At 44.6% G+C, this 72,089-nt stretch overlaps 1 long non-coding RNA gene across 2 annotated transcripts; it reads left to right on the top strand.

The window, feature by feature from the left end:
* The first annotated feature begins 19,044 nt into the window (after nt 1-19,044).
* Nucleotides 19,045-69,724, top strand: LOC148686941 (uncharacterized). 2 transcript variants are annotated; one of them, XR_015948592.1, is made up of 4 exons: nt 19,045-19,165; nt 53,506-53,603; nt 67,339-67,630; nt 68,425-68,664. It is a non-coding gene; the product is annotated as an uncharacterized LOC148686941 (long non-coding RNA). The 2 variants fall into 2 exon arrangements; XR_015948591.1 differs by lacking the exon at nt 19,045-19,165 and adding an exon at nt 41,617-42,134 and having other exon boundaries at nt 68,425-69,724.
* The last annotated feature ends 2,365 nt before the right edge of the window (nt 69,725-72,089 follow it).

The following is a 72,089-nucleotide window of genomic DNA, read 5'->3' as shown; positions in this document are numbered from 1 at the left end:
ACAACGGAGGGGGGGGCTTTAGAAAGGGATTCATCAAAATTAATGGAGGATGTGTCTATCAAGGGCTATTAGTTCTGATACCTGAGTGGAGCTTCCATGTGCAGGGGCAGTCTACCTCTGAATACCAGATGCTGGAAGACCAACAGTATGGGAGGACTGTTGCATTCATGCATCAGAGAACTTCATCAAAATTTCCCGCAATTCGCAAGTTCGTCAAAGGTCAGGAATGGAAATCACACAAGTTAATACAAGCAATAATCACTAATGATTGGGGGTTTTTTTGTTCATGAACATTATATAACTATATTAGTTGTTGGCATCATTGTTTTTGACATTGTTTTGAAACACATGGTATTAATTACGTAGATTTCGACTATAGTGGAGTAAAACAAATAATGTAGGATTTTGGCAGAAGCCTAGCATGAGTCCTGTAGAGACGTCCTGGAAAAGCTGGTCATGTCAGGAAGGAAGGTGAGAGGAGCTCAAGGAGCTGGAGTCAGATGATCCTGGGAAGGTACCTTGCAGGTTGCCTTGTTCCCAGGAGGTCTCAGAGTTGTCAAAGCTGGAGATTGTGGGCACTGAGCCAGACCCCAGATAGGAACCTAGTGGGTTGTTTGGATGGGGAGAAGCCCACTCAGGAGCTGCCAGATGCTCCCGATCAGCTCCCTTTCCCACAAGAACCTCCTCACCTTCTCTTGTCATTGAGTCTCCACCTGCAAGGGAGGTGCCAGAGCACAAGTCTGGTTCTGAGCCAGCACAATCTCCTCCCCTGTTGCCTACAACAAAGAGGCACCACTATGATAAGTCTGCTCAGACCCAAATCCGGGACCCCCCCCCCTCTTTCTTTTACGTCTGTAAGCAATTTGTATTGAATTCTTGGTTTCTTGTCCAGCCATATAAACTTGCTTAAATCTCTCCTCCACTCCTCAAAAATCTCTTTTCCCCCCAATATGGGTAGCATTTGGTACAAAAATAAGATTCTTGGTAACATCGCCATCTTTATTGTTGCTATCCCGGATTTGAGACTTTATTACGCATCATCGTGTATGTGTTGGCTCAAAGATTGGCTAACATTAGAGGATGAAGAGCTATTAGAGGTGGAAGGATTTAGAAACGCAGGGGGATGGCACACATATTTATTAGAAACAGAGAAAGGGAAAAATAAACAATTTAGCAACCATGTGATTAAAAAATCAATATTTAAGATCTGGCAGGAATTTAAAAATTTAATGGAATCAAAGACACCGTGGTGGGTCTCACCCTTTGGGATGACGGCCCTAGGGAGAAGGTGGAAAAAAGAAAAATGGTTGACATATCAAGATATTTTGGTAAGTAAGGATGGACAGTGGAAGTTAAAACCATATGAAGAAATTAAACAATATTGCAATAGTTGGTTGCAATATATGCAGATACAAAGCCTTTTCCAGGAACATAAAAAATAGGATTTACAATTGGAAAGTCAAAATTACAAGAACTATTAATAGAAAATAAGGAGAAATCATTATCAAAAATATATAAATTCCTGTTAGAGCTAAAAGATGAAGCAATCAAAGACGTAATGACAAAGTGGGCTCAAGATCTGGGGAGGCCGATTTACATGGCACAATGGGAAAGTATATGGAAAGTTTCGATGCGATTTACGGCTAGCACGAATATAAAAGAAAATATCTTGAAACTTGTTTACAGATGGCACCTGACCCCGAATAAATTAGCCAAAATATATAGAAATGATTTAGACAATTGTTGGAAATGTGGTGAAAAAGGAGGGAATTATTTTCATTGTTGGTGGAGCTGCGAAAAAATTTATAAATTGTGGGGTGAAATTTATGAAGAAATGAAAAAAAATGTTGAGGGTGACTTTTGGGAAAAAACCAGAGTATCTATTACTGAGCATCATTCCAGACAATATACCTGATAATAAGAAAAACATATTCTTGTATGCGTGTGTAGCAGCAACATTACTGATTGCTCAGAAATGGAGGAAGAACGATCTACCCACAATTCAAGAATGGCAATTAAAAATGATTGAATTCATTAATCTAGAGAGAATGACGGCAGCAATTAGAAATACCTCTAAACAGAAATCCAAATTGGAATGGGGATTTGTAGAAGAATATTTTTTAAAAAATGGTATAAAAACAGAGTTGATGATCTGTTTAAATTAGATAGTCATGAGGAAAATAAAAAATTGGAAAATAAAAAAGATAAACTAAAGATATATACAACAAAGGAAAGCAACGCAAATTCAAAATGTATTTATAAGGTAAGCGATGTGAAATGACTTAGAAGGTAACCTTCTTTTCTTTTTTCTTATTGGAAACAAGTATATATTGTATAACAAGATCTATACAAAACATTGTGATTTTATGATTTTATATTGTCATATTTTATGAAATTTAAATAAAGGTGATTTTTAAATTCCAAAAAAAAGTCTGCTCAGACCCAACCCACTCAAAGAAGTGTCCAAATTTGCCCAGTCCAAAGTTGCTGTGCATGCTTCACTCCCAGGGGGCGTGTCAATCATTGGATAAATGCCTTAGCACGTCTAGCCATGCAATACAACCGCTGCACCTTTACCCCTTGCCTTGGCTATGCACCATAGTGATTTGTTCATTAAAGATAAAAAGGTTAAAGATTTTGGCAGAAGCAACAATCCAAATTTGATCTCTTAATTTAGCGAGAGCCAGGAGAAAGCTGAACTGCAGCAAAATGGAAACAGCGCAGATTGCAACAGATCAGGACCAGATGAAAATGTCTGCCTCCTCGTAAGAACATAAAAACAGAAGAAGAGCCTGCTGATCAGGCCCATCTTGTCCAGCATCCTGTTCTCACAGTGGCCAGAGGCCTGTGGGAAATCTACAAGCAGAACCTGAGCACAGCAGCAGTCTGCAAACGAGCATATCCCGATGATTGGTGTTCAGAGGCATAGTGCTCTGATACTGGAGGCAGAACATGGGCTTGGTGGCTTGCAGCTGTTGATAGCTTTGTCCTCCATTAATATGTCTACAGTAATCCTCTTTTAAAGCCATCCAAGTTGGTGGCCATCACTGCCTCCTGTGGGAGCATGTGCCATAGTTTACCTATGCACTGCATGAAGAAATATACAAGAGCACCCCTGTTTTCATTTGTGAAACAATTTCTTTTTTTATGTGTCTCTTGAAGGTGCAGGAGCTCTCTCCTTTCCCGCATCTGTTCTCCTTAGAGGGTATGCAGAGAAAACTTAAGATATTTGCAGAATGTCTATGGCATTTGTACAGCTGGGTTCCACACAGAATAATAACAGAGGACATGGAAGAGGAGAAATGTGGTTCACCACATTTCCCCTCAAGAACGATTGTGGATTGATTCCTGGGGAAATGCGATATTCTCCCAACAGAAGTGCAGCCATGAGAAAACTTTTCTGGACCCCTCATAACAACAGGTCATTTATTGCATTAGAACAAGTAGATTGTGTGGCAGGGCCCTCGGGCCCCTACCTGTTTGTTTAATATATTTGCATAATAGAATCTTTGATATGCAAGCTCTAGAGACATGTTCCCAATCCTGTTCCTAGCTACTTATAAGTAGTTCTGACTGTTCAGTGGAGCTTTCTCCCAGGGGGGGGGGGGATGTGCACAGTCAACCCCAACACATTATCGAGCAGGCCAATCCCATGCAGTGACCTACAGGCTCATGAAGATGGCCTGATGCAAAAGTGGACAGGGCTATTCCCCTCTTAATAGAAGAGGGAATGTTGCAATTATGCCTTCTACACAGTTATTAAAGGTGCAGAACCTACAGATGGGAGAATCTGGTGGGCTTCATTTCCAAAGCAAACTTATCTGATCCAATCCCCCTGGCCAATGTGCAAATTGGATCAGGGGTCCACCAGTGTCGGCACATTGCCAGATTCCTAGATTCTTTACGGATTTCCGTTGTGAGTGGTCCAAGGGCTGCCTCTTTGACTCATTATTAGTTTTTTAAAACAATTACAGTCACCTAGCAAGTGACTAGCTAGCGCGTGGGGCTTCTGTCACCTTGTGCATTGAAAACAATTTAATCATATCCCTAGGAGTGGCAGGAGTTGATGACATGCTGCTGTTCTCAGTAAGATTTGTATAGAGCAGAGCTTTCCAAACTGTGTGTCGCGCGACCTGTTAGTGTGTCGGCTGCAGTGTGTCGCATGAATGCTCCCTGCACTCCTTCCGAGGTTGGAAAGGGGTGAGTTTAACCCCCGGTTTGCTAGTAAAACTGAATTACTGTGTCACAAACTGGTGCATGTCTAAAAAAGTGTGTCACCAGCAGGGAAAGTTTGGAAAGCTCAGGGAACATGGCTGCCCCCACAGAAACAGGACAGGAGGTTTCTTCATTTGAGCCCCTTGCGAAACTGGGATGTAACAGATTTGAAAGAAGCGTCCATCTCCAGAAGAAGGTCTGTCCTCTTCTCCATCTGTCCACTCTAATGTGAACTCTATGGGGAATAAGTAACTGTAGATTGGATTGCTAAATGCAGAACAACCATATTCGTAATAACTTGAAAGAAAGTCACCCTGAGTTCATTGGGCCTTGCTCACCAATAGACGTGCATGGGATTGCAGCCCCACCCTCATACATGGGCTGCCTCTCATATTATGATGTTGTGGCACAGAAGTGCTCCCAGAATTTATTTCTCTGACAAAAAGAATTAGTAAGGGGAATATAAAGATTATTAATAAGCATTATGACCTCTGAGGAAGAGATTGTTATTCCTGAGCTGAGCAGCATAGCGAAGTCTTCCTATGGTTCCCCCCGCCCCTTTTAATGGAAGAGGTGGTAGCCATAGTCACCTCAGGTCACACAGGAAGTTAATTGGCAGCCTAAGATCTTACTAGGATTTCCATTTACTAGCTATTTAAAAACGTCATGTCTAAAGGTTGCTTCCATTTCTCTGACCAGAGATCTTCAGTGTATAACTGTATCAAGCCCAGACCTAGCAATAGTGCTTTCAGTAATTGTTTTCTTTATCTTCTCCCCCCCCTCCCCGCCCCGGTGGTGCAAACCGACTCAGATTACAGCATTTGGTACTATCCTTCCATCAAAAGGGAACAAAATCCTTCACGTTTTTGACTGGGAGTTAGAGGAAGAAAGCTAGTTTGGAGAAATCAAGAAGAAAGAAACTGAAAGGTCGCCATGGCTTCTCTCTCTCTCTCTCAGGAATTAGTGCACCATTTCCCTCCTCCAACTCAAATGTTCAAATGCTGGACATTTTCTATAGGCCTAAGAAAAGCAAAGGGGGGGGTTGTTCCTGAATCATAAGGTTCCCTCCATTTGATTTTAAACATTACTGATCTGTTTGCCTTGCTTTGTGGAGAGGGGAGGGGGGAGCCCACAACTTGAATATTACCACATTTCACAAACTGAAGGCTCTGCCTTGGGATACAGGGACAATTTATTAGTGGAAATATCTTTAATTAATTTGTGCACAAGTTCGTGTTTTTCTTTAATTCTTCTCCCCAGGCTCTTGACCCATAGTAATGAAATCTGAGAGCCCTTTTCAGAAAATGACTTTCTCAGCATTTTTGTTCCTTTTAAAGTTAAGTGTATCGCATAATGACCATGAAATGTTATCCTTTATTAGGAACACACTTTTCACTGAGAGTCTTCAAATAGACTTTATTACCAAGAGCTCTGCGCTAAGCTGCCATCCGCTTCCTTTGCCAGATTTGAAGAAGCCACTTCGTGTGTCCTAAAGCCGGTTGAGGGGATTTGCTGGACATCCCGGACGCCAACTCTGGGAAGTAATCAGGCAGCTCGGGGCTTCAGGGGCCCAGAGGTAGACAGTGCAGTCAAGGTGTGCAGGCTGGCCGAGGACACTGCTCTGCTGGTGCACAAGCCAGCGGCCATCAGTCACAGGTGCTTGAGATCACTGGACTGGTCTTCCATTAGCCAAATGAAGGCCAAGGGAGGTGCTCTATTAGTAGAGGTTAAGGGGATGCAACTAGGGTGTGCAGGTGCAAAAGAGGGCAGGGAAACAACACCTTCCCCAGTTGTGTAGAAGAGGGAATTTCAGCAGCTTCTCATTAACAACAACAACAACAACAACAACAACAAATAAATTAATTTATTTATACTCCACCCATCTGGCTGTGTTGCCCCAGCACGTATAAAAGAATAATAAAATGTCAAACATTTAAAAGCTTCTCGATACAGGGATGCCTTCAGATGTCTTCTAAAAGTTGTGTAGTTCATTATCTCCTTGACATCTGATGGGAGGGTGTTCCACAGGGCGGGCGCCACTACCGAGAAAGCCATCTGCCTGGTTCCCTGTAACTTCACTTCTTGCCGTGAGGGAACCGCCAGACGGCCCTTGGTGCTGGACCACAGTGTCTGGGCTGAACGATGGGGGTGGAGACGCTCCTTCAGGTATACAGGGCCAAGACCGTTTAGGTTTTTAAAGGTCAGCACCCACACTTTGAATTGTGTTTGGAAATGTACTGAGAGCCAATGTAGATGCTTTAGCACTGGTGTTAAATGGTCCCGGCAGCCACTCCCAGTCACCAGTCTAAACAAAATTAGCTTGACTGCTTAAAAGGGGGGGGGAGATTGACTGATTGACTGAACAACATCTGCTAAAACTGCTTCTTCTGTGCAACAATTAAAAGGTACCAAAGCTGTGTCCTCTTTTGCACTTGGTCCTCCTGACTGGGACAGTTTTAGGGTCATCTGTGTTGAAACTTACTTCACTTCTGCATATCATACATTCAAGATGAATGATTAGACGAAGTCCTCAGTTTTTGAACAACCTGAGCTAATCCCAAATACAGTACCTTCCAGTTAAGCAGGATTCGGAATTGTTAGACCGTTGTCTCCAGTAGCGCACATCAGGGATAGCCAGATGCTGTTGGGCTCCAACTCTCATCAGCCTCAGCCAACCAAGGATGATGGGAGTTGGACTCCAGCATCTGGAAGGCATCACATTGGTTACCCCTGATGTACCCCTGATTGGTTACCTCTGTGTAGCTAGATTACATCCTTTAAGGAGAATAGGGACAAGAGTTAATTTGAATCCTGTTTTTAGTTCTGTGGGGTGAGTGCTCCTAATGTAAGACTTTCCCAAGTGTTTTAGGCAAGTAAAATGAGCTTTGGTGGGTGGGTAACACCATCAGAAGAGCTGATTTCTCCCCCCCCCCAGCCTTCACATGCTCCTCGGAACATGCAGGGGTATGTTCTAAGACTGGAAGGCATGTCTAAAAATGTTCTAAGAAACGCATTGGGGGTGGGGGGTGGAAAGAGAGCCTGCTCTGCTACGTGCTCTCACTGCACTTTGTTCGAATGCCGGAAAGGAGCTCCAAAACAGATTAGACAGAACCCTGAAAATGGGTGTATCAGCGGCTGTTCATTGTGATAGCCAAGCATTGAGGCTACTTGCTCAGAAACAATATACTTGTGATCGCCAGAGAGCAAACAACATTGGGATAGTTATCTCCATCATATGTTGTTTATGGGCTTCCCACAAATGTCCAACTGGCTGCTGTTCATCTTATCTGAAGAACCCGGGGTTTCAGTCGATTAATCAGTTGGGTTCATCTATTAAAACAATGCTGTAAATGGCTTTTAAAAATGAAATGGACAAAATCATGGAGGATAGGATTATCACTGGCTAGTAGCCATAATTATAGCTGTATGCGGCCTCCATGTTCCAAGAAGCAGTATACGGCACTGAGTACCAGTTGCTGGAAGCAAGAGCAGGAGAGGCCTTTGAACTTCATTGCCCTCCCTGCTAGTGAGCTTACCAGAGGCAGCTGGACGGCCACTGTGAGAAGCAGAACCTTTCATCTGATCCAGCAGGATTCGCCTTTGGTTTTGTGCCTCAAATTTCAGCCAGCAACTTTTTTTTTTTACATTTACTAATAATCCCTATGAAAACTGTTCATGGCAGGAACCACTTGCTTCACAGCACCCCTCTCTTATTTAAGTGCAATTTGAAAGAAAAGAAGGAGAGTAATTGGGTGTGAATGTGGGTGTGGACCAAAAACTTGCATTTCATAAAAAGCTAACCTGGAGTTTTGAGCCTGAGCATCACTCCATGTTTGTCTTGTCTTCCCTGTCAGATCACAGGCTGGGTGTACAAACCATTTGTGTTGCTTTTGACAATTGACCACAGGATCATTGACTGCATGTGCTTTTCGTTTGGATGTTTCGTTCAGCAGCTGTTCTCATTGACATAACCCTGTTATGGCGGTCTGTGTTTCCGTTTGATTTGCTTTTGCCCAATGTTTTGTACCAGTCAGCTCTCCTTGCCAACTCCTCTCTCCCTCTCCCTCTCTCTCTCAACCTCCTACACAGTTCGCCCCCAACTGCCACCCCTTGACCTATTTGTTATTTCAACCTCCCCGATTAAACTGGGACCCCAATTGTTATCAGGAAGATTCAGGAAGGTGGGTGAAAAAGGAAACATAATCTTATCTGAAAATAGAAAATATGATAAGGGCCCCCTATCTTGGAGCTGCAGTGTCCCTCGTGGTGGGGCTGCAGCAGTTCCTTTGAACGTAATCACTGACACCATCTCTGCTAAATCACCTTTCACACAGCTCGAGCCTTTGATACAAAGGCCTCTGGCAAAATTAGAGCAGGATTCTATTAGACCCCACAGCAAAAAAAGTATTTAATACTTAGCTGATCAGAATTATACGGGGGCACCCAACTATAATTGCTATAATGGGAGAGGGGGGGTTGTAGGGGCAGCAAGGTGGAGTGGGGTTTGTATGCCTACTTTCTAGATGTACAAAGTGTGGCAAGCGGGTGGAGGAGTGGTTTGGCAGCAAGCAGAAGAAAATTACGTGGGCTGGTGCATATAAAGGATACTTCAAAGTCTATCTCCCAGAACTGGGCTAAACTGTAACTGGAGTAAAACCCATACGCAATCAGATTTTCTAACTTGCCATCTTTGGGGCTGACGTTCTTTTTTACTCCACTGTAAGAAAGTCACTTATGTCACGTCTTTATTTTGTTTAATCTCAGTCAGAATGGATGTAATTGTCTTGTATCCACACAAATGCCAGCCCTTTTTACATTTCCCCCTGCCAGTTTTGAAAAGTCAACCGTTTGGCAAGCTTAGAATCATAGAACGGTAGAGCTGGAAAGGAGCACAAGGTTCATGGAGGAATCTTTTGCCCAGCTTGGGCTTCTTCCTGAACAGAATCTGGAACTATAAAGTGAATACATTTTGAACAGGTTTTAGGACCAGGAGTTTTACATATAGGGAGTGTATTCCTGGAAGTATCCTTGAATGGAAATAGAGATATACTGTAGGATGGAGCAGGTGTGTGTCGGTGGCCTTTCAGCTGTTGTTGGACTACAGCTCCCATCATCCCTGACCATTGTCCACACTGGCTGGGGCATATGGGATTGGAATGCAACAATGTATCACAAGCCCCCCCCCCCCCACGGTTTCCCAGTGCTTTATCTGTTTTTCTTTATAACATAATGCGCTGGATTCCATATTCCCATAGATCCCCTGGTAACTAGGTGGAGATATGCTTCACTCATTTTGCCACTGTCTGTAGACTCGACAGGCAATTGCAGCCCATTATGAGTCTATGGCGAGTGTGCCTCTCTGACACATGTGTTTTCAGATGTTCGACATATCGTATTCATAGTATACATTTGTTACTGGAGGCGTACCCTGGTAATGTGTGAACTGGCCCTGCATTTTCTTTACAGTTCTTTACAACCTAAGAACCAGCTGCAAGACACAACAAATTATTAATGTGCAGATCTGAGCAAGTAAGCATGAGGACTGGGCTCTCAGGGGGCTTTTTATATGTTAAGAACATGAGAAGCATATAAGAAGAGTCCTGCTAGCTCAGACCAGAGGTCCATTGAGTCCTGCATTCTGCTTCCAGCAACAGCCACCCAAACGCCAGTGGTGTTAGGAGCGAACCAGCAATAAATCACACGGAGTGAGTGAAGTTAACTCTTAATTAGAAGAAACAGGATCTATTCAGGAGTGCCAGGCCTAATGAGCACAGCAGCTCTTCTTCGATAGATCTTGCCCCTATGAGACAGTTGTGGAGGCTGAAGAGCTTTGCTTTCCCAGAGCTACCTAAGCCGGGTCTGTGCCAAGCAATCTGAGACTAAACTTGCCTTTGCTTCTCCCACTTCATGCCTCTCCTGGTCCTGGGAGACAAGCAGGGAGGGGAGCTTGTTGCTGCAGGAGAGGGAGACACCTGTGCCTCTTCACCAGCCTAACTCACCTCTGCCCTTCTGCTTCTGGACTTCTTTCTGCCACAGAATCTCCCTCCTTACTGTTGCCTCTTCAGTTTCTGACACCTCCTCCTTCCAATCTTCTCCCTCTGACTACTCAGACCACCCCTTGGGGGTTGCTCAGCTGTTGGCTCCCACCATTCCTCTGTGTCCAGCCAGTCCATGGCATCTGGTAAGTCCATTGAAGACAACAGGTCCCCCCCAACAGGTCCCCCCCCACCAGCCATACTTAGTGCCATACTCCCTCTGAATCAGGGAGTTTCATGTAGCCATCATGGCTGATAGCTATTCATAGCCTTATTCCCCCCCCCAATTTGTCAGATTGTCTTTTAACACCACCTGACTCATGGCTATCGCCACATCCTGTGACAGCAAATTCCATAAATGAACAACAGAGTGTCCAGTCACGGACCCTAATTAAAGCCTCATTTTTAAAATGGCTGTTCTTCCTGCTCAATTTAACCCAAACTATTTTCGTGTCTTCTCAGAACAATTTTGTTGTGGAGAGATGAAGGCACTGCAATGGCACTATAGTATGTCATGCTAAGTTCATTTTTGAAGCCAGAAGTATTGTTATTTTAGAACATTTATAGAGCTTTCAAATGCTTTTTTTTTTTACTCTTCCATTCATCCTCGCAACAGCTCTGTGCTTACATAGCTCTAATCTTGCAGTGATACAAAGTGATACAAAGTCTGTGGTGGCTCTACTCTTTTTTTAGAAGAGAGAATTTCCAAATGGAATGCAGAATGCCGTCTCAAAGGTGCCAATTATCAGAGAGGGGTTACTGAGAATCACAAATGTGGAGAGCACTGTTGCACTCGGGTCCTCATTACAGGCTTCCCATAGGCATCTGGTCTGCTGCCCACTGTGAGGACAGGGATATTGGCCTAGATGAGCCTTTGGCCTGATCCAACAATAGAGCATAAGAAATCCATAAGAACATAAGTAGCCCTTATTTTTTTTGTCATTGGGTTCCCGTGATGACTGAATGCTAGTGGAAAAGAACTTCTTGGATCATAAGGTACCTTCTGGAACTATCCATAGATTCTGTGTAAGGGGTATTCTGAAGCATCATTTTAAAATTCGAAAATTATAGGTAAAGGTAAAGGGACCCCTGACCGTTAGGTCCAGTCGTGGACGACTCTGGGGTTGCGGCGCTCATCTCGCATTATTGGCCGAAGGAGCCAGCGTACAGCTTCCAGGTCATGTGGCCAGCATGACAAAGACGCTTCTGGCGAACCAGAGCAGCACACGGAAACGCCGTTTACCTTCCTGCTATAGCGGTACCTATTTATCTACTTGCACTTTGACGTGCTTTCAAACTGCTAGGTTGGCAGGAGCTGGGACCAAGCAACGGGAGCTCACCCCGTCACAGGGATTCGAACCACTGACCTTCTGATCGGCAAGCCCTAGGCTCAGTGGTTTAACCCACAGTGCCACCTGTATCCCATTCGAAAATTATAGGAAAGCCTAAAAGTGTTGCCTGAAATTAGCTGCGCACAACTATTGGATATGGATGGTACTGCGCATCCCCATCCGTATCAAGGATGCATCCAGCCAGTTCAGCAGGGTTCACATTAATATCATGGTACAGCTAGAGATGTACCTCCCAATGTGCATCTTCATCCTCATTAGGTACACAAACTGAAGCCTACTTCTACACACAGATCTCCCTTGCTGGAATGGGATGGTGTGGGGAGAATCTTTGCAGGGGGGGGGGAACCCCCAAGTTTCAGGTGCTTTACATATATTGTTAGAGAACTGCAGTTGCTTTTAATTCATCTCCCCTAAAAGGTCCATTAGAAGTCACTATTTTGGCTTGAACAGGCAGCTGGTATAGACCTGAAGGAGCGTCTCCACCTCCATTGCTCTGCCCGGACACTGAGGTCCAGTGCCGAGGGCCTTCTGGCGGCTCCCTTGCTGCGAGAAGCCAATTTGCAGGGAACCAGGCAGAGGACCTTCTCGGTGGTGGCACCTGCCCTGTGGAACGCCCTCCCACCAGATGTCAAAAAGAAAAATAACTACCAGACTTTTAGAGGACATCTGAAGGCAGCCCTGTTTAGGGAAGCTTTTAATCTTTAAGAAATTAGTGTATTTTAATATTTCTGTTGGAAGCCACCCAGAGTGGCTGGGGAAACCCAGCCAGATGGGCGGGGTATAAATAATATATTATTATTATTATTATTATTATTATTATTATTATTATTATTATTATTAAACAGGTAAGAGGAGATCCATGGAAGATGTTCCTAGTTACAGGTAGGTAGCCGTGTTGGTCTGACGTGGTCGAAACAAAATTTAAAAATTCCTTCCAGCAGGGTCTTCCACCTTAAAGACCAACTAAGTTTTTATTTTGGTATGAGCTTTCGTGTGCATGCACACTTCCTGTGCATCATCAGTGTTGTAGGAATTAGAAACTCTGAGTCAGGTACCCATTGAGGAGGACTAGCTCTAAATGTTCATGCATTGTTCGTAGAGCTGGTTCATGCATACAAGTACATTGGATTGTTTTACCTTTGATCAATGGCAATTCAATGTGTCAACACCTCCATTGAAAACCATAATATTTGAGCTGGTCCGAAGCAATGTGAAAGTGGTGTTTCATCTATAGTGGTTAAACCCATGATCACCCATTTACACATGCAGCTTATCGCTTGATGAACACGCATGTGCAAAACAACCACAAAGCATATGTGTATTTTGTAATTTGCATACCCAAATCAGAGTGCATAAAGAAATCTCTTCAGAACCAGCTCTAATTCTGAGACCAACTTTTGAAGTCTCCTCCTGTAGTTTCAAATAAGAAACTGCCGTTGACTGATGGTAATTTTCCTTACTGCTGTTAGTGAAGACAGGAATCCCTGGAACTGTGAAGCCTGACATTTTAAATCTCCCATACAGTTAGCTGGAATAGCAGATTCCATACCATGATGCCCTGCCAGTCACATGACAAACCAGCATCCCTTGGTCTCCACATTGCTGTCAGGTAGGAACAGCCTTTCTCCTACTTCTCACCTTATGGAAGGAATTGCTGGTATTCATTGCCTCTTCCTCCAACATCCCCTGCCTACGGGGGAGCCTCCACATTGGTCATTTGTCCTTCTGTCAATCACGATCATGTCAGTTAAACAGCATCATCCTTCCATTGCTTTGTCACACATCTTTCAACCATCTCCAGAGGCTACTGATGACAAAGTGACCCTAGGCAGATGTCTGCTGCAACAAGGTGACGCACCTAAAATGCCTAGACTGCAGAGAATAGAAACACAAATTCAGTGTTCTGAATTTCTCGATATGACACCTCCTGAATGAGTCCTTAGTCAATGCTGGTGAGGTCTGAACACTTTGTTAGATTGATTGTTTAGGGAGGCTTTTAATGTTTAATCGATTATTTTATTTTATTTTTCTGTTGGAAGCCGCCCAGAGTGGCTGGGGAAACCCAGCCAGATGGGCGGGGTATAAATAATAAATTATTATTATTATTATTATTATTATTATTATTATTATTATTATTACGTGTAGGTTCGTGCATGTCTTCACTTGTTATTTGTGTGATTGCAGTCACTGGCGGAGGAAGAGGAGTGCGGGGAGATCGCCCCACTCCCGGGAGCCCGATCCCAGCAGGGTGCCATCGTGGCTGCCCCCCCCCCGCATGCTGGGCACCCCACCCCCAGGATGCGCGCTACGCCCCTGTGGGCGGTGCACCATGCCCCAAGGACGCGTGCCACGCCCCTGCAGATGGCACGCCCTGCCCCCAGAACGCGTGCCAGCCCCGCCCCCGCCTGCTCTCTGCCCCCTGGTGCCAGAGCATGAAGCTCTGCCACTGATTGCAGTACCATGTGCAGACTTCCTGGTGTAAAATTGTCATGGCAGTTCAAACACCGCCAACAGACCTTTTCTATTGCCACCAGTCAGCTGAAATGCAACCCTTGCCAACGACGTCAGTTCACATATTCACCATGAGTCATCAAGCGACGAGCCATCAAGTCAGGTACATGCATTTGTGAATCAGCCCTAAGGTAGTTCAATGCAACAGAATTTGAGGGACCTTCTAATGTGGCACCTCTGGAACCCAGGCACCAAGAACCCAGGGGATTTCGCTAGAAGCTGTGTGGCATGTTGACTCACGAAGCTTGAAATGCAAATCCACGCAAAATGATTCAGAGTAAACAGGGGGAAATAAAATTATGCCTTGGAACAACATTAGTAGCAAAGGAAGGAGAACTTCTGAATTTATTTTAAACCCCCCCCCCCCGATAGGATCCTTTTCATGTTAGGATGAGAGTGGATCAAGTGAGTCTTGAAACACAGGCTCCATTTCCGCTGCCCAGTCTCCCACCCTACAGGCTCTCTCCGCACGATGCTTCTTACCAGAAGGGATCGCAGGGCGGTTGCTCAGCCAGTAACCTTCGTCTGCTTCCTGCCGAGCTTTCTCTCAAATTATTTTTTTTTTATCAAAAAGGCCCAGAAATTTGATAGGAGAGATGAGGAGATGGGCAACTACCAGGAAGGATAATAAAGAAGAACTGTCACTTCTCTAGCGGGAGCTTTGTTGGGCCTGCTGGTTTCTGCGATAAAGACACAGCAGCTGTTTTGGGTTCTATATCAAAAGGTTGATTGGGCTGCTTGATTATATACGAAGCATAGATTTTTGAAGCTCAGCTTAGCATTCCCCGAAAGCGAATCAGTTGCGGGGTAGGAGCTTGACATGTTTGTTACAATCACCACAGAGCTTTCCTGAGCTGGTTGTGGCTCGAGGGGCGTTTGGAAGTACTTTGGGTTTGGTTTATTAAAAGCAACGTTGGATTGAAAGAGCTGATTTCATAACATTACCAAGGATTAATATTTTGATTACTCAAGGCTTTTGAGGCGACGTCTCAGTTTACCCTTTCATCACCCCGTGCTGCCGATTTAGAAAGAAAATAGGGGAAGGATACATGTAACCGCCTATCATGTTGGGCTGCTGGCACGACAGTTTCCTTTGCTTCAGGGCTGTAGTTTGGTGGCAGGGCATCTGTCTTGCATGCAGAAAGTCCCATGTTTAATCCCTGGCATCTCCCAGTGGGGTTGGGAATGTCTCCTGTCAGAAACCCTGTAGAGTCACGGGCAGTCAGGGCACACAGTACTGAGCTGAATGGCCTGCCTCAGTATAAGGCAGCTTCCAACGTTCCTGTGTTTCCAGTGCTTCACACAGCCAGGGGGCGAAGTGTTGTTAGAATCATAGAATCATAGAAAACACAATCAAAGCATTCTTGACATATGCCTGTCAAGCCTCTGCTTAAAGACCTCCAAAGAAGGAGAGTCCGCCACACTCGTTGGTAGCAAATTCCACTGCCGAACAGCTCTTACTGTCAGGAAGTTCTTCCTAATGTTTAGGTGGAATCTTCTTTCTTGAAGTTTGAATCCATTGCTCCGTGTCCGCTTCTCTGGAGCAGCAGAAAACAACCTTTCTCCCTCCTCTATATGACATGCTTTTATATATTTGAACATGGCTATCATATCACCCCTTAACCTTCTATTCTCCAGGCTAAACATACCTAGCTCCCTAAGCCGTTCCTCATAAGGCATTGTTTCCAGGCCTTTGACCATTTTGGTTGCCCTCCTCTGGACACCTTCCAGCTTGTCAGTATCCTTCTTGAACTGGACACAGTATTCCAGGTGAGGTCTGACCAGAGCAGAATACAGTGGTACTATTACTTCCCTTGATCTAGATGCTATACTCCTATTGATGCAGCCCAGAATTGCATTGGCTTTTTTAGCTGCTGCATCACACTGTTGACTCATGCCAAGTTTGTGATCTACCAAGACTCCTAGATCCTTGTTGTTGTTGTTGTTTAATAGCCAGACCCCATTACGAGAAACAGTCGAGCACTTAAAAGTGGAATGCCATCTGTGATGATATCTGAATGGAACTCGGTTGCCAATGTGTTCATGAGGGCTGCTCACCCCACACCCCTGCTGGTCTGCCCCTGGTGCCCATGCACCAGCCATCCTGCGCCTGACAACTACATGCCTGCTGCCTGCTGTTTCCACCCAGCTAGGAATCCTGAGCTTATGTTCCCATTTAGTCCAAACACCTGCAATGCAGGAATCTCAACTAAAGCATCCAAGACAGATGACCATCCAACCTCTGCTTAAAAACCTCCCAGGAAGGAGAGCCCACAATCTCCCGAGGGAGACCATTCTGCTGTCGACAGCTCTTACTGTCAGAAAGTTAGTCAGAATCTCCTTTCTTGCAACGTGAAGCCATTGGTTCGAGTCCTACCCTCCAGAGCAAGAGAAAAGGAGCTTGCTCCATCTTCCATGTGACAACCCTTAAGATATTTGAAGACAGCTGTCGTATCTTGGGTGTGCAGTTGCCATGGGCGAGGGGTTTCCTTTATTCGCCATCCTGCTCTCCCTTAGATGCATGGAGGGTAATCAACAATAAATCATCTACATGTGATCAGAAACCAAGAGCTCTGTTCAAGTGTTGTAGTCTTATGTTGGTAGCTAAGGGGTGGATCCTGACACCATAATTCTACCTCCTGTCTAGATGCATTCAGTCTACCTAGAATGAATGCCAGCGTGCGGGGAGGCTTTAGCTGGTTCCCCCTCTTTTTTCTACTAAGAAGCTTCCCCCACCCCCAAACATAGTTTTACTGAAGTTTTCAATACAGGAAAGAGTAGGCAAATAGGCAAAAATGACCCTATAAGTTGTGGCACATATAAAGAATAACTTTCTCTCTATACATACACAATGAAATAGAATGGAGCATACATGCATTTGCAAAAGCAATTATAGACAGCAAATCATTTGAATTAGGAAAGTAATAGAAGGTGTTTCAGTTGCAAACAAACACAAGATGATGCTATGAAGGGTACATTAAGTAATCAAACAGGATAAAGACAATATGGGATAGAACAATTAGCCACAAAGAGCTCTCCACAAAGGCTTTGGTTGTTTTTAGTCAGTGCTTTTGTGTGCCTACTCTTCCCCAGATTTGCTTTGAGGAAGCTGTCCAGTGAGGTTATCCCTGTAATTGGGTCTAGATCAGGCACCCCCAAACTGTGGCCCTCCAGATGTTTTGGCCTACAACTCCCATGATCCCTAGCTAACAGGACCAGTGGTCGAGGGAGATGGGAATTGTAGTCCAAAACACCTGGAGGGCCGAAGTTTGGGGATGCCTGGTCTTGATGGTTTCAACCCTCTGAGTTGGAAGGCTGATAGGCTTCTTGGCCTTAAAAACCTGCATGTAAATACATTATTGTGATCCCTGACTCTGGGAGAGCCTAACTGCTTCCAGGGGAAAGAATTGCAAAGAAAATTGATTTATTTTTTAAAACATTATTTATTTAAAAATATATGCACTGTCTTTTAGGGAAATTTGTCCATACAAAGCTTACAGTCCCCAACATCAAAAAAACTCTACCTGACTATAAAAATGCAAACTACAGCATGAGAACAATAAACCTGCATCAAAAGTGAAGTATAAAAATAGAACATGAAACATAATGAAGATCATAAAAGGGTAGGAAAACATAAAAAAACAACAAGAATTTAAAACTGCGGAAGTAAAATGCCTTCATTGTCTTCATAATACCAGCCAGGTTGTCTGCTGGCTTCTATGTCTTCTGGAGGGTAAACCAGACTGAGTGGAGGGAGGAGGTGCCACACTCAGGTGGTGGATGAGGAAAGGCAGCAGATCAGCCCCCAGTCAGCCGTTCAGCATTATTTAACACTCTGGAATACTGTCACCCCTTTGCAACTGCAGCATGAGAACATTGGAAGAGCTAGTTGGATTCGGGCCAATATCCCATCTCGTCCAGCATCCTCTTCTCACCATGACCAACCAAATGCCTGTAGGAGGACCACAAGCTGGACAAAAGCACTCTCCCCTTGTGGGGTTTCCAGCAACTGGTGTTCAGAAATGTTTTTTTTTCCCCTCTGACAGCATTTTTTGAGCGTGGTGATTGCCTGCACTGCTGCCATTTTGCCCGTGGCAAATACTATTTAAAATTCAATACAACCACAACCGTTAGGGTTAGCCTTAAACGTTAAACAGCACTTGCTGCTGCTGTAGGAAAGCAAGCACTCTTTGAGGCCTCCTCACCCGCACATACTTTGCTCTGAAGAACTGATGCGCTAGGGGGACAAAGTCCTTCGATCTGCTTTGATCCCGCAAACCTAAAGTTTACTCCAGCCTCTGTGGTAAGTCAGGGAGATCTGTCGAAGTGGAAGGAAGAGACGCCCGAGGGGAAAAACGTGTCCCTGGTCAGTGCCAAAATGCTTCTGCAAAGTTCAGCAGCCTGTTGACAGAGCAGCCATTGTAGTACAGCCCTTGGAGGGTTACGGAATCTAGTTGGCTTCCCAAATCCCCTGGGGCTGGATGCAAGAAACTCAAAGAAATTTTCCTGTTGCTGCTGCCATTTCATTTTTTCCCAGCCCAAGGCAAAAGATTGGGAAAAAGCAAGACAAACCCAACAACAACCCAAAAATGCTGGCTGATTTGAAGTTCACTCAGCGCCGCACATTCCCATTGTTCCCCTCTTTCTCTACCAATTGTTTACATTTAAGCCCCAGATGTTGCTGTGCATGCATTTTTACTTGCCAAATGCACCGCGTCGCGGGGTTTGCAGTCTTTAAAGAAAGAGTTACCGTCATAGCTGCCAAGTTATCCCTTTTTTAAAGGGATTTCCCCTTATGCTGAATAGGCTTCCTCGCGAGAAAAGGGAAAACTTGGCAGCTATGGTTACCGTAAGTGATCACTCTTCTTTCCCAAGTCTGTAGAAAAGGAGAGTTTGGAGGAGAAGGGCAAACATATTCTGAGTGATACAGGAGGAGGTTCAGCGTGGAAGGGCCCGGATACTGTAAGCATAAAGATACTTTGAGAATACAACATGCTTGTTAGTGTGTGGCTGAAAATGCTTGACCACGCCCTGGATGATTAAACGTTACAGGTATTCTGATTCGATGCAGCCATGTATTTTGATATGTACTCTGCTACTGGTGGGTTTTAATAGAAATGCTAACCCAAATTCACTTTGTTCCTTTCAGACAACCATCATGAGACGTGGGGGGGAGCGGGGTGGTTTGGGGAAAGAATCAATGGGACCAGATGCTTTTTTGAATAAGATTCGAAACTTCAATTATCCACTTAAAAAGATCTTAGCTAGCAAGGCTGGGAAAGCCTGAGGCCTCGGAAAGCCACCGCCAGAGTAGATATTACTAAGTTAGCCGAAGAATTGATGCTTTTGAAGTATGGTGCTGGAGGAGACTCTTGAGAGTCCCATGGACTGCAAGAAGATCAAACCTATCCATTCTTAAGGAAATCAGCCCTGAGTGCTCCCTGGAAGGACAGATCGTGAAGCTGAGACTCCAATACTTTGGCCACCTCATGAGAAGAGAAGAATCCTTGGAAAAGACCCTGATGTTGGGAAAGAGTGAGGGCACTAGGAGAAGGGGACGTCAGAGGACGAGATGGTTGGACAGTGTTCTCGAAGCAACGAACATGAGTTTGACCAAACTGCGGGAGGCAGTGCAAGACAGGAGTGCCTGGCGTGCTCTGGTCCATGGGGTCACGAAGAGTCGGACACGACTAAACGACTAAACAACAACAACAACAACAACAACAACAAAAGTTAGATGGATCAGTGGCCTCACTCAATATAAAGAATCTCAGATGAATGGATCCTGCCCCACTAGTGCTCATTTAAAAACCCAGGTGTCCCTGTCCTAGTCTGACACACATGCAAACTGTCTCTTGAACTCTGAAGCTGTCTACGTTACGTAAAAGATGCCTTCTTTCCATTTTGTTCCTTTGGTGATGTTGTTTCCTTCTCCAAGTCTAGAGAAGAGAGGAGGGGGCTTTGCAGCTTCTAGTTGCTAGCCTGAGATGCCTAAAACCACAAAGCGCTCCTTTGAAGTTCAACTCCCCCCCCTGAAGTTTCTCCCCCTCTTGCTTGCGAAATGCAGATTTTTTTGTGCATGTTAAACAAATGACCGCCTTGAGCCAAAGGCTTTTTTTAATGGAAGGTATGTGCTGAACTGACTCCTTCCAAAACCACTCTCTTACTTTATTTTAATAGCGATGTCATGTGTAATGGTTTCTCTGAGCCTTGTTGTCATAGCTTCTGAACCACCCTGCTTAATTCTTGCTGGGGTACGTTTGAACATAAAATTTGCTTATCATTCCAGGGCATGTGAACAACAGCAAATAACAGGGTGTAATTACCGTGTTTGTTAAACAGGATCCATTTGAAGCTATTGAGAGATGTTTCTTCTCCTTTTCCTTTCCCCTCATGTGGCTTTTAGGGCTCACCCACGCTTACCTTTTGCCCAGCTCTTTCCAGACATAGGCCTGCGCTTTAAAACTCAGTGACCAAGTACTCAATGACATGGAGCTTTAAAGTATGAGCATTGGGGTGTCTGCCACCTCCGCTCTGGTGAGGAACTGCCTCCCTTGCGCAATTCACAAGGGTTCCACTGCAAGCACAAGCGCCAGCTCATCCTCCTCCCCGAGCTCAGCGGGTGGAGGGGAAACGGGACATTCTGGGATCACATCAGAATCCGGGATGGCTTCTGTAATTCTTGGAACGTCCAAGGAAAATCAGGACACTTGAAGGGTATGAGAGTTGCAGAATCTCTAGATAGACTTCTTTCTGGAAATCCTGGGGAGCCACTGCTAGGCAGGGCAGATAATACCGAGCTCGATTTGACTGTTTTTCTGACTCAGTGTATAAGGCAGCTTGCTGTGTTCCCACAGGCTTGCAGAACTAGGCTTAAGTCGCATTGGATCCAAGGCAATTTGAGCAATTAAGGATGTGACCCTGTAGCGCTTCCCCGGGAAGTATGCTCCACTGAGCTCAAGAGGCCTTACTCTGTGACTGTGCTCTTTGATGTATAGATAGAGGAAGATGAGATACGGATATGAAAGGTTCATCCTTGACAGGAGAGTTGAACGCAACGCCTACGCCGCTGTGGCCTGTTGTGCTCTCTGTGTTGTGTAACTTAGATCCCAGATGCAGGCACTCCCTGTAATTACTCATTTAAGTGAGAGTGGTATCAAGTGACTTTGCTGACAGCCTTGGAGCTGCTGACCTTAATGTATTTTAAAAGTTTATCGGATACTGAACCTCAGCTAACCCGTGGCTGGATCTGGCATAATAATTTCCATAATCCCCAATTCATTATCTTAAGAGGGAACGTATTGTTTTCCTAATTAAGTCCATGCACACGCTCCACGTCTTCCCATGCAAATACACTGTTGCACAAACTAATTAAAGAGAATATACAGCTATAAGGACTCGAGCTGTCTTTTATGTAAGCTCTTTAAATGGTAGAAAATCTCTTCCTCCTGTTCCTGGCAAATAATAATATAAAAACTCGCAATGAAACAATGGAGCCATCTTGTTGGCCAGCTTGTTCAGAATCAACGCTTTGTTGCTTGCCTGAGTTTTGAAGCCCCATCTGAGATCAATATCCATTTGTGCTAAGTGTTGTTTTCTGTGCAGAAAAAACATTATGTGTGTCTGGAATTTGTTGCCTACTGGATGTGGACCTGACCTGCCTACCTTACAGGGTTGCTGCTAGGATTACTTAGATAGCACTCTAAAGCTCTATATGATTTTACCTTTCGAAAATTTGCTCTGTATTTCTAGATGGCGTTTTAACACATGGTTTGAAATCTCTTCAGCTCTGATTGTATGTTTGGGTTTATTGCTCCGTTGTTATATAATTATTTATTATAGTGATGGCTTTATTACATGTTTTTATTTTCCTCCCTGATTTGTGATCTGCTCTGGATGCCCTTTAGAGTAAGAAAATAGGAAGAGTCAAATCTCACTAGTTGTTTTGCATCCCAGATTCTATCCTGCCTCAAACCCTGGAGAGCAGCTGCCAGCCATTGCAGACTATACTGAGCTAGAGAGACCAATATTCTGACTTGGTATAAGTTGGCTTCCTAGGTATCATTACCATCATGATACTGACCTACATCATGTGCACTGTGAGATGCACTCATGAAACATCTTGTCTGCACACACACGGGCTGACTCAGTGCCATTTACACAGCCACAAAAGTGGGATCAGTACATGGTCCTGGTGTCTTAAACCATTCCTAGGTAAAAAGTTTATGATTCTCGTGCAGGTCTTTTTCCTGCTTCTGCCAGTATAAGACCAAAGGCAACCAACAGCGAAAATAAGGGCTAGTAGATTATGTTTACTTAGATGCCAGAAGTGTAGGTCTGTTGTGACTGGCCCTAGACATAGGTTTAAAAAAGGTAAATGAGGCCTGAACGGTTAGGTCCAGTCAAAGGTGACTATGGGGTGCGGCGCTCATCTTGTTTCAGGACAAGGGAGCCGGCGTTTGTCCACAACGGCCTTCCGAGTCATGTGGCCAGCATGACTAAACCACTTCTGGCGCAACGGGACACTGTGACGGAAGCCAGAGTGCACGGAAACGCCATTTACCTTCCCGCTGCTGTGGTACCTATTTATCTACTTGCATTGGCATGCTTTCAAACTGCTAGGTTGACGGAAGCTGGGACAGAGCAAAGGGAGCTCACCCCATCACGCGGATTCAAACTGCCAACCTTCCAATCAGCAAGCCCAAGAGGCTCAATGGTTTAGACCACAGTGCCACTTGCGTCCTGGCCCCAGGCATCCATGAGGTAATGTCAAAGGTCAGTTGTGATGAGGGCACAGATACTGGGCACAGATGACATCCATAATCTTAGGGACACATTGCTCAGCCTCTGGGATCATGGCAGTTGTGAATGGTCAATAACTGTGATCACTGGTCTCTCACACACTGACTACACATGCAAGCACATGGTAACAAAAAACTGAGTGCCATGGCATGCTTGTGGGTAACTGTTTAGTGAGAGTTTGAAGTTGGTGGTAAATAAGGAATGCAGAACCTGGGGCCCTCCAGATGCTGTTAGACTAAAATTTTCATCAAGCTCCAGCCAGTATAGCCAATAGTGAGGGCTGATGGGAGTTGTAGTTTAGCAACATCTGGAGAGCCACAGGTTCCTCACTCTTGTAATAAATGCAGAAGAGGACTGAGGTGAAAGTTGGCACCTAATGGAACATGGGTTGAGCCACAGTGGAAGATAAACCAAAGTAACAAGGTGAGAACTAAATATAACAGGAATAACAAGAACACATCCTAATAGCTGGGGTGTGAAACATAAATACAATCACATCATCTAAACATGTGTGAGAGCATATTTTTCTTCGTGCAAATGATTAGTGGCTTGGGGGTGAGTGCAGAATTCATTTATTCTTCATGCTATTTATATTTCCTCCCTGAGCCATAGAGTTTAGGGTGAACCAATAGCACAAAATAGCTAAATGAACAACTTTCATGTTCTGCATTGTATGGGCAGACATAAAACTGCACCTACTTGGGTTCAACAGATTTTTTACATGAGGATTATGGGAGCGAGTTGGATTTTGCATAGCTAATAACCAAAGTAGTGGAAACAGATGCATTTCAGTGGTCAACATCTTGCACACAGTACAAATATTTCCAAGTGATTTTCTTAACTGGCATCCTCTAAGCCAGTGTTTCCCAACCTTGTGCCTCCAGATGTTTTGGGACTACAACTCCCATCATCCCTAGCTAGCAAGACCAGTGGTCAGGAATGATGGGAATTGTAGTCCGAAAACAGCTGGAGGCACAAGGTTGGGAAACACTGCTCTAAGCAACCATAGTTAATTTCCTTTTTTCATCTAGTAGCTAAGCCAGGATTTCGGGGGTAAATAATCAGTCACTGATAGTCTTCTGATGGCAATAAAGTTATTTGATTGAGGAAGTGTATTGCATTGTTGCCAGATAAATCAATATTCACAGCAGTGCACAGCTGCTTTGATCCACAAAGCAGTCCATTGTTGAAGCCCATTCAGCTGAATGGTTATAGTACTGGTGGGGTAATTTGAAGACTCCTGTCTTTGGCATGTCTCCCTTACCTAAGAAACTGCAAGCTACCAGTATGGCTCCGCAAGGGATTGTGGGTATATCATATAAGAGGTTTCAGGCTCTGTAACACACTATCGTCAGCACTAAGATAGCTTAAGGGAAGTCATGAAAGTTAAACTGGTATAAAACTGGCTCACGTGCACGGATTCAATGCACCCTTAGTCTGCTTTTGATTTCCAACTTCCCATTCTTCCCAATCAATGATGTAACTAAGGTCTTGCATAAAGGCTGGCACAGATGTTGGCAATTGTTTGCATCCATCTCTTTCTGGAGACAACGGAGGAGTGCGCCTTTGTGGGTGAAGTCAAACCATTGGAGAGTTACAGCGCCTGCTGTGGCTGTAGAGGCCAATTTGGGAGAGACATGTTTTGTTGCAGCTGGGGCAGATGAAGGCTTCCGGTTGTGCTGATGCAGATGTTGGCATGTCAAGTTGGAAAAGAGAGGGCAGGGACAGGGGAACAAGCATGAATTGTGTCAGTCATTTTTATTTACACGTCTCTTCCTTTCAAGTATAAAGTGGGGGAAGAGGTTCTGATTTTGACATCCAAAGGGGCGCAAGGGTGAGAGGAGCCGAACCACCCCTCATCTTACTTCTCCATCTCCCACTGCTTCGCCATTGTTTACTTTAGATGTGAAGGGTGGAGGCGTGGCATCACCTATAAACATGGCTGATACTGTCACACCTAGTAGCTGGTCCTCAGTTGAGTCAGTTGTCTCTAAACCCTGACTAAATGAGAAGAAGCACATTTCTCTATGTCAGAGACCTGTTGTGAAACTCAGTGTTTTAAAGGATGCAGGGTGCTGAAGCACCACACACCATGAATAAGTGTTTTGTGCTAGGTATACTGATTGAGTGGTATTTTGTTTTTCTGCTATATCGAGCAATTAGCAGGCTTTTCCTCTCTCCTGTAAGGAGTAGTGATACCATATGGTGGAATGTTGGATTTCCCTGACCAGTCCGGCTTTGTGCTTCATAGATAGGCCTTCTGAAGTGGCAGATTTCATAAGGGCGCTCCTTTGAAACTGAAAGAGCAAAATACATTTTCTCATCTCTGTAGCAGGCGTCCATGAAGCGGGAGCAGGATGCCTTGAGGCCCCAACAACAGAGCTTAAAAACCAGAGAATGAGCAAGCATGCCGTTTTCCAGTCTCCTCTTATCTGATGTAGTCTCCAGAACAGACAGACAGGACTCCAGCAGTTAGTATGAGGGGAATGTGGGAGTTGGTAAATATACTAAGGCGCACAGAAAATTAAATGAACCTTCATTTCTAGGATGCTTCCAGCTCCCTAGTCCTCAGTTGCAGCAAGTGGGAGCATCCTTGATTCCACGCTCAAGTGGAGAGATGAAAGAATGCCCCATATTTGACACTTTGCGAGTTGGCTGAACCCTACAGCATGGTCTTCATAAAAATCCGAAGTCCATAGCTTCAAAGCCTTTTCTTGACTGGTGAAAGCCCTAAAAATTCCTGGAAGGACTGCCAAAGGCCAACAGGTCTTGATTCCATCAACTGCTTTCGGTTAGAGCCGGGCTCTGTTATTTATGAGGGCCAAGGGGAGGCGAGATGATTCCAGATGGGTGGCGGAATCAAATATAGCTGTGATAAAAATCAAGGCACTCACTCATGCGAAAGGGGAAACATGTCTGCAATGGAAGGACTGCAGCAGGCACACACATTGCGGCTCCTCTTAGGGTAGTTATGAATAGCTTGGTATCCTTCCATGGAGTAGTCCCTATGCTTTGTCACAGTGTTGCCTATGGGGGATTGTGGGCTTGAGGGCATCCTGAGCAAGTTTGCAGACGACACCAAATTGGGAGGGGTGGCTAATACCCCAGAGGACAGGATCACACTTCACTTAACAGATTACACAACTGGGCCAAAGCAAACAAGATGAATTTTAACAAGGAGAAATGTAAAGTACTACACTTGGGCAAAAAAAAAAATGAAAGGCACAAATACAGGATGGGTGACAACTGGCTTGAGAGCAGTACATGTGAAAAGGATCTAGGAGTCTTGGTAGACCACAAATTGACATGAGTCAACAGTGTGATGCAGCAGCTAAAAAACCCAATGCAATTCTGGGCTGCATCAATAGGAGTATAGCATCTAGATCAAGGAAAGTAATAGTACCACTGGATGAGTGGTGAGACCTCACCTGGATGAGTGGTGAGACCTCACCTGGAGTACTGTGTCCAGTTCTGGGCACCATAGTTCAAGAAGGATACTGACAAGCTGGGACGTGTCCAGAAGAGGGCAACCAAAATGGTCAAAGGCCTGGAAACGATGCCTTATGAGGAACGGCTTAGGGAGCTGGGTATGTTTAGCCTGGATAAGAGAAGGTTAAGGGGTGATGTGATAGCCATGTTCAAATATATAAAAGGATGTCATATAGAGGAGGGAGAAAGGTTGTTTTCTGCTGCTCCAGAGAAGCAGACACGGAGCAATGGATTCAGACTACAAGAAAGAAGATTCCACCTAAACATTAGGAAGAACTTCCTGACAGTAAGAGCTGTTCGGCAGTGGAATTTGCTACCAAGGAGTGTGGTGGAGTCTCCTTCTTTGGAGATCTTTAAGCAGAAGCTTGACAGGCATATGTCAAGAATGCTTTGATGGTGTTTCCTGCTTGGCAGGGGGTTGGACTGGATGGCCCTTGTGGTCTCTTCCAACGCTATGATTCTATGATTCTACAGCTACAGCCCTTCTGGGTTAAAGAAACCTCTGGTTTTTGTCTCCTAAGGCTTTTATTATTGTCACTGCTGTTTTAGTGCTGGGTAGTTTATTGCCATTTTTATAGTTTTATATTGTTTTGTTGGATTTTTGGTTTGTGGGGGTTGTTAAACTCCTAAGAGTCCTTTTTTGTGGGGGGTCAGACTGGTTTTCTCCTCTTCCCGTTTTTGCATCACGGGCCTAAACAGCCTGTGATCTGCCAAGCTCAGTGTAACCCACTAGATCCGCATTGGGACCTGACAGGTGCTTGTCCAAGCCCAGCCCAGCCTTCTCTCTCTTTTTTTTAGCTCTATGCAGGCAGCAAAGCCAGGAGGTCCCTGTACGTCCCAGTGGGTCAACCACCACCCACAGCTGGGGAGCTGTGTTGCTCAGTTGCTGGGTTTCATGCTTAGGTAGTGTTTAAAAGCTCTGTCTAATGAAAGAAGGAGCACACAGTCATTTATTTCCACTGACCTTTGCTTTTGTTTCCATATGTATTTTCCCATAGCCTTAAGCTGCACCAAACTTGGAGACTTAACTTTTAAAATAAATCCAGGTTGGGATCAAAAGGACCCTAAGGGGTGGATAAATATTTCTGCCAAAGCTACCCAACATGGCAAAACTGAATATTTTAGGGACGCGGGTGGCGCTGTGGGTTAAACCACAGAGCCTAGGGCTTGCCGATCAGAAGGTCGGCAGTTCGAATCCCCACGACGGGGTAAGCTCCCGTTGTTCGGTCCCAGCTCCTCCAACATAGCAGTTCGAAAGCACGTCAAAGTGCAAGTAGATAAATAGGTACCGCTCCGGCGGGAAGGTGTTTCCGTGTGCTGCTCTGGTTCGCCAGAAGCGGCTTTGTCATGCTGGCCACATGACCCGGAAGCTGTACGCTGGCTCCCTCGGTCAGTAAAGCGAAATGAGCGCCGCAACCCCAGAGTCGTCTGCGACTGGACCTAACGGTCAGGGGTCCCTTTACCCTTTACTAAGTTTCAATTAAGTTATCTCAGGGCCTAATTACACATCATATGCAAATACATATAATGAAACCCTGCTAACATTGGCGGGGGGGGGGGGGGAGAAGCTGCTTTGGGAAGTGCAATCCTATCTACTCAAAAGTAAAACCATGTAAGTGTGTGCAGGATTACATTGTTGCAGGTAAGGAAGTGGTGGAGTAAAGAACCTTCTCCATCCCTTCGTTGTTCCTTCGCTCTAAATCAGCTTTTCTCTTGCAGAGAGAAGGGGAGGACATTTGAGTTTTGGGGGACACATTTGTAAGCACAATTTAGTTAGGCTGTATTCTGAACTCCACTTACCAGGGAGTAAGCCCCACTGAATTCCGTAGGGCTAACTTCTGAGTAGACATGTTTAGGAAGGATTATACTGTTAACCTGTTCATCAGTCTGATACCTTAACACTACCCAGTAGTGTATCAATAATGGTTGTTTCTACTTCAATGTCAGCATAGAAAATACTTGGGTAATGTGTAAATTGGGGCAGGGAGTCCTGAAAAGTACTGGAGAGCGGTGGTCTTCTTCATGACTTCCAGTGCCTCTGAAACTCCGACACAGGGGCATTCTGGGTAAATTAAAATGGTGGAGGATGCCACAACTGCCTCACCTGGTGCTTCTCTTCCCTGTGCCTGGCTGACCCATTCCTATGGTAGTCTGTTACCACCCACCACTGCCCATCCCCTCCATCCTTGCTGTCAACTGCACCCCCATTAAGCTCATTGAGAGGGACATTGAGAGGGTAGGTCTGGGGGGGGGGGATTTTGCCCAGGACCCTTTCAAACCTTATGCAAGCCCTTTAAGTGTCTTTAGTAAACCATGCTGCAGCTGTTCCATGATAGCTGTCTCATTGCAGCTATCCCATGGGCACTTGTTTCCAAGGAAAGGCAAACTGCCATGAAGTTAACTCTTGGGTGATGAATGGGAAGAAAGTGCCTGATCAAGAATCCACAGAAAGAAGCAGTGTATACATTTCAAGTAGTGTTGGCCTTTGGGGAGAGTGGTTGGCTCGGCTTTCCTCCCCTCCTCAGTTGTAACAAGAGGAGGGTCTTTTCCTCCACTGTTCAGAAAGCCCACAGGACAAAAAGCATTTCTTCTTCTTTGGTGTGAACCAAGTCATAGCCCTTCAGTAAATAAGTTGTTCTAGGGGGACCATGTTGTATGTGATCATAATTACATTCGTTTTTTTAAAAAAATAATCATAAACACTCTTGTTTTCTAAGACCCAGCAAAACTGATTTCGAAAAAATCAATTTAATTTGAAAGGGGTGTGTGTGTGTGTGTGTGTGTGTGTGTGAGAGAGAGAGAGAGAGAGAGAGAGAGAGAGAGAGAGAGAGAGAGAGAGAGAGCATGCTGTTTGTTAGCATCTCTCCAGCCTTATCCAAAGAGAACCAAACAATGCATTTAAAAAAAAAGCACACACACAGGAGGAAGAAGAAACAAGAATGAGGGGGAAAACATTGGAGAACTTTAAAAGACTCTAATGCTAGGAAGGTGGGATCAACTAATTTGTCCCTCTTTTGTGTCATTTATTAAGCCTTTTGTTCTGGAACGCATGGGTTCAGTGGGAAAGCGTTTTTGATATATAATGTATTTACTTTTTGCTAATTAATTAAAGCAGTATTCATATGAAAATGCCGGCTGATAATGGCTTTCACAGCAACAACTGTGTTGTTGTTGGGTTTTTTGTTGTGCTTTTTTTTTTAAAGTAGCAACTTTTTAATTGCAAATTGACTGGCAGAAATATATAAACCCCAAATATTGTTTCGCTGATTTCCTTTTTAACTGTGTTACTCTTGCTTGATTTATCGGATTAGGGCTTTTCACACATAGTGCGTACAAGATATTGTTTTTAATGAGAAATTAAAAGATTACCAACAATACCCATAAACCATTAAAAACACAAACCCTAGATGAATGGTAATTAGACGGAGTGATTTGAGACTGATAAATTGAAAGCAATTAATGTATTTGTTTAGGATTTAGGAGATATGCTGTGAGTGTGGCAGAATGCATCTAAAAGGTTCGGATTTGGAAATGGGTGACATAGGGAGATGCTCCCCCTGCTCCAAACCCTTTTCTGATTTCCAGCTTGTTGTGGGTATTGCTGCAGCAACATCCATCTGGGTTTTCTCAGCCACTTCTCTTGCTTACTTACTAATTTTAAGTAGTCAGGCCTGTTTTTCAGTATTTTGGACCTTGGAGCTAACTACAGAGAATAACATGTGAATAACGCAATGCACCTAAATATTAAAAATTAAGTATTCAACCACAACCTATACATTATTTATACAGGGCGGTAAAATTAAAACAAATTCTCTCTCTCTCTCTCTCTCTCTCTCTCTCTCTCTCTCTCTGTGTGTGTGTGTGCTCCCCACCACACACACATGCCATTGGGTTAAGCCTTGCCTGGAAAGGGAAGCCTTTACAACTTTGCAGAACAGTCTTTGCAGCAAAGGACCAAGCTTGTTGATCGGGTGAATGGCCAAGGAAAGGGAGTTATTTTATTTTGCTGTGACCAGAGGGCATAATCAAGATGCACACCCAGTGGTGGATCTACATTTTGGGGGTGCCCTGAATCTTGAACAGTCATGTGGACTCCTTTGCAACCATCAATGTGGTCTGGGTAACTGTGGTTCTCTTCTTCAGTGGGGTTGCACTATGACTGATCACCACACTTTTACAACATCTGTGCTGCTGACTCTCAAACTTTGGGGTTGTTGCAATACACACACACACACACACACACACATTTATCAATTTAAGTTGTGCAATTCAAATTGGGTCTACTAGACCCATTTATTAAAAAGGAATGTGGACTTAAGTCACTTCTTGAGAGCCAGTGTGGTGTAGTGGTTAAGAGCGGTAGACTCCTAATCTGGGGAACCGGGTTCGCGTCTCCGCTCCTCCACATGCAGCTGCTGGGTGACCTTGGGCTAGTCACATTTCTCTGAAGTCTCTCAGCCCCACTCACCTCACAGAGGGTTTGTTGTGGGGGAGGAAGGGAAAGGAGAATGTTAGCCGCTTTGAGACTCCTTCGGGTAGTGATAAAGCAGGATATCAAATCCAAACTACAGTACCCTTCTTCTTCTTCTTCTTCTTCTTCTTCTTCTTCTTCTTCTTCTTCTTCTTCTTCTTCTTCTTCTTCTTCTTCTTCTTCTTCTTCTTCTTCTTCTTCTTCTTCTTCTTCTTCTGTGCCCCCTCTGGAATTAAGGGCCTTGAAGCTTAAGCTTCATTAGTTTCATAGTAGATCCATCCCTGTGCACACCTGCATTGGAAGACATGCAGGAGAGTAACCCAGGAGTTTCTGTTTCCTTCCGAGAGAAGTACTGCAGCTTCAGGAACTGATTCCAGAGCCTTCCTTGTACACAGATCGTTTCTGTGTAATATATACCCAGATACATGCATCTATTAATTTTCACATTATCTTTTCATGTATCTTCATGAGTGTGGGTCTTCATAACACATTTGCCTTAAAATGAAAAACAGCTCTCATCCTATGAATACTTAAGCAAGATAGGAAGGTGACTGCGAGGAGGAAGAATCAATTGTGAGGGTGTTTGTTTCACTGCCTACCTTGAGAGCACAAACCCAACCCATGGAGGGCCTTCCAGATGTTGTTGGACAACAACTCCCTTCAGCCCCGTCCAGTATGGCCAATGGTTAAGGATGATGGGAGTTGTAGTCCAACAACATTAGGTGAGCCACAGGTCCCCTGCCAGTGGTGTAGGAAAAACGCATAGCCCTGGTGCTGCGGTCTCCTTGAAAACCATGTTCCTTCTTCGCTAGTTCAAGCAGTCTTCCAAAGGGACCCTGAATAGCTCAGTCAGTAGAACATGAGATTCTTAATCTCAGGGCCGCGGGTTCAAGCCCCACTTTGAGCAAAAGATCCCTGCATTGCAGGGGGTTGGACTAGATCAGGCACCCCCAACCTTCGGCCCTCCAGATGTTTTGGACTACAATTCCCATCAACCCTGACCACTGGTCCTGTTAGCTAGGGATCATGGGAGTTGTAGGCCAAAACATCTGGAGGGCCGCAGTTTGGGGATGCCTGGACTAGATGATCCTTGTGATCCCTTCCAACACAACAATTCTATGTTTCCCCCCCATTTCATCTACTTGCAAATGGCAGGCAGCCCATCAAGAGATTCAGAATGCTTGGGAATGCCTGTTTTTACCATAAAGGTTGCTTCATCCTGCTGCATGGCAAGCCTTAGAGGACAGGCAGCATCCCCATTTTCTTTGGGGCTTATCCTTCAATGTCTTGGCTATGGCATGTCTCCCAACTGTTGAAGAGAAACATGATTGCAAAGTTCAAAGGTCCTGAGTCCCTTTATAGAAATCTTAGTAATTAGCACCTTGCTGCAGGAAAAAAAAACAGAACACAATCTTCCAAATTAATTTGAATTAATATGCACCCCCCCCAAAAAAAACCTCTTTTTTAAAAGATGTGTTGGGCAGTTTCTGAGAATATTGTTTGCGCTTCCTAATAGCCAGAGCCTCGTTCCATAGCCAGTGAAATGAACAGAGGCAGGCACAGATAGTATTGCTTTGATGGCCAACTTTCAGGAAAAGGTGCTTTTATGACATGTGCTGCTATAGCACAATCTCTTTCTCACTCTGATTCTTACCCAATAATCTACTGTATACGGTTCTTAGAAGTCCATTCCCACCTCTTTGTGAGATTGTATTGCAATCTGCTGTTCTTAGCGCTGAGGGCCGGGAAGGAGAGGCGCTAGGTAGAAGGTGGTGGAGACATTCAATGAAAGGGGGAGGGGAGGCTTCCCTCGACAGTATCAAAGTTGCACATTTCACATGCAATGAGCAAATGCTGTTCAGCACACCAGAAAGCTCAAGAAATGCCATTTTGTTTGGAAAGGTTACCAGTTGCCTATTGAGTTGCCCTGATATTTAGATACCCAAAGTTTTGAGGTTATTAGCCCTCCCCCCGCCGCTTTTTATTTCTTTTCTTTTACAACAAATCATTTTGAGAAGGAGTGGTAAAACACACAAACACACTCTGATGCTTCCTGCATCTTTACCACTCCAATGTCACCCTTAGTAGTTTCATGTTTTAAAACGGTATCGCATTGGAAGCCACCCCCGCCAGCTTCGAACGCAGTGTGTGCCTTCCCTTGCCGCTGCTGGAAAAGCTGGGCAGCGACTTTTACTAAGGCTTATACGAGTTTGGCACATCTGTGCAGAAGTGTGTGCTGCAACTCATCAAGGTCTGCAACGGAATATTAGCTTCACCTAATATTTCTCTGACCTAGCGAGCATCATTTTAAGATCAAAGCCCTTTGGGAGACAGGGTTTTCCTCGACTTCCTCTCAGGATGCACTCTCGGAGCATAGCACAACTGTCTCCTGAGAGGAGGAGCCAGTTTCGTCTTCCCATCAGTGTGACTGGCCTGCTTTCTTTCTGGGGGTTTCATCAGGCGGTTGCATAGAGTTTCCTAGGGGAGGACAATTGTGGAGGGGATTCCAGGGGGGGGGGGCTGGTTTTGAGCAGAGTAAAATGGCCCGTGAATCCTTAAGGGCTGATTCAGGTCTAGAACACTTCTGTTCCAGGCTTACAGCACTCTGACTTGCCTCTTAGATTAGTTGATGCTGCTGGTGATGTGCAAATCCTCTTGTGAAACCAGCGTGAGCAAATCCATGAAGGTTGAGATTTTTAGAACTGCATTTAGAGATCATATCTGACTGGGTGCTGGATATTCTTGTCTCCAAACGGTAGAGGATGGGGGAAGCTGTGGCCCTCCAGGTCTCATTGGACTGAACTCCCTTTGACTCCCCCCCCCCATCCAGTATGGCTGGTGGTCAGGGGTTATGGGAGTTTATTTATTTATTTATAGCCCATTTCTGAAAAGGCAGCCCAGAGCAACTTACAACATTAAACCCTTAAAGCACAAGAGAACCAAGGAATAAACAGCAATAAAAAACCAGCAAAATTTCATTACAGCAAATTACCGGCAATGACTCATCCCAAGGCCTGGGTGAATAGGTGAGCTTTGAAAACACTTAATGGTCAGGGTCAGACCTTCTTTTACAAAGTAAGGAATTCCATAATGGGGCTGCATACCCAATTTCAGGGTGGTGCAACACAAACCAAGAAACCATCCCTGCCAGATCTCAAAGTACAGGCGTTTTGCCAGTATCTACGTCCCAAGCCGGTATGGGCTTTGTTGGTGAAGGCTGCTTTACCTAGCTGCAAAATGACTAGTCCAGGCATCCCCAAACTTCGGCCCTCCAGATGTTTTGGACTACAATTCCCATCTTGCCCGACCACTGGTCCTGTTAGCTAGGGATCATGGGAGTTGTAGGCCAAAATATCTCGAGGGCCGCAGTTTGGGGATGCCTGGGCTAGTCCCACAAGTCTTGCAATGCCTTGACAGCAGATCTGTCTTCAGGACACTTGATGCAAGGCCTCATCTCAGCTTGTCGCTTGTCATTGACTCTGTGTCTGCAGCCTAGCACAGTCAAACACATTCGATTCCTGAATATTGCTGGCGAAAGAGGAGAAAATCGGAGACATTTGACTCTAGACTTTTTTGTTTTGCACAATAGTGGCCGGAGCCAGTCTAATAACAACAGTGCATATAGTTGACGCGTGAAGAAAGGAGAGGGGGTTGATGTCTATTGGTCCTGCCTCTGACCTCCACACATCCACGCAAAAGTCAGAAAAGAACCCGAATGTCTACAACGTATATGAGTGTCGACTCAGTATGTTGCATGATGCAAAGTCCCTAAGCAGGCAGAGAGCGTCCACTTGTCTACACATTGTAGCGCATAGGCTCTGTTCCGACCTCCAAGTGACTGTGGTGGAGGTCAGGGTGCAGCGCAGCCAGGCAGTACTTCTCCCTGCATTCACTGTGCAAAAAGGGCATCCGTGAGCAGTGAAAAGTTGAATACCCTTTAAAAACTTGGAATACCCACGGCTACTCTTAATTCACTCCAGAGTTTACCAATCACGCTCCACCACAGAGGTCATTCCAGGGGTAACTCCTGTTTTATACTTGTAACCTCTTATCTATTACATATAATCTCCCAGATGATTTTTTTTTTAACTTGCGAAGTTCCAGATTCAGGGCAGTGGGCTGTACAGCAGGAAGCTTTTTCCTGGGCATGCAAATTATTAGTGACGTGGCATTTCCTCGCTTTGCCTGGATCCAGATGGCCATGTGTGATACAGTGGCTGCTTATAAATTCATCACAGGGTGGCATGGACAGTCATGTGCTGCTGCTGCATCCTGCTCCATAGCGAGGCAAACAGATGTCACGTCCTCCATATTTCCATACAGTTGCACAGTGTTGGCTTTGAGTTATTGGTGGGCCCCTGGGCACGGTGCCCTCTGCGGTACCCCCTCCCTGAGTGAGCTCCCCACTTCCCCCCTCGCTTTCTACTAGGCTGTGTAACCTACATCCTGGGGCCAAGAGCATCCTGGCGTGGTGCAGCCCTCACCACACTGGCATAGATGCAGCTTACCTGTATGGGACTGCAGTGGGGCAGGATGGGGTAAGGTTAGGGCCGGGAGGATGCACTGGCAGGGGTACAGATTTGCTGCAACCATGCACCTGCCAAACCCTGACCTTGCTGCATTCTAGCCACATCCAGGTAAAGGGCAGTGATAACAGGTGTTGAGACGACAGCTGTCCCCCACCACACTGGCCGCTCCTGCCTGGGTCCCATTTTCCACTGAACAAAACTATATACCTGTCTCTCCCACTATCTTCCTTCAGTAAGTCTGCTGCTGGTGCCTTTTTCATCCCCTCCCATATTACGAGCCTGCTCTGGTCTGCTGCCATTTTTTTGATCTGCATCGGCTGTTAGGATTAGGTGGGAATTTTATCACGGTGCTTTAAAAATCTTATTTTTAGAATTGTTTTTATATGCTTGGTTTTAGAGGATCAGGGAGAGCGTGAATATATACAAATTAACAGCTGTCCAGTACAAAAGCTGGTATGGATCAGCCCCAAATGCTAACTGGGATTGTTACAGAATGCCTCCTTCTTAGTACTCTGAGCAAGTGTACTCTAGGACGTTAGTGTCTCTCCACTGTGTGACCTAAAATATATGACTTTGCTTAATATCATTACTTTACAGAAATAGGTTATCATATTGAGATCATTTGAGAATTGGACCTGTGCCTTTGGCTCTGGAACATGTAAGGACATGGGAATGGATGATGGCATGATGACAGTAGACCTATTCAGGTAGAACCAAGTGAGCAAAGGGACATGAGCAATGCACAGGGCTCGCCATGCCCCTTCGTAAGGACATATAGCGAGAGATAGACATTGTGAGACGCTGCAGAGGATGGTGTCCTCCAGCTGATGTGGGAGTACTAGGAATTGAGCTTGGAACTTTCTGCATGCAAAGCGGATGCGTAACCACTGAGCTATGACCTTTCATGTGATTTGCAAGGGGCTGAGGTGGATGAAAGAGTGCTGGGATGGGGCTGGTGGGTATGGTCTTACTTCCCCTTCCTTGGGCTCCTTTGGAAGGACAGGCTCTAAGTTTAATTATTATTACTTTTACTAATAATACTGTACACATGTGGACAGCTAGCAAGTAAGTAGCAGTCAAGTGCAGTGCAATCAAAGGTGAAGCAGGCCTAGGGTCGTATTTGAAAACATGTGAAAATCAGATGATTAAATAACTCACCTGTCAGATTCTTTTCCCCTAACCCAGTCACCCCCAAACTGCGGCCCTCCAGATGTTTTGGCCTACAACTCCCATGATCCCTAGCTAACAGGACCAGTGGTCAGGGAAGATGGGGGTTGTAGTCCAAAACATCTGGAGGGCCAAAGTTTGGGGATGCCTGCCCTAACCTGAGCTAGGTAACATGGTGCCCTCCAGATACCATTGGCCATTCTGGCTGTATATGACGGAAGTTGGAGTACATGAGGAGTGGATACAAGGGAGTGGAGGGAGGCACCAGCGGGGGAAGAAGACTCAGAGCCAGAGGAGTGGTGGTGGGACGATGATGAGTGGTCAGAGGGAGCAGACTGGGAGGAGGAGGTGTCAGAAGCAGAAGGGGTAACAGGATTTAGTGAGCAGGAAGAGGCTGTGTCAGAGAGCAGTGCAGACTCCAAGGCTGAAGCAGAGGCTGAAGCGGATGGCAACCAAGAGGCAGAGTTGAGACAGGCTGCTGAAGAATCCAGGGAGTCTCCCCTTCCTGTTTGTGACTGCTAGGGAAAGACCCTGGAGAGGAGGAGCCTTAGAGAGCAGTGGGAAGATGAGGGCTTTCAGTCCTCTCAACTGCCTTCTTGGGGCAAGACCTACTGGGAAGAGTTGCTGGAATCACTAGGGCTGCACTGTTTTGGCTTCTTTAAGAGTTAACTTCACTGACAGCATGCTTTTTATTGACGACCTTTGCTTGACTCCAGCTTCTGGCAGGTGGGCACCATATTGGCTATCCCTACCCTAACTCTAAAACAAGGCAGCGCTGTTTAGGGAAGTTTTTAACGTTTGAAGTTTTATTCTGTTTGTAGTCCTCTGTTGGGACTACAAGATGGGTGAGGTATAAATAATAAAATTGTTCTTCTTCTTCTTGTTGTTGTTAATTAGCCAAAATATTTAGGATTGGAACATTGCCTTATGCAAGGGACCTTGGGACCCTCTGGTCCTCCAAAGAGTCATGTCACAACATGCACGGTGAGATTTCGCATAGCAGTTATCCATTCATCCCCCCCCCCCCCGGCTTGGCACTTGATTTAGTTTATTGTGCAGCACTCACCTAAAAACTAAATCTCGGTGAATTTTCCTCAGTGTTATTGCAGAAGTTATCGAGAGTGATAGATGCCTGAATGTGAACACAGGCTAGCCTAGATAAAGCATATCAAGCTCAGAAGATTCCGTTTCACCCAGACACTGATCAGAGGCTGTAGCTGAAATAAGGGACCTGGCCACTTAACTGCTGCCTCACCCCACAGAGGCCAATATATTAAGAGAGAGAAAAGGGTGGGCAGAGGAATTGTTGTGATATGCAAACATGATCTGTCTCTAAAATATTGGTCTGTTCCACAGCAGCTAGGATTTGGTCTCCCTGTCAATGGATTAGATGCAAGGGATCTAAAACAAAATACGCCTACAAAAGAAAAATGAAAAGCTAGCCTTTTCTTTCCCAAATGCAGGCTGAGCAACCCAGCAAGTTCTTTTTTCAGGTTAATCTACACTTTTACAACCTGATAACAGGCCGGAGCTTTCTTCTAACCACCCTTGATTGAATTTGGAAGGTTTCTTCCCAAGAGGAGAACCTGTTCGGCTTTTATTTCTGTAAACATGATTTAGTGCACACCCCGCACACTTACTTCCAGTTTTGTTTTGTTCTGAATTTTGGAATTGTGTGTGTGTTGGTGTTTTTATTTATTATAAAGCTTGGGGTTTTTTATATAAAAATAAAAATCAATTTCAACAGCTGGAATTAATTTTCCTGTTCCTGAGTCTTCACTCGGGCCTGTCACAGAGCGGGAGGCTTTCTATTAGCATAAACATAACTGAAAGCTCTGGTATTTGCATTAATGTACTTTTAACAAGTTGACAGGCTTCTGGCACATATTCCTGAGATCTGAGAAGCAAGGGGTGGCGAGGGGGGAAGGCTCCATTATACCTTACACTGGCTGGATTGTACGAAGCTGTCAGGTAAAAGAACCCAAAACCCTCAGGTTTCTTTCCCCACTACAGAAAATGTGGGGCAAAGTATCCACTCCTAAGCAGGTGCACAAATCTCTCTCTCTCTCTCTCTCTCTGTGTGTGTGTGTGCTTGCTCACTAAAACTCCTTGCCGCAAAGCTCCTCCCCACCTGAGGAGTACTGAGGAGTACAACTGAGATCTTGGATGAAGGGTGGTATACAAAGTTAAATGAATGAATGAATGAATGAATGAAGACTTGCACATTAGGCTTGCTGGAGGCACTCCTAATACAAAGTCTCTCCTTTTGTTTGCTGGTTAAAGTTTGTGTGTGTGTGTGTGTGTGTGTGTGTGTGTGTGTGTGTGTGTGTGTCCCTTGCAGACCACATCGCCTGGAGACAGGCAGTCAAGTCCATAGCAGCGACCAGAGCAGGAATGTCTGCTGGGGGGAGCACAGAGAGAAGAAACGCCATGGTGCATCTGCAGCGACAGAACTGGGCGCCTTCATCTGCCCCAGCTGCAACAAAACATGTCTCTCCCGCGTCAGCCTCTACAGCCACAACAGGCGCTGCAACCTTCCAACTGCTAGACCTTACCCACAAAGGCACACTCCTCCATTGTCTCCTGAGGCAGACTGTGGCAGACTATCTATCTATCTATCTATCTATCTATCTATCTATCTATCTATCTATCCAGAGAGAGGGGTGTAACTCGAGCCCCAATAGATTTCAGAAGATATTGGAAAATATGGGGTTATTTAAAAGTTGAGCAGCATTGAATACTGGTGGTGCTATTCAGGGCAACTTTCCAGCAGCCACAGGTCAGTGGTGGGCGGGGGGAGGGCAGCAATCTTTCATCCAGAGAAGCAGGAGGCATTATCAGAGTTCAGGGACACATTCTAGCCAGGCAAAAAGGAAGGTGCAAAGCAAGGGAAGTGAGGAATGTGGCCCAGGAGAAGAGTCCCAAGGATCAGAAAGAGAAGCTTGGAGGACCACATTTGGGAGGTGTGGGCAAGGCAGAATATTGTTTTGCTTTAGTAGCTTCCATAGTTCCAGCCTCATAGCTCATTTCCACAAATGCAAAGATGGTAACACCTCAGGAAATGTTCCATTTCATGTTTCCAGTCCTTCTTTGCAACTTGACCTGTGCATCTCACATGGGTGTATATGTTAGCCGGGGCTATGGTGCCTCTTTTACCTTCCACCTTCACCTTTCCCCATGCACTGCGAATCCAATCTGCAGGAACTGAGGCCCCCTCAAGCCCTGGAATTCTGTCCAAGTACCTGAACTGTAACATGAGGCGTCCATCCTGTTGCAGCCCTGGGATCGCTGCAGTCCTGGCTCACAAATAAGGCCTGCCCATGTGTAGGCAAACACCAACAGCTGGGCTAGATAACATGCAGATTATAAAGTTACTCTGTGATGGCCCTAAGCCAATGGAAAGAAGGCCTTAAGCTATCAGACATGAGGTTGAAGTTGGGCTTGGCAGGAATACCCGAGATCCTCCAAGTTATTTTCATAAGGTTTGTATATGTCCCCTTTTGAACAGCTTATTTGTTGAGCGCCCAACCCAAGCATATACACAGAGTATTTTCACATTAATGCCAAGAAAAATGAAGCCTAGAAAGTGCCCTTTTAATTCTGTGGAGTATAAGCAGTAACAAGGCCTTCTGCACACCCAGATCCATTGCAATATTTGCTAATATTTTTACTGTTGTATAAATACTTGTGCAGATTCTCCCACTGCCCTGAGAAGTCTCCAATATATATTAGACAAGGAAACACCTTATTCATTTGTTACTGTTGTGAGCTTGAAGAGAGGTACTAGTGTGTGTGAAAATGAAGAGAGCCATATTTAGGAATAAAAATTAATAATGATGAAACCTGATAAAGGCTATTTCTTACATTAATTTAGGATCAGATGGGAAAATAGTCTTACTCCCCGTGTAACAGGGCTTTATCAATAAGCACCAGCCTGTGATGAAAAGTAGAGGCAAAAGCAACCATCAGTGGGAGAGAACACAGGAAATGAAATGTGAAATTTCGCTGAGTAAAGTATTGATGATGCGTGAGGAGGAGGTAGCAGCAAGTCTGTACTTCTTGACGAGACTGAAGGGATTTAAAAAATAAACAAAACAAAACAAAACAAAACAAACAAACAAACAAACAATGAGTTGATCCAGGATTGGGCAATCCAAGAATGGTGAAAACCCCATAAGAGTGAAATTGGAAGACAACAAAAGCCACATTCATAGACATGGAGGGGGAACAATGGGTTCTTGATCGGTTAGGGGTAGGACCTTTTCCAGACTGAGCACCACCTTCTCTTCTAGGCAACATGTCCATGGTGGGCTAGGCAAGAAGCAAAAGTGAGGGGAGCAACAAATGTTCAATTTTTGGACAGCAGACTTATTTATGCACACTCGTCTCTTTCCTGCATCCAAGCAAGGAAGAAGCATTGACAGAGCTCAAGGGCACATTCAAACCAGGGAAACGCAATTAAAATGGGGCCAGTGAGAAGTGGGGCCTGGGGAGAGCTTTGAGGCCCAGAGAGAGAAGCCTAAAGGGCCACATTCAGCCACCAGGGCTGAGGTTCTCCACCCCTGCTCTAGATTAAGAGCTGCATACAGTAGGCATAAGAGGAAGGTGAAAGCGAAGCTATTGAAAAATACACAGTTCTAGAGTGTTGTGAAGTGTAAGGTAGTACGAGAGGTCAAAAAGGTGGTAAGAACGCACAGAGAGAAAAACTTACACCAAAAGACAGTTCACTTATTGGCATTCATCTGTCTCGAGAAACTATCGAGTTTATAAAGGGATTGTTACAAATAAAATAAAGCAGATGGATTTGTGCATTCCCTCAAAATGGATGGATTTGAGGAGACCCACAGCCATGCCTACGTAAGAAGGGGCTTTTTGAGCCGTTTATGTTGATTGGTTGAACATATCTAACTGCTGTGTTTTAAGTAATGTTGAAAAAGATATTATCTCGAAATATGATTGCAGGGGAGGAGGTGCAGAATACAGCCTTTTGCTTCACAGCTTGTTTTCCTTTGCTTTCAGAAGCTCCCAAATTTGCCTGCTCACTTGTTCACAAGTGACGCAGACCCAAAATAAAAATCAACAGGTTGTATCCAATACTAGTCCTATACAAAGTAGGCCCAATGAAGTTAACAGACGTATCTGACTTAAGCTTCATTAATTTCAGTGGGTCTGTTCTGAGAAGAGCTTTGCTTAAGGAGAAAAGGGTTAATTATAAGATTTTTTTTTCTTTTGTAGTGCAAGCTGCAAATTCAATTGGGTGGAGCCGGCCACTGATGTCATAAAGCCAGTGGCAAGAATGTTCTAGAAGTGTGCCGGCTGGCTTAGCCTGCAAACATCAGAACTTGATAAGCTCTCTGCCCTCTTATCTCAAGGAAGCTTCTCAGTTCCCATTTACCTGCTTCCACAAACGGCAAGAACCAAGGGAACCCTCCACCCCCAAACCAGAAATAGGCAGGTGAAGAAAACCGACAAGAAACGGGGAAGAGCCTTGAGTCCCAAAGTGATGAAGCAACAGTTTTTCTAATCGAACAAACTTGAGGCCTTCATCCTGCAAACCCCAAGTGTAAGTGCTCCCCATTATCAACCTCAATCTGGACATGGGCATGGGGGTGGGTAGAGTTGGAGGGGAAAGGGGGTGTTGTTGCTGCAGAAACGGGGAGAAAACGATGCAGGGGAAAGGAAAGGGCCTCCGGTTTAGAGATAGTGTCTTCTGGTGCCGTGCTGATTCATGAGCTTTAATCAGATCTCAGTTTTCTTTCCCCACCCGTATCTTCTGTGGGTGTCTGTTGCTGTTTTTTAAGAATTTATCTTTCATATCTGAGCTGGGTTTCCCCACCTTGTTGCTCTGCTGTATTGGAAGGGGGGTGGTGGAATACATATTTAAAAGCAAAGTACTCTCCTATGAAACCAGTCTTTGCTCTCCTTTCAGTGATAAATTTCAATCTGTGCAAAATTCTCCCAACCCCAAATTAAAGCCGCCGCCCCCGATCCTTCTCATGCCACACAGCTCTGGTGTTGTTACGAAGGGCCAACAACATTCATGGTTGAAAATACTGTGTATCATGAAGATAACTCTCCTCAGCAGGCCAACCATTGAGTTCACTACTTGATGCCTCTTTTCTGGTTCTCAGCTGGCATAGCCTCCAACATTTCTCCCGATGAAAACAGTGCCATCTTAAGGAAAAGCAGGACATTCCGGGATCAAATCTGAACCCAAGACGTAAATTTCTGTAAATTCGGGGCTGTCCTTCGAAAATAGGGACACTTGGAGGGTCTGAGCTGGTGGCTTGCCACATAAAGCTATCTGGTCTTGAAATGCCCACTTGGGCAAGTTTTGTTCAAGAGGCAAATATATGAGCAACTCACAAAGGCCAGACACTTGCCCTATATGCTCCTGCAGTCTCATCTGATCCGAATAAAACTCATATGGACATGTGTTGGTAGGAGTTTTGTGACCCATAGCAGCCTGTGTCGACTGCCAAGCATTCCAAGTGGAAAATGGGCTCCAGTATTAAGAGTTTATTTGCTGGCTGTGGGCCCCTCTCTCTGATTCTTGTCCTACAGGCACTTTTAACAATGCAGAGGAGCTGCTTGATCATTGGGAAGTTTGTGTGCTGAAGGTGCTGAGCTGTGCACAGCTCCTTTGGCTAAGCTTCTGTGTAAACATCATCTGTTGTTAATTCAGTCCAGAATTTTTGCAAACAAAATTTTCGTTTCTCCTTCCCTCTCAACACAACCTCCCCTCCACCCACAAACCTGCCTTCTTCTTTTTTTTTTGTCTTCTCTCTCAATTATTATTTACATTCTTAGAAGGAAAGATTTTCATATGCAAATGACAAGAGCTATTTGAACAAGGTGCAAAGATTCCCTTTATGGTATAATATTATATATTCTGGCAGCATATATTGGAGGAGCTCCACAATGCTGGATGTGGACGTAAGAGATGAGGTCCATGCCAATAGGTGCTTCAGCAAAGAAGCAAAGTGGAAGATGAGAGAGAAGGTCCTGAGGAGTAGGACTCTTAATAATAAAGAAAAAATAAATAAATAAAACTTCCAAGATTTAGGAAATAATAAGCAGAATGACCGTGAGATCACATTGCCGTGTCCATCTTCTCTTCTAGAAGGGCTTTAACATCCCTTATCAAGATATGTCAGAATTTGGACTGAAGGTTCTCCAGGGTAGGATAGAACTTATTTCTAATCAGTGCACAGCGCATAACTATGGTACCCTCTAATTAGTAAAGCACTTATCTCCTTAAGCCAAATGAAATACAGCAAGCACCAGCTCTATTGGGGTTATACCATTGTGCTGCATTCCGTTATGTGTGTGAATCAGGCCAGAGTGACCTGTTGCCATGAGGAGGGTTTCTGCTTATTTTTGCACTAGAGATCTGCTGGTGCAGGCTTCAAGGTACAGAACAGGTTATAGCTTTTCAGTGACAGACTGCTCCCCAAGAAACTTGAGTGGCAGAACATTCGGGGCGGTCTGAAGAATGTAGCTCTTCACACAACCCAATACTAATGTGTGGAGTTCACGGCCACAAGGTGTGGTGATGGTCACCACACCTTGTGGCCGTGATGGACTAGATGGTTAGGGAAATTTGCAGAAGATAGGTCTGGCGGTGGCCATGACGGCTATATGGAATCTCCATGAACAGAGGCAGCATGATACTGAATTCCCATTGCAGGTGGGAAGGTGGGGAGCAACAGTGAAGGACAGCTATTTATTACCTTCATGCTCTGCTCAAAGACTTCCTGGTAGTATCCTTACTATGGGAAGTCGGATGCTGGGCTTGATGGACATTTGACCTGGCAAAGTTGTTCCTATTTTCTTATCCACATTAAGGCAACAGAAGCATTAGGATGGGAGGCAGCCAACCAACCTGTTGCTGAGTTCCAAGTCCCATAATACCAGGCTGGGGTTGATAGGAGCTGGAGCCTAACAGGTTAGCCACCCATGATTTAGGAGGTGGGACTTTCATGAGGCATTGATCTGCAATGGATGATACTCAGTGTCTGCTTGAAGGAGTGTTGTATCCTTGCTTTGTAGAACTGGCTGCACACCTAAGGTCGGAAGCGTCTCGGCACACCAAAGGTCCAGTGTCGCACATGAGCCTTCATGAGGGATCTTGCTTCAGCTCGCTAAACCTTTCACCAGTCAGAATGCTCCCCCCCCCCAATGCACAGTTAGGTGGCATTGGCATAAATAGGAGGAGTTGGGCACAAAAGCAGTTTAAGCCTAATTGCGTGGATAGACAATTCAGGATAGACAATTATGTTTCATTCTGGATTGTTTTATTTGGTGTTTTAATGTGTTCCTAAACACTTTTGGATTTTTTTCTTAAAAATATAAAGCAGTATAGAAATGAAATGAATGATAAAAAATAAAATAAAATAAAAAGTTGATTATGATATATAGACGGAGTCATATAGAATGGGGATTGGCCCAGAGAGCACTAGCTGATTTGTTCATTGCATTGAAACCAGAAGTCAAGAGTGATCCAAAAATTCAGCAAATGTTCCAGAACCTGTTACTTGTTCCAGTTGTTGCAAAGTAATTTTTTCCAAGGCTGGTGGTGCACTTTCCCAGAGGTACAAAACAATACCATTGGGCAAATGACATTGTGCCCAAATAGCTCAGGAAGTGGCCGGTTTGAGCTGCGTACTCGGAAAAATGATGCAGAGGGGGGCCTCAGAAATAATTATTTGGCGCTAATCAGTATGACAGGCCTGGGTTTTTTTTTTAACATCATATGGAAGATAAGTCTCTGATGCCTGATTCTGTTCAGTTCTCTTCGAGGCTGTGATAAGAAGGTGGTTGTTTTGTCAGGGTTACTCACTCTCTTCTGAGCAGTTTACTCAGCCCTGCGCTCGTTTAGATAAGACAAACATCTAAACGCCATTTCCGGAGATCCACGCCATGCTTTGCACTCAGGCAATGCTTAAACCTTGTGGTTGGTTACCAGAGACTGAAGCCAGTGATCTTGAAAACAGTCTTTCAAAGGCTCTGCCATAACCCTTTCTGAATCTGTATAAAAATCCTCCCTTCCAGAGAATCCCACCACCTCCGGTTCAGAGGAGCAGAAACAATGAGTGCCTGCTTTAATGTCCCTTGCATTACTGGTTCCCTGCCTCAGACACTTACACAGACTTTGTTCGGGGCAATGAGGGGGTCTAGCAAAATACTGTGCGTCATGCGGGAATCTTCCTCTTATTCTGTTTTAGCCAGATCAGTGTGGGACCTAAGAACATGAGTTTGTGACATTGCTGATACGGATACCGTAAAAAAACATCTAAAAATAGTTTAAAGAACAGTGCAAATTAAGCATCTAAGGCAGAGAGAGAGAGAGCTTTTCATCCAGCCGGAAAATCCACTTTAATTGCCTAAGCCTAAAGTTCTGGTATGCGCTTGAATCCTTCCTGGAAAATAGCGACTGTCTGGGGGCACCCTAAGGCTAAGGAGGAGGAAGCTGGCAGGCAGTGCCACCCTCTGGACTGGTTGTAAGATAGAGGGCAGGCAGGTGGGGCAGGTGGCTGATGTGGGCAGGCTGAGACTCCAATGGTGTAGCCTCCACTAAGTTCCACCATGACAGGGAGCGTTAGCATTTGCCTAGGTGCTGAAGAAGAAGGAATCTCTCTCTCGTCAAAGTCAGGTTGACCTAGCTGCTGCATTGCAGCCACTCTCGCACAGAGCATCCATCCACTGCCTCCGTCTCACATGAGGGAGCTGCAGTCAAATATTAAAAAAGCAGCAGGAGCATTAAATTATTTGCCAGCAGAACACTGTCATCCCTCCCATAAAACTATTTTGACCTGTAGTTTTCTGTGGAGTCTATTGCTCTTAAATGTGCAATGAGAAAGGAAATTAAAAATTAATCTTTATTTCCATCTCAGGAGAAAAACCTTAATTCTCTGCATTGAAATTATACTCATAGTCCAGGACAATAAATTATAGTTTTAATTGCAGCTAGTCACGGCCAATCAAACTGGCAACCCCCCTCCCTGCCTGCCTTCTCTTTCTAGATTTAACTCCTCTATCCTAAAAAAATTCATGTAGTGATGGAGAGAGAGAAATTATGTATAAAAAAACTAAGAAACCAGGACACCTGGCTTCAACAGTAACCTTTTTTTTTAATCCTCTTCCCCTCCTTGTCTCCCACCCCACCCCCAGGAAATTAGTCTGAGAGCTACAGGCCACAAGTTGCTCACAGTTTATTCAGTGTTGCATGCAAATATAACATATAGGTACTATGAAAGCACGGTTTAGTGGGATGTTCTGAACTCTGCTCTCAGAGAGTGTATATTGGGAGGTATAAACAAGTCCTTCTTCTGCAGCTTTCCAGCAGATAAGTGCCATAACCTCAGTGCAAATGTACCGCTTATCCATACATGGTTGATATAAACCATCATTTTTCAATCCACTTTAAACTATAGTTTCATACTTGTAACAAATACTTAACCATGGTTTCCATAGCTAGATTAACCATGGTTAATGAAAACATTATAGCTGCATAAGATCTTAGCATGGCCATTTAGATTGGTGTCAAATCTTGGATTCAGTTTTTGCTTTTTATGATAGTGGTTGATGTTGTCTCTTCTAGGCTTTGATGATTCTGGCATTTTGTGTGTGTTCCCCATCTTTACAGGCTCTTGCATATGCATAGCTCACAGCAGATCCAGGGAAAGTCTCTTGTGTATTTTGTCCCACATATTATGGAGTTTTCCTCTCCTTACTCCCCACTCCAACCCTCTCTTTCCCCCCATATCAATCATTCCCCACCTTGAAAGCTTCCTTGGTTAACTGCTTATTTCAAAATCATTATTAATGAATTTGCTCAGGGATTTTGGAATTTAATTAGCCTCTTTTGAACCGCTCTCTTACCGTGTTTGACTAGAGAAACAGAAAATCCCTCCATGACTTGTTTGCTTTCCTCCTCCTTTTTATTCTCCGTCTAGAAGTGCAAAAATATAACCAGGGAGGGTGGGCTGTGGTGTGTGTGTGTGTGTGTGTGTGTGTGTGTGTGTGTTATTGGTTGCTTGGAGCACTTGGTTCAGTTTGGTGTTGCTTTTCAGGATATAAATTGGAAGGATCCCTGGAAGCAAGCTACTTGCTTTCTGAGATGAAGAGGCAAGATAACATTGCTTTTGGTAGAAGGCACAGAAACCTCATTTTGCACAGCTATATAGAATTTGTCAAGCTGATGACATGTTGGGACAGCCCCATGGTTATTATGGCAGCCATGAAGTCCCAAGCCATCCCAGAGCTAACCACTTTGGCTGCATTAGCTGAGCAAGAGGGATACTGCGGCTGCAGTCCAAGCCTGTGCATTCTCTTACGGTAGTTGTTCCTCTTCCCACCCCACCCTACCCTCTTCGATTCCCCTTGGCAAAGGTATCTGTCAGGAAGAGTCTCTTGCAAAGACAATGGGCACCCTTGAAAAACAATGCACACCCTTCAGGTAGATTACCAGTGATTGCTCTTTTCAGGTGTGTTGCCTTTACTTTAGCTTGGTGCGTAAGGAAATTGGGTAAATGCAGGTTCTCGAGTTCTGGTGGATTTATGTTCTATATCTTTGGTAGGGTACTTCCAGACAGGTGCATATTGTGGGATCAGTGCTGCTCATCCACAAAAGCTTTCCATTTATTTATTGCATTTATATTTGACCTTTTCTCCAAGGAGCTGAAGGTGGTGTATATGATTCTCCCTCTCCTCACTTAAACCCCACAACAACCCTATGAAGTAGGTTAGGCTGAGAGACAGTGGCTGGCCCAAGGCCATAAGAAGAGCCTGCTGGATCAGACCAATGACCCATTCAGTCCAGCATCCTGGACTCACACAGAGGTCAACCAGATGAGCTTCATGGCTGAGTGGGGATTTGAACCCTGGTTTCCCTGGTTGGTCCAAGCCGAACACTGACCACTACATAACACTGGCTCTCAGCATCCACACATCATCACTGGCATTTATCCTTTCCATGGAAAATCTAGTAAGTTAGAAAAAAAAAACAACACACCCAAATCTCTTGCTATGGATCCATTCCTGTAGCCCTCTTACATAGCTGCCAAGTTATCCCTTTTTAAAGGGATTTTCCCTTATGCTGAATAGGCTTCCTCACGAGAAAAGGGAAAACTTGGCAGCTATGCTCTTAGTTAAAGTTTTTTTGTATGCTGCATTTTAGCCATTTGGGCTCTGCCCCCAAAACAGCCTGCATACAGTTCAAATACAGTATAGGCAAAGCAAAATGAAAATCAGAGTTACAGCAATCAGAATTCAATAAATTGCAACACAGGTGTCTGCTACAGGTGCTGCTTGCAATAAAACAAGAGTTAGTCCATAAGTAGCAGAAGCGATGAAAAGTCCTCATTGCTTAAAACCCTTGCTGTGGTTAGTGATTGTTGTTGTTTAGTCGTTCGTCTAAACATAGTCTAAACGTGACCCCATGGACCATAGCACGCCGGGCACTCCTGTCTTCCACTGCCTCCCGCAGTTTGGTCAAACTCATGTTCGTAGCTTGGTTAGTGATACCTACCACTTTAAATAGCCTTACATCTTTCCCTACAAACTTCTGATATTACTCTAAGCCTTACAACAAAGGGAACAGTAAGAAAGACTAGTTGTTGTTGTTTAGTCGTTTAGTCGTGTCCGACTCTTCGTGACCCCATGGACCAGAGCACGCCAGGCACTCCTGTCTTGCACTGCCTCCCGCAGTTTGGTCAAACTCATGTTCGTAGCTTCGAGAACACTGTCCAACCATCTTGTCCTCTGTCGTCCCCTTCTCCTAGTGCCCTCAATCTTTCCCAACATCAGGGTCTTTTCCAAGGATTCTTCTCTTCTCATGAGGTGGCCAAAGTATTGGAGCCTCAGCTTCACGATCTGTCCTTCCAGGGAGCACTCAGGGCTGATTTCCTTAAGAATGGATAGGTTTGATCTTCTTGCAGTCCATGGGACTCTCAAGAGTCTCCTCCAGCACCATAATTCAAAAGCATCAATTCTTCGGCGATCAGCCTTCTTTATGGTCCAACTCTCACTTCCATACATCACTACTGGGAAAACCATAGCTTTAACTATACGGACCTTTGTCGGCAAGGTGATGTCTCTGCTTTTTAAGATGCTGTCTAGGTTTGTCATTGCTTTTCTCCCAAGAAGCAGGCGTCTTTTAATTTCGTGACTGCTGTCACCATCTGCAGTGATCAAGGAGCCCAAGAAAGTAAAATCTCTCACTGCCTCCATTTCTTCCCCTTCTATTTGCCAGGAGGTGATGGGACCAGTGGCCATGATCTTGGTTTTTTTGATGTTGAGCTTCAGACCATATTTTGCGCTCTCCTCTTTCACCCTCATTAAAAGGTTCTTTAATTCCTCCTCGCTTTCTGCCATCAAGGTTGTGTCATCTGCATATCTGAGGTTGTTGATATTTCTTCCAGCAATCTTAATTCCGGCTTGGGATTCATCTAGTCCAGCCTTTCGCATGATGAATTCTGCATATAAGTTAAATAAGCAGGGAGACAATATACAACCTTGTCGTACTCCTTTCCCAATTTTGAACCAATCAGTTGTTCCATATCCAGTTCTAACTGTAGCTTCTTGTCCCACATAGAGATTTCTCAGGAGACAGATGAGGTGATCAGGCACTCCCATTTCTTTAAGAACTTGCCATAGTTTGCTGTGGTCGACACAGTCAAAGGCTTTTGCATAGTCAATGAAGCAGAAGTAGACGTTTTTCTGGAACTCTCTAGCTTTCTCCATAATCCAGCGCATGTTTGCTATTTGGTCTCTGGTTCCTCTGCCCTTTCGAAATCCAGCTTGCACTTCTGGGAGTTCTCGGTCCACATACTGCCTAAGCCTGCCTTGTAGAATTTTAAGCATAACCTTGCTAGCGTGTGAAATGAGCGCAATTGTGCGGTAGTTGCAGCATTCTTTGGCACTGCCCTTCTTTGGAATTGGGATGTAGACTGATCTTCTCCAATCCTCTGGCCAATCCTTAACAGTATACAGATGCTTGTATACTAAGACTGATGGCCTTTTAAGACTACCTTCTTGGATCTCAGTGACTCAGGCTAGAGCCACTCATGGTGCAGAGGAGGGAGAAAAACTGTACTTACATGACACTCTGAGTTAGGGACAATTTCTTCCCAACCCCATATATGGCAGCAACACAAATATGATAACAAAATTAACTCACTGAGACTGTCAAGGGGAATTTTTCTTTTCTCTCTGGCCCGAGTCCACCCAAATCTGGTGCTTCGGCCCCAGCTGTAGGGCTGATACTCTACTTCCCAATCAGAAAAATTGGCAGAAGAAGCTTGTCTTTCCCCAAGAGGGGCAATGAGGTGGATTTCACACTTAAGTGCTTCCAGGTATTTGGGTGTCAAGAGCTGTACAACCAGGAGCACACACTGTTAATTGTTCCGCCTCATTTTGCTAAGTGGCCATGTGCCAGAGCGCCTGTGTGTCCCTGGTGAGTGCTTTAAATGGCACAGTGTTTACTTGGAGATTTGCCTAGGACATGCAGATTGCTTCGGCATTTTATGTCCCCATCTCTGCGGCTGCAAATTTCAGCTTCAGGTTAGGTGCTGTGCCTTCTTTGAACTGAAGCAGATGGACACCCTTTCTCACTCCAGCCCATTCCTCAACAGACACTGAAGAGCCAGAGACAACGTGCTTGTGTGGCTGCCATTACTGTTGTCCAATTTACTTTATTGGATTATCTTTCCTACGGACGTTTATGAGTCACTGATGTTTTCCCCTGCCTCTATAACTGCAAGGAAGACTGGCCAAGGGAAAGAAGAAAGCATAAGGGGAGGTTGATCTTAACCAAGATTTCTCTAGAAACATTCATTTGTCTTCACTGCCAGAGTCAGCACCAGGCATCAGCATCATGGCGCACCTGCTGTTTGAGTCCCAGACCACAATCGGGGACCCACTGCCAATCTTTGGAGCCGCTGGCTACCTCTCCTCCTCCTCCTCCACTTTGCTCTTTTTCCTATTGCTGCCTGCCTGTTCACCCTCTCTAAGCAAACAAGTAGTGAAATGAGCGAAGCCTGTCCATAAGCTGCGCCCTCTCCTGCAGGGAGCTAATATGGATTGAACTCAGAGAGCTGGACATGTGTCCCGCTTTACAGAGGACAGCGCCCTGTTTGAAGGCATCCTCGATTTGAAGGGCAGTCTGACCTAAGGGTTGTATCACTGCATTCACAACAACTTCTGTGAGCCCAGCGGAACTACCCCCCTTCCCCTCTCCCACAAGCATGTCCTGCCTCCAGATCTGCTCTGGAGGGATGGTAGGACATTCTCTTGTGGGGTGGGGTGGGGTCAATTTTTTAACATATTCCCTGCATCTTTGGTGCTCCCTCGTCACAAGAAACAACAGTCCATGTTCCCGACTCTAGGAAATGCTAGAATGCAAATGGGAGGCTATGCCAGCATGAAGAGTAAAACTCCCCACACTGTGCAAGATTTGAAGACGGGATGCAATGGACAAAGAGTGCTGAGTGCTGTGTCTATTGTGCAGAAGCATGCACAATGTAATAAACCCACAATGTGATAAACATAAATATGCATTGGCCCTTAAGCTCCTCTGCCTTTAACGCTGGCCACTCGCTGGGTGTGCTACGTGTAACCACAATTAATCAACCCTGCAACGGTTTCGATGGGGACTGACTTCCTCGCATCAGAAATGGGTGCAGATAAAATTTTAACCGGAAACAGGATGTCACGTAGAACATGCAGCAGGTGCTTTCTATTATGCTGTTGCTTTGTTTATAAAATTTATATATCCCCTTTCTTCCCTACTTCCCTCCCCACAATTTCCAAGGCAGTGTTGCTTGTATTTGGCCAGAGTTACAGATGCTGGAAGATCATTTGAAAAAACAAAAAAAGCCCACAAAACCTCAGAGTTGGAGTTTAGTGTTTAGTGCGGGGGGATGCTCTTTCAAATGTTGTGGCCGTATCTTATGGTGCAAAACATCTGGAGTGGGAGATACAGCAAGTCAGGCAGCTGTAGTTTTACCTTTATTATTAAAAGTCCAGGTGAGGATGTGCTTTTCCTGCTGACAGCAAGATGCAACAGTGAGGTTCCTGGTATGAACAGGTCTGGCCATTTGCTTTTGGCTGAAAAAATGACTTGTCAACTGAAAGTGACCAGAGGACAAATGTGGCATAGTTTTATAATATGCACCTAATCAGGAGAGCATAGGTGCATCTCCCACAGACACATAGCAGGCTATGGAGAGACCCACTTAGATGACTGGGGAAATGACTGCCTATCTCTTGTTGCTCACTGTAATATGCAGATGGTTTTTACAAGCCTAGTTTTAGTTTTGCTATATGTAAAAGTTGGTACTTTGGAGAACTGTTTGCCACAAGGTTTTTTTTAAAATAAAATAATAATAATAAAGTTACTCTATACCAGGCATAAGTGACTTAAGTTTCTTCCAAGTGCTTTGATAAAAGCAAGATTTTTGTGGCTGGGACATTTGGCTACGTTGCAATGCAAAATCTTCACGGTTGTTTTAAACCCTCTGCATTCTTCATGGATACTTCACTATGGAGGAAAATGTTGGGGATGTTACTGAGCCTTTTACTTCTGTCACAAATTGCTTTGTGATTTTTTTTCCAGCAGTGTCTGGAAGGAGAATCCATATAATCACAAGGATGCAAGGTTAATATCACTTGTATCCTGCTGCCCCAAGGGTAGCAGAGTGATACTGTAAAATACAAAGCAGTACGCCACTGATACACAGTATTGATTTTGTTAATACATTACATTTGTTATCGGGCAAAGGACAAGTGGTTTCTTCTAAATAATTAATATTGTGATCTAAAGCACTGGATAAAAGAGGCAAAAAATCTCTTAGAACCTCCTCCTAATGCCGTTCCTTTCCTTTCCTTTCCTTTTTTTTTTTTTTTTGCTTACTCATTTCTCCCCCCTTCAGTTCCAGTGAGGAATGGTTTAACGTTGAGGAGGAGGAGAGAAGGAAGAAAATTATTAAACAAGGAAAAAATAACTGGCCAGGAGACCATCTGAGCAAAGGTAAGGAAGGCCATTGGGAGAAATGTTTTACAGAAGATGGTGCAATTTAGATATGTAAGTGGGACTGACAAATCATAATTTCAAAAATGAAAGACGCTGTGGATTAGAACTTTGAATAAGGTGTCCAGTTTTCAGAGTTATTTGTGCTAGAAAGCTGACACAGTTTGTGAACAAGGGACATGTAAAAATCGATAAGAACAGGATAATGAAATGCTTAGATCTCTACTTATGATTTAAGAATTTTGTTGTAATAATAATAATAATAATAATAATAATAATGCCCCACCCATCTGGCTGACTTTCCCCAGCCACTCTGGGCAGCTTACAACACATATAAAAACATAGTAAAATGTCAAACATTAAAAACAGGACTGCCTTCAGATATCTTGTAAGAGTTGTGTATAATAATAATAATAATAACAATTTTATTATGTCTCAGAAACATAGTCATTATCCTAGCATATGGGTGTAGAGTAATGGCTAAGGGACCTCTTAACAATTAATTAAAGTAATAAGCCACCTGGTTTGAATTGTGCCTCTGCCCTGCTCTCACTAGGTGGCCTTAGCATCTGATCCTCATCTGCAGTATTGATAATGGCTTACCTTACAGGGTTGTTGTACGACAAGCTTATGTATATAGCACACCTAGGACCCCTGCCTTTGGCTGCTTGGAGTACAGGCAAAGAGTACCCACCACCATTACCTTTTGTGCCACCCATAAGAATAAAAGCAGAGTCATGCTGGATCCTGTTCTCACCACGGGAAGCCGCCAAGCAGAACCTGAGCAGCACTCTCCCCACTTTACAAATACTCCCCAGCAACCAGTGTTCAGAGGCATACTGCCTTCAGCAGTAGAGGTGGAACAGAGCTGTTATAAAGGGCATACCTGGGGGTTGGTTAGGCTGGCTCCTGCCAAGGGCACAAGCCTAGGAGGGCACAAAAATTGCATATCTCCACTCCGGCTCAGAGTGACTAGGAGCCCACCCACCCACTCATCCGCACACTCCCCGGGCTGCTCCTCCGCTGCTCAGGGTGGCCAACATCTCCTTTCCAAGGGTGCAAGGGCGATGCAGCTCCTTGCCAAGGGCACAAGAGATGAGGGTACCAATACTTCTTCCAAGGGTGCAAGAAAGCCTGGATATGCCTCTGGCCATTATAGCTAGTAACCCTTGGCAGCTCCACCCCCTGTGAATTTGTCTAATCTTCATTTAAACCCATCCAGGTTGGTGGCCATCACTACATCTTGAATCCTATAGTTTAGCTATGTGTTGTGTGAGCAAGTGCTTTCTGGATCTTCCAAGGTTGAGCTCCATTGGATGTCCCCAAGTTCTAATAGTATGAGAGACAGAGAAAACCTTCTTCTCCCTATCCACTTTCTCCACACTGTGCATCATTTTATACACCTCCATCATGCTCCCTCTTCACCCTCCTTAGTTACTGTTTTTAGAAGGCTGCAGGAGGGCCTGGAGGTTCGCTTAAATGGAGGAGGAGATTCATAGTGTGAGGCTTAGCAATTTCATTAAGGGCCCACCTGCCATTGCCCCCTTTACCACTGCTGCAATCCTGTGCATGCTTACTAGGAAGTAGGTCTGATTGAATTCAGTGGGATTTCCTTCTGGGGCGCAATGCATTTGCTGTCTCCCTCGCCTCTTCAGTTTCCTCCCATCCACATTACCTCTTATGACGTTGCAGCTGGACACACCAGTGAGGAGTAACTCTCAGCAGGCTGTGAGTAATGAGGTGCTGAGGGGAGCTCTCATCCCACATCCCAGGTTCCTTAGCATTAGCTCCACTTCTGACTGGGCCCCTGGGTCTTTCAAAGTGGCCTTGCTACCGGCAGCTCCAGCTCACTCTCCTCTGCCTACATTCTTTGCTATGAGGACACATGCTCTGCAGCCTCCAGAGCTAAAAGGGGCTGCCCGCAACCAATAACTTAATTGAAAACATCAAAGGAGACCAAAAAAGAAAGAAAGGAAGAATTGCACAAGATGATGGGACACTGCTGTCGAGCTAAGCTTTAACCTTGCCGTTGTTTGCCAAGGTTTCCTCCTACCATCGTTGAAAAAACAACAGTGGCGGACGTGGGAGGCTACATAAGTACCATAAGTACAATCGGAGCAGCAGGGAGCACTTAGCATCTAGCAGATGTCAGTAGCCTCAGCATGTATGTCATTGACCTGTGCCTAAACAGGCTGCTAAAGGCCTTTGCTCAAGGGTAGTGTTTCTCCATGGATAGATCAAACCCCCTCAGCAGCACAAACCCATAACTCGTCCGCTCAGAATAGAAGTAAGGCCTGTCAAGTTCAATTAGGAAATCAGGGCAACCTGCAGAGACCATCCACAAGTTCTCCCCACTCCCTGGCTTTTAATGAAATCTGTCTGATAAGGTACCCCTGACCATTAGGTCCAGTCGTGAACAACTCTGGAGTTGTGCGCTCATCTCGCTCTATAGGTCGAGGGAGCCGGCGTTTGTCCTCAGACAGCTTCCGGGTCATGTGGCCAGCATGACTAAGCCGCTTCTGGCAAACCAGAGCAGCACACGGAAACGCCGTTTACTTTCCTGCCAGAGTGGTACCTATTTATCTACTTGCACTTTGACGTGCTTTTGAACTGCTAGGTGGGCAGGAGCAGGGACCGAGTAACGGGAGCTCACCCCATCGCGGGGATTCAAACCGCCGACCTTCTGATCAGCAAGCCCTAGGCTCAGTGTTTAAACCCACAGCACCATCCGCGTCCCTTGTCTGATAAGGTACCCAAGAGTAAATACAGTTTACACCAATGCTCCTCTCCAGAGAGTGCCCATCTCTGAAGTTTTCCTATTTTGGTGACCTGCCTAGTACTGTCCCAGGCTCTCTCCCCATTGGTAGGCTTTCTCCCAATTTACTGCCCAAGATTTTGGTCAGGTGGTTTTTACTAGCTTTCGCCTTCATCAGAACAACGTGAAGATTTGTGTATGCTCCAGGCATGTAAGTTGAACCTCATAACTTGCACAAATAATAACTTGCCGTGGCAATGGGGATACACACACACACAGGGAGAGAGACACACAAAACACATACACACACACACACACTTTCATTTCTGGAGGGTAAAGGGGGCTATTTTTGCCTGCCCACATTGCCTCACCCAGCATTAGAAAGAGGCGCCTGGAAGGCTGGGCAAGTTCTGAGCCTCAGGCTGAAATAGGTTTCCCATCCCTGGGTAGATGCAACCAATTACAAATGAAGAAATGAAATGGGTGTGTGCTGTATGGTGGGTCTCAGGTCTGAAAAAGACTGAAGTCTGTTGCCGCTTTACATATAGAAGGTCTCAGTTTTGATCTCTGGCTTCTTTAGCTAAAAAGTGTAAAGGTAGCAGGTGAAGGGAAATATATCCTCTGCCTGAGAGTTGCTGCCAGTCAGAGTAGAGTAGACCATACTGGCCTAGATAAGCAAATAGTCTGATCTGGTAAAAGGCAACTTGCACAACCTAAATATAGGTTGTGTGAACTGGCCCAGAGTCAGTCATCACTTCGTTTGCTACCCCCCCCTTTTTTTTTTAAAAAAAAGAAGAGGTTCTCTTTCTAAAGGGTTTCATTCATAGGAAGGAGACAAATATAATTCCTACCACAAATAATTAGAATGCTTTGCAATTCTATTCAGCCTTCCACCCAAATATTTAAATAGGTATGTTTCACATCTAGGAAGCATCATCATCAGTAATAGTACCATATGCTTTCAGAAAAGATGGGCACCTACTCCAGGGGAGATGCAGGAGGGGGGGGGATCACTCCCTGCTGAGCTCTCTACCAGTCCATTTGTGGGTGAATCAAAACCTTGGGTTTTGTGAAAAGTTGTTAAATAAGCTCCTGGGCAAAAATAAAGGATCAAAAGGGATCTAATTAGCTGCAGTCTGCTTATGAATTGTGGATGTTCACCTAGCTTTATAAATTGACACATTTAACATTAAAACTCAAAGCAAAAAATGATGTAATTATTCCCCCCTCCTTTTTCTGAGGCTTAGGTTTAATATCTTTATTGAAAATTGGGTGCTGCTATTGCATCTCAAGATGCTTTATTCTATGCAATCTGGAGTGAGTCATTTTTCATGTTGAATTGTAATATGGTTTAAATGATAAGGGCCTGATTCAGAAAGCTTTTGCCTTTGCTGGTACTCAGACAAGAAAGCTCATAGCCCAGTAATAACCTGAAGATAATCTACAATTTGATTCTTTGTGCTCCTCTTCACTGTTTCGAGAGGGGTGGCGGGGTGGGAAGAAGGTGGGATTTAAGCTTGACGCTGGGACATTATAAACCACTGGCTTTGTTAATATCACTTCTTTTGCACTTACAGAATGACAGCGCTTTACAAACCTTTTTTATTTATTATTCCTCATTCAAAACAATCCCGTGAGGTATATCGCTATTGTTCCCAAGCCTATGGCAGGGATAGGATTTGAACTCAGGTCTCCAAAATCCAAAACCCAACACTCTATCCATTGGGGGGGAGGGTAGAATTGAAGCAGATACGTTTACATTAATTTCTTGTAGCTATAGTTTTATTTTAAAAATAATTTTCATTTTGGAACTTCTTTTTTGAAGTCGAGGAAGCAAAATTGTTATGTAACACCGCCCACCAAGACGAGTGGGACAGCTTGCAGTGTGAATGAAGAAAGACTGAAAGAATACAGCATCAGATACAGTAATAGCATTTAGCAGATAAACGGAGATGGGATATGGGTACTTTGTACTGCTGGTGTAGATTATCTGTGGTGTCTCCTCCTCAGTATGAATGGGCTGGGGGATTTTTTTAAAGAAGAAAGCAATGGAATACCTAATATATTTTAGTTAAAAGAAGGGAGAAGAGCATTGAGCAGACAATTGTTTCAGAGATTTCTCCCATGTTTTTGTTTGCTGGACTTGGTTGTGTGTTTCATTTGCTGCTCTCTGATCATTTGCCTGCACTGTGTCTAATGAATTTTCATGGATTAAATATTTCCTGTTGGCTGAATTTGGCACCAGAACCATGAGCAGTGCAGGGAATGAAAGAAGGAAACGTCACATTATTTTAATCCTGGTCAAGAGCAGTAGATGTTGATGATGATTTTGCCCTGCAGAAGGAAATCCAGTGGAATAAGAGATAGTCTTACGTTTCCTTCCTTCGACAAATTTTAATCCCACTTTTCCATAAGTGGCAAAATTAAAGAGCAAATAATATAAATGTTACCTTTTTTTACAGCAGGCTAGTTTCTACATACTGTACACTCATTCCTTTTTCCCTATCTGCCACCCAAGCAAGCAAGATGCATGATCAGATTTCAAGGAGACCTATCAGGCAAAAAACCTCAAGGAGGGTATGAAGCAATGCCAATGAGGGGTGTGGCCTGGAGAGGGGGCGTGGCCTGGGAGATAGTCTCAAAGGCCAGACAGAGATGCCTGGAGGATTGCATCTGGCCCCTAGGTCTGAAGCACTCTACTGTTACTTAGAACCACCCAAGTTCACCCAGAGAATTTCCTGGGGATTTGAACTCGCACCTTCCTTATCTGTGTCCAGTTCTTTCTCCATTTATCCCAGACTGGATTTCCCACGTTTGCCCATGTTTGGCACTAAGCACAGAATCATGCAAAAGTCATGGTTGTCCTTGGGAGATAAACCAAAGTTTTCACATAAAGAAGGTCACTTATTATTATGGGCTTCTCGTGAATTGAACGTTTGCCCTCCTTGCTGTCAATTATTACCTTGGTTCTGAAAAGTATGAGAACTTCTTAAGGCTATTCTGAAGTGATAATAATCAGGCAGAGGTCCAGAGAAGCAATTGAGTGATATTCCAGTAAGTGACCAGAATACCCAGAGGTGCTGCTTAATGACCCAAGTTAATGACTATGGGTATGATTCAACAATAAGCAATTTTAGGTCCCATTGATTTCAGCAAGCACACAATTTGCATGTGTAAAGTCCAGTGCTCACAAATGTTTGATGCAACAACATACACGATCTATCAGATAAACAGTTTAAAGCCTCAGAGAGCATAGAATGTGCTGCAACAGAGATCTGTGGGTTACACGGATTCCCCTATCACCCAGCATCCAGGATTTGAGAGCTATTCTGCACACCCATTTTTTGGACAATCATTCCACTGAAACCTGAAGCAACATGAAGGAGCATGAAGGTTGCACAGGAAATTTTATTTATGCATATATTTATATACTGCCAACTCATAGAAAAGATCAAGTACTGTACAATAAAATGTAAAACACCACAAAAAATGTTACAAAATAATCATGCAAACCACTGGCAACTCAAGAACATTTTAAACATTTTGGCACAAAAAGGCCTTCAAGAAGTACCTGAAAGTCAAAGGCCAAATCTCTGCTGGAAGAATGTCCCACAACATGAGACAAGCACACTACATACCCAACTCCTAGTTGAAGACAGCTAGGCCTCTGAAATTCAGGGGACAACTAACAGTGGTCCTACTTATGATCTTGGTGACTGAGCAGTGATATAAGGGCATCCTAGACCAAACTTGATCAGGGCTTTATATATTAACACAAGAACCTTGAACCTGTTCATATGAGTAGCCAGTGCAGATGTTTTAGCAGAGGTGTTCGGTGCTGTCAGCCATCTGCCCCATCACTACATTCTGCTGTGATTGGAGCTTCCAGATCAGGCCTAGGGCAGCCCTACATAGATAGACCACATCGCAGTAATCCATTGGACTATAGTGCACAGGTTTTCCAGATACAGCTGTGGCTGGCATACCAGGAGAACCTGGTAAAAGGCACTCCAAGCCACAGAGGTCTCTTGGACCTCTAAGGACAAAGATGTGTCCAGGAGTAGCTCCAAACTACGGTACATACATGCTCCTTTAGAGGGAATGCAACCCTATCCAGAACAGGCAATTGGTCTATCTTCCAAGCACAGGAACCACTTTTGAGGCTTTCCCGACCAATGAACTTACTACAAGTAGACACTTTCCTTCCTCATGGTGTGGTGTCTGTTTATATAGCACTCTTTTCCCCCTGTATGTCCATACCTGGGTCACCCAGCGCTTCAAGAGACTAGAAGAGCAGGTGAGGGACAACTGAAGGAAGAAAAAGGAGGCTACACATTCTTCTGGAAAGGTCTAGCTGAACAAGAACATTGAGTACATGGGGTAGGCTTCGCTATCAAAAACGACCTTGTGAAGCTCCTGTCAGAAGTCCCTACCAGCATTAATGAGCGACTTTCAACCCTTCAAATAAAGCTCTCCAAAAACCAACAGGCTACTATTATAAGCGCTTATGCACCAACACTGGATGCCGATGAAGACATTAAAGAAAATTTTTACTCTCAGCTGGATACCGTCCTATCAGAGACACCTAAGGAAGATAAAATTATCCTCCTGGGTGATTTTAATGCAAGAATTGGACAAGATTTCGATCTGTGGCCTGGGATTATTGGGAAAGAAGGAGTTGGCAACAGCAATCAGAATGGAATTTTACTTTTGACGATATGTGCAGCACACAACCTTGTTATTACCAACACACTCTTTCGACAGAAAAATAAATCAAAAACTTCATGGAGGCATCCTTGGTCAAACCACTGGCACCTCTTAGACTATGTTATTGTACGTGCTAAAGATCGCCGTGATGTGCTCCTTACCAGAGCTATGACGAGCGCTGACGACTGCTGGACAGATCACCGACTAATACACTCCACGATGACTATCAAGATTATACCTCAATGCAGGCTTCAAGGAAGGAAACCAAGGAGCAAAATGAACACTCAAGCCCTTCAAGACCTCATTAAGCGGGATTGCTTCCAAACGACTCTTAAGGACCATCTGCTTTCAGAATTCCCTGATAACATCGTGGAACACTGGACCAGGCTAAAAACATCCATTATTGCAGCCTGTGAACAAACTATTGGATACCAAAGGAAGAAACACCAGGACTGGTTTGATGAGAATGACAGTGAGATTGAACGCATGATTGACAAGAAAAGGAAGGCCTTTCAGATCTGGCAGAGATAGAAACTGTGCCACAAATTCCGCAAAAACAAGTTAGAGATGAGCTTGCAGTATCTCCAAATCTGGGAGAGTTGTGTACAGCTATTAACCAAATGAAAAACAACAAAGCCAGTGGACTTGATGGGATACCTGCCGAAATCTTCAAAGAGGGTGGAATTGAACTTAACACAACAACTTCACAAGCTCATCGAAAAAATCTGGGAAAGAGAAGAAATCCCAGCAGACTTTAGGGATGCCAAAATGATCAGTCTCTTTAAAAAAGGTGACAGAACTGATTGTGGAAACTATCGAGGCATCTCTCTATTAGCTGCAGCCGGCAAAATTCTTGCAAGGATCTTAGCAAACCGTCTGGTAACAATATCCGAGGTGACCCTTCCTGAATCCCAAAATGGTTTTCAGCCTTCTAGGGGGACAGTGGACATGATTTTCACCGCTCGACAGCTTCAAGAAAAATGCAGAGAGCAAAACCAACCCCCCCCCCCCGTATATGGCGTTTATTGACCTGACTAAGGCTTTTAACACTGTAAATCGTAATGCCCTGTGGGGTGTACTTCTGAAAATTGGCTGCCCAGATAAATTTGTAAACATCATTCGGCTCCTCCATGATAAAATGACAGCAACAATTGCAGATAACAATGGCTCTCAAAGTGAACCATTCACAGTGGGATCAGGTGTTAAGGCACGCTTGGCAAATCCACACCGTGATCAACTTTCGTCTGGAAACCAATGTCCCTACTGTGGAAGGATGTGTGGATCCAGAATGGGCCTCCACAGTCATTGTTAAAACCGTGTTTATGGAAGACAATCTTACTTGGCTACAAGTGATCGCCAAAGAAGAAGAAAGAAGTGAGTGTAGTGGTGTAATTTGTGAGGTCATTTTGCTCTGTTTTAGTGTGTATGTGTGTTTTAAGCCCATCCCGCTTTGCACGTTGCTTCCCTTTCATAGTTTTGATGCTCTTTCATAAGCTTTTGCAATTGTTTTCAAGAACTTTGATGTGTGTTTTGCAGCACAGATTCCAGCCATGTAGCCAATAACACATTTTGGTTATGATGTGTTATATTTAAAGTGTTATATAAACATTTTGGTTTATATAATTTTACAACAAAATGTGTGTCTGAAAAGGGGATGGAAAGTGAAACTACTGCAGCAGGATTTATTATGAACAAAAAGTTTTACAAAAAATATATTTTGAAAATAATATTGTCCAGGACATTGCAATCCCATGGTCGCAGAGTCTCAGTCAATGTATGCTTGCTTGATGAGGGCACCAAATGCTGAATTAATGTGATATTTTGTAAGCAATTTCAAAACACGGGAACCTTGTTCACATCCCTAGGTGAGAGAGAGAACTAGGTATTTTCCAGGGCTTGTTGCAGCATCACAGCAGACTTGTAATGGACTCATATTCTCCCTGTTGAGAGACATTGTGCTTGAAGAAGGGGCAGGAGAGGCGGGGAAGCCTGGCTCTGGCTGGGCTGTGAGGGCTGCCTGCAGGTAGGCATGAGTGACTTGCCAATGTAGATGTGTTACCAAAGGACAGCAGTTTTGCAGCCTGAAAAGGCAGCTCGTTGTTCCTTGGTCACTGAGCATGACCAGTCTTCAGGGTAACTCACTGGGGGTGGAGGAGCGGAGGGAAAGAATACGTTCTTGTCAGCAGAACTACAGGGTTACTATTTAATGAACCAGATAGGCAGGTAAAATGTTAAACAGCAGTTACACATCAAAAGTGAGCAACTTGTCCTTTATTTTCTGCAGGACAGTGTGTGTATGTGTATGTAATTATTTAGATTGCAGGGGCTTTGAATCAGGTAGGTTGGTAGAGATGATAGATAGATAGATAGATAGATAGATAGATAGATAGATAGATAGATAGATAGATAGATAGATAGATATGCTTAGATTTCACTGTCAAGGCTACCACAATTGTTAGGATTCTTCCACAGCAAATACCCATATGTTGAAACTCTGGAAATGTTTTTTTAGACTTGCTGAGTTTTATTTTAATGCCCCCCCCATTCTAAAGCTTTATATTGCAGTGTTGTATTTTTAATGCACTTACGAGGCTGTTACTCAATTTTTTTTAGTTACTGTGTGTGAAACAATTGAAATATTTGCCCTCTGTGTTGGACCTGCAGTATTTAGAGCTTACATTTCCCCCTTTTATGTTATTATTACATTTCTATCCCACCTTTCCTCCAAGGAGCTCATGGTGGCCTACATGCCTCCCCTGCCCCCCACCTTTTTACCATCACAACAACCCTGTGAGGTGGCTTAGGCTCAGGAAGGTTTTGAGGTGTTTCCTTACCCTTGCCATAACTGATATGCAATCCTTCTGCTTTTCTGGAGTCTTTACTCTGGTGTTTTTAATTGACATTACTGCTTGCTTGAAATCTATTATTTTCTTATCGCTTGTGGCTTGTTTGTTAGCTTCCTTGAACTGTACCGTACAAGAAAAAGTGAGATATAAGGGCGAGATCCATGATGGGATTCCTTTCCACACCTGTAGTCACCTGTCTGCTCTGGACAGTTCCCCAACTGGATCAGGTCAATATGCCATTCAGTTCAGCATCCTGTTCTCATAGAGGCCAACCTGATGGCCATTGGACCAGAATGCAACAGCCCTCTCCCCATTTGTAGTTTCCAGCAACTGGCAATCAGAGGCACCCTGCCTCTGAGTAGAGGTAGAATATAATCATTGCCGCTAGTAGACATCAATAGCCTTATTTCCCATGAATTGCCTTATCCTCTTTCAAAGCCAACCCAAGTTGGTGTCTATTGCGACACCTTATAGTTAGAATTTAGGGCACAGGGGCTGCAAGGGGAAGGGGAAGATTATTTTTTATTATTGTTTCTTCATTTTCATCAGCAGCAGCATTCCTTTCAGCATTGTATGGATTGTAGAAATGCCCTATATAATGCAGTAGAAATAATAAATTATTATTATTATTTAGGGAAGTTTTTTAATATTTAATGCTGTGTTGTTTTAATACTCGATTGGGAGCCACCCAGAGTGGCTGGGGAGACTCAGCCAGATGGGCAGGGTACAAATAATAAATTAGTAGTAGTAGTATGCTATGCACACTTATAAACGTACTCTATAAATTTCCCAACCCAGCAAAAGTTGGCTGTGATGAAGGCTGCAGCTCTTTGCACACATATGTGGAAGTAAGCTCCCTTGAATACAGTGGGGCTTGTTATTGTTGTTTAGACGTTTCATCATGTCCGACTCTTCGTGACCCCATGGACCAGAGCACGCCAGGCACTCCTGTCTTCCACTGCCTCCCAGAATTTGGTCACTTTTGAGTAAATGTGCACGGGACTGGGCTCTGTGTGGCCAACTCAAGCCATTGGTGTCAACGAGCTCTGCAGCTGAAACCTATGTATTTGTAATTGGGAGTAAGCAAGTATCACAGAGTTCAGCTGAACTTATTCCCAAGAAAAGGTGCCCAGGAAAGGGCCTTGTGTCACAGATAACCTCTGCTGAACTGGGGCCAAAGGCTCAGTGAGTGGCATTCAGCTAGATTTTACTCGGACTAAGTTGGGCCCATTAATTACAGTGGTCTGCTCTGAATAAAACATAATTTAATACTAACCAGTGGGATTTACTTACAATTAAACACAGCATTTATTTATTTCATGAGATTTATATTCCACCTTTCCTCTGCCATGCAACCATTTGCATCAAAGTGGTTTCCATGTGGTCACGCATCCAGGCACTGACCTGAGCTGGACCTAGTTAACGTCAGCAAGGCGGTGGCTTTCATCTGCCAGGATGGGGCTATAAGGCTGCTTGTTTTACTGACGCATCTTGCTGTTTAACAGTGAAGCCTATCCTTCCCAGATACCCAGTTCTTACACCAGACAGTAACCCCCCTGCAAAATTCTGCACACATGGAATTGCAGAATATAAATACTACAGCCACTTTGCCCCTCTTTCTCCTGCTGTCCTCTCCCCCTGCCCAGTGGCTCTGCTCCTCACTTTTATATGACAAGCACCCAGCACTATCTCTTCCTCCTTCCAGCATTGGCTCCCTTTGCATTGGTATAGCTTTCTTCTGTAGTTCACCTTGCTAACTGATTGTGTCATCACCGTTTCATAATGTAGAAAGAACAAGAATCTCCGTGTTGCTTTTTGAGTGCATCTGAGCCATGGGTACCCAGCGCTGTTCATCATGCAGGCTTTCAGAGTACATGCACATTGGAAGTGTGACAGCACTGTGGTCGGTTTTTATTTAAGAACATTTTAACTTGTTTTTTTGTGTGTGCAAATTTAACAAAGAGGGGAAGGAAAAATAAAAGAATTATAAATAAGAAAAAAGAAACGAAAGGAAATAATAATAGTAATAGTAAAATAATAATAATAATACCAGCGTCAGCAGCTCACATTAAAGAAAAACAACCACCAGTCCATCCTTCTTGTGTTAAACATGTAAGTTAATGTAAGCCCTCCATATGTCCAAATAGATATCCCCACAAAACTGATGTCCACAAGAAGTGTGTTCAAATGTAGCCAGGGCGGCGGTGTCCTCAGACCATTACTTGGTAGACACTGTGAGGGTAGCCTGCGTTTTAGCAATCCAAGAGCATGACCCTAAAAAACAACAACTGGCAGTGGCAGCTGGCAACATTGTACAAGAGACCTGCACTGAAAGACAGCCAAAGAGTAGCAAAATAAGTCCAAGTGGAATCAAAGGTGTGAGAATAGGTGGAGGAAGGAGATACAAGGGGGTCAGAGGTGGGGGGAAAACAAAGTACTGTACTGTATTGCAAACTTGATATTGAGTCTGAGGTGTGATGGAAGCCAGCCTAGGGCCTTGGGGGAAAATAGCACTTGGGTTTGTATCCAACTAAGGCAGGTGTAGGCAACCTAAGGCCCATTCGCCTTCTCAATCCAGCCTGCGGATGCTCCGGGAATCAGCATGTTTTTACATGAGTAGAATGTGTGCTTTTATTTAAAATGCATCTCTGGGTTATTTGTAGGGCATAGGAATTCGTTCATTCCCTCCTCCCCCCCAATATAGTCCAGCCCACCACATGGTCTGAGAGACAGTGGACCGGCTCACGGCTGAAAAAGGTTGCTGACTCCTGAACTAAGGTCTACTCAAAGAAGACCCACTATAATGAATGAACTTAAGTTAGTTGTGTGCGTGACCTTTCATGGATCAACACAAAGTAGGGCTAGCACTGGATATAACCCATGGTCACTTGAAGATTGACTCATCCTGCCCTCCCTATACTGGTGTCCAGATCTTTAGGCTGAAACTCCCATCATCCCTCACCACTGGCCATGCTGATTGGGCTGGTGGGAGTTGGGAGTCCAGAAACATCTTATTTGCCATAAGATCGTAAGATGAGCCTGCTCGATCAAGTCCCATCCAGTCCAGCATCCTGTTTTCACAGCACCAATGGCATTAAAACATTACCTGCAATGCATATCTATTCCAATGCTAATGAACCCACAGCATCCTGAATACATTGTTCCATGGCAGGGGCGAAGGAACCTTTGTTCACAGTTGCTTTCTCAGATATCATGAGAGGGAAGGGATTTAGCTGTCTCACTTGCCATCGGGGAATGTTGATTTTTCCAGCCCTCAGGCAAAGGACTTTAGGGAGCCTTCTTGGATGCCTCTACCTGGCAATCTTTACAATTAGGGGTGGTGACATATTTTGCCAGAGGTTCAGAGTGACAAATGCCAGTCCGAGACTCTCAGATTCTGATAAGCTGTGTGTGTGTTTGTTTATAGCTACACAACAAAGCAATCAAGAGCAGACACGGAAGCAGGAACAGCAGCAACAGAGGGGAAACGCTGAGAAATGTCACGTGGGAAAGAAAGAACAAATGTACCCCAAAGAGAAGCAGAAGAAGCAGCTGAAGCCAAAGCCAAATTACCAGCAGTCAAGGTGAAGGCATCAGAAGCTAGTATAGGGCCAAAGACGGAATCAGCAAAAGAGGCAAGGTCTGAAGCAATAGCCAGAGCCGCAGAGAAGGTGGCAAGATCACAAATTGCAATGGTTTTGCAATCGGCAAAAGCAGAGGTAGAGCTTAGACCTTTATATATTATTGCTGTTGTAACTTGTGATTATTATGCCGTCAATGTACAAAGTGCTTTTCAGATTAACAGCAAGCAGGTTCTGCCCTTGAGAAGCTTATAATCTTAATTTCAGCAGTGGGAGTCACAAAGCAGTTACATGTACTGAGGCTGTTTTGGTTGAGGAGCGAGCAAAAGGCTCAAAGGAAAAGGTGGATTTTGAGGAGGCGTTCTCAGTGGGGGGTTGGTTTAATTATGGGGAGAAGACAGAAAGAGAGAGAAACCAAAGGACTCTTGAATGGCTGGGGAAGGACTGTAGCTCAGCGGCAGAACATCTGCCAAGCATGCAGAAGGTCCCAGGTTCAATCCCAAGCATATTCAGGTAGGGCTCTGAATGTCCCTGTTCGAAACCCTGGAGAACAGCTGCCACTCAGAGTACGGTAAAGGTAAAGGACCCCTGGATGTTTAAGTCCAGTCAAAGGCAACTATGGGGTGCGGCGCTCATCTCACTTCAGGCCGAGGGAGCTGGCATTTGTCCACAGACAGCTTTCCGGGTCATGTGGCCGGCATGACGTAGGCATTGCTGACCTGGGTGGTATTAGTCAGGTAGCTCCTTATATCCCTATCTTGGCTTGGGCCGTAATGTCAGTGCAATATGAGCACGTACTTCAAAGCCAAACTCATTCTCCAACATCACTGTTTTGCCTAACAAGAGTAGAGCGGAGAATCCCTTAGATCCCCCAGAGCAAAGTTCTGATATTTGCATTGACAATTCTGATAAACCTGTTGCTGACTTTTTAGCTGAGGCACAGAAGAAGAAATCCAAGCTTGAGACAAAAGGATACTCTTCTGAACAACTTGGAGGAAAACGGAATGAATGAGACTGAAACGCAATGAAGGCAGAATGTGATCAGTAGATCCATGGTATGTTGTGGGAACAAGTGGACCTTCTTTGAGTAATAGCAAATCACACCCAGTAATGGTGTGTCTTCCTCGGAAAACATCAATAAACATTGATCAATAAAGATGCACAGAATTCTGAATTTTATTGTTTAAGTGTTTGGAAGGCTGGTGCCATAGTACCTTTCTCAATGCAGGGAGAACATCAGAAGGATAATAGGGAAACAAGCTTTTGTGATGGCAGCTCGTTCCTGGATTCAGCTGTGACTTTGGACTTCTGTGCTCATGTGTTTACTGCAATACCAAAACCCTTTTTGCAACTTCCCTCCACATATAGAGGAAAGTCATAGAGAGGGAAATGAGACCATACCCATTCCTTACAACCCTACCCACCTACCATGTTAGCAACTGACCCAGCTTCTGAACTTTTCATGTAGAGCTGAAGGCCTGGAAAGGGCCACCTGGGTGCATATGGTTGCGTGTGTATAACCCTGTGTCATTAGGATTTGAAATTTGGCACATCCATGGACACCCATCTTTTATGTACACAGGTGCGTCTTTTCGGACCTCCAACTCTAGGGTGCAAGGCCAGTGGGGCATAGCAGTCTTGGGGGCCTAGCCCCATTTCCTTCTCTACATTTGGAGGGAGTCTATGAACAGCGATGACTTCAATGTGCGAAAGGACCACCGCAGATTCAGTTCTACAGATAAATTGTTTGGATCACTTCAAGCACGATGCCTTTCAGTGTAGCCTGTCCACACATTCAGCTGCCAGTCATCAAGGGTACTGTAATTTTGTAGAGAAATCAAGTGACGTACCTGAAGGTGTGATGGTCTGAAAAAAGCTGTTGTGATTTGTAATCAAGTCTACAGCACACATTTTCCTTTACAAAGATTGTCCTCTTGTAGCAAAACTGATTAGGATATCAAATAACACTCAGTGGGCTGAGACCTCAGGCTCTTGCCTGGAATCCCCAGTCAGTACTGCATACATAGTCACACACAACCTGAACTCATAGGGACACTTTTGAAGGAGTGTTTCACCTGCATTAAAACCTGAAACTGGATGGATTCATTTTACATCTTGACATGCTGAAAGGGTCTTGTGAATGGCCTCTTGCTGAGAGTTGAATGTATAACCAGGTCCCAGGGCACGTTGCAACAATAAAGCACAACAATAAAACAGTTTAAAACAACTTACAATAAAAAAAAAATAAGGTTAGTGGTTATTGTTGGAGTAGGATTAAAGAGACCCAGGTTCAGAGCCCATCTGAACCTTGAAGCTCATTGGCTGACTTTGGGCTAGCCGCAATCTCTCAGCCTATCCCACTTCATAAGGTTATTATGAGGATAAAATGAGTTGTGGGTGTACGATGTGTGCCTTGCTAACCTGTCATATAGCAGGCCTCTGTGTTCTGATAATCCTGACCTGCACTGGTCCTGTAGGCACTCAGAATAGCCCTGCTGGGCAGTTGCTTGAGGATACAATGGTGCCAGAGAAGTCAACTTTCTTCACTGCTGTCACTGCTACACTGTAGGCACTCTAACCCATGTTCGATCAGCTTCATAGCTGCCAAGTACCCCGTTTTCCCCGGGAAACCCCCGTATTTTCTTACCGTTTCCCACAGGTGTCCTGAATAGCAAAATACCCTGTATTCCCCTGGATTACAGAGCTCCTGCCGGTGGCTATATTCTTCTGGTGTCGCACCGGCACTGGAAGTCGCTTCTACGCACTTCCGGACATGCGTAGAAGCGACTTCCGATGCCGCTGTGCCCATTTCCAAAATGTCCGCAGCGCCAGAAGTCGCTTCTACGCATGTCTGGAAGTGCGTAGAAGCGACATCCGGTGCTGCGGCGCTGCTGATCCTGGATTTTTCAATCTGGAACTTGGCACCTATGATCAGCTTCGGTATGAGGCTTGTACCACTTGTGCTGTAGCCACCTTTCAACCTATTGATCTAATTCAGGGGTGGCTAAGCCATAGCCCACATTTTCCCCCTTAGGCACCCCCACCCCAATTTGTCATTTTCTAACATTAAAAATATAGTGGGTTTTAAAAAAAAGACTTCTCCCACGGGTCACCTGCTGTGATGCCATTATGTTAAAATATATTTTAATTAAATCAAACATTTTTTTAAAATTAAAAGAAAAGCTGGCCCCCCTCTGTGATGTTAAGAGGTGATTTAGTTGGCCCTGGAAGACCTTGCCGCCATTAGTCTATTTTTTTAATTTAACAAATACATTTTACTGACTACTTTTGCAGGTCCATTGCTGTGAGGCCAAAAGGTTTTTGCAAATTGACACCTTCTCAAAGTTTGTCCTTCTAAGAGACAGAGAGAGAAAGAGAGGCACCTGAATTTAACAATGAATATTGAATGATTTTTTAAAAATAAAAAGGTTAAAATAGTGAAGAATAAGGCTTTTCCAAGGCAGCCTCAAGAACTGTAGTTCTCACCCCACCCGCTTTTGCAAGTACAGTGGTGCCTCGCTAGACGAATTTAATTCGTTCCACGGGTCTTTTCTTATAACGAAAAATTCGTCTAGCGAATCCCATAGGAATGCATTGAATTTTTTTTAAAAAAATTGCCCATAGGAACGCATTAATTGAATTTCAATGCATTCCTATGGGAAACCGCGATTCGCTAGACGAATTTTTCGTAAAATGAATTTGTCTAGCGAGGCAACCTCCGCTAGAAAAAACCTTTCGTTAAGCGGAAATTTCGTTAAGCAGGGCATTCGTTAAGCGAGGCACCACTGTATGCCTCAGGGTGTTGATCATGGGCCAGTGCTGCCCTTGGCCCCAAGAAAGTTAACTAATGCACTGATCTAATATATTGTTATGAGTTTGCGGTGGTGGTAGGCTGTATGCCTGGACCCAGCATAGATTCAATTCCTGGAACAGCTTCCTGGTGAGGTAATGACCCTCTAACTATGGGCCATTAAGGTAACAAAGGAAGAGACCGTGTGCCTGATGGGAAATGGGTGGGCCTCCCTCCTTCAACTAGCTGCTAGTTAAGAAAGACAAAGGCAGAGTTGATGTGAGAGAGGTAGAAGCAAGAAGCAAGGCTGCAGGCTGGGCAGCTGGGAGAGAGAACCATGCCTGATTTCTGCTGGAATCCAAGACTGTGGCTCTGGGAGTATCAAGACCTTTGTGAGGTGTCAATGCTGTAAGCGCCTCCATCATAAGCTCAGGTTGTGTATATGTGTAAGTAAACCATATATCATAAAGACACCACTGTTTCTGCTGTCCCTCATTCTATGGAAGCCGAACCCTGGTTGAGTGCCTGGAACCCCCTGGAATATGAGATTAAAAGGTAAAGGGACCCCTGACCATTAGGTCCAGTCGTGATCAACTCTGGAGTTGCGGTGCTCATCTCGCGTTATTGGCCAAGAAAGCTTCCAGGTCATGTGGCCAGCATGACAAAGCCGCTTCTGGCGAACCAGAGCAGCGCATAGAAACACAGTTTACCTTCCCGCTGTAGTGGTACCTATTTATCTACTTGCACTTTGATGTGCTTTCGAACTGCTAGGTTGGCAGGAGCAGGGACCGAGCAACTTCTTGGCTA

This window comes from Zootoca vivipara, chromosome 2, assembly GCF_965207765.1.
Source record: "Zootoca vivipara chromosome 2, rZooViv2.hap1.1, whole genome shotgun sequence".
NCBI lineage: Eukaryota > Metazoa > Chordata > Lepidosauria > Squamata > Lacertidae > Zootoca > Zootoca vivipara.
This window is presented reverse-complemented; position numbering and strand designations above follow the sequence as displayed.